The sequence below is a fragment of the Zingiber officinale genome, chromosome 6A, assembly GCF_018446385.1.
Source record: "Zingiber officinale cultivar Zhangliang chromosome 6A, Zo_v1.1, whole genome shotgun sequence".
In the NCBI taxonomy this organism is placed as follows: Eukaryota; Viridiplantae; Streptophyta; class Magnoliopsida; order Zingiberales; family Zingiberaceae; genus Zingiber; species Zingiber officinale.
In genome coordinates, this window is record NC_055997.1 from 18,501,769 (window position 1) to 18,573,857 (window position 72,089).

General features: G+C 39.7%; 3 protein-coding genes and 1 long non-coding RNA gene across 6 annotated transcripts in view; 2 read left to right on the forward strand and 2 right to left on the reverse strand.

Annotated features, from left to right (window-relative positions):
* Positions 1 to 8,338: 8,338 nt before the first annotated feature.
* LOC121995995 lies at positions 8,339 to 11,691 on the reverse strand. The gene is made up of 3 exons (XR_006115955.1): positions 11,484 to 11,691; positions 9,376 to 9,480; positions 8,339 to 9,023 (listed from the first exon to the last, which is right to left on the reverse strand). It is a non-coding gene; the product is annotated as an uncharacterized LOC121995995 (long non-coding RNA).
* A 1,015-nt stretch (positions 11,692 to 12,706) lies between these two features.
* LOC121995996 (long chain base biosynthesis protein 1b-like) lies at positions 12,707 to 18,349 on the forward strand. Of its 3 annotated transcripts, none has more exons than XM_042549795.1 (13): positions 12,707 to 12,924; positions 13,255 to 13,490; positions 13,605 to 13,699; positions 13,916 to 14,007; positions 14,934 to 15,027; positions 15,105 to 15,177; positions 15,320 to 15,452; positions 16,064 to 16,238; positions 16,466 to 16,606; positions 16,695 to 16,790; positions 16,875 to 17,016; positions 17,616 to 17,743; positions 17,816 to 18,349. In XM_042549795.1, the coding sequence occupies exons 2-13, from the start codon at positions 13,385 to 13,387 to the stop codon at positions 17,990 to 17,992; spliced, it is 1,452 nt and encodes a 483-aa protein (XP_042405729.1). In that variant the 5' UTR covers positions 12,707 to 12,924; positions 13,255 to 13,384; the 3' UTR covers positions 17,993 to 18,349. The 3 variants fall into 3 exon arrangements, with proteins under 3 accessions (XP_042405729.1, XP_042405728.1, XP_042405730.1); XM_042549794.1 differs by having other exon boundaries at positions 13,325 to 13,490; XM_042549796.1 differs by having other exon boundaries at positions 13,376 to 13,490.
* Positions 18,350 to 20,696: 2,347 nt separating this feature from the next.
* LOC121995997 (protein SHI RELATED SEQUENCE 1-like) lies at positions 20,697 to 23,201 on the reverse strand. Its single transcript, XM_042549797.1, has 2 exons — positions 21,806 to 23,201; positions 20,697 to 21,710 (listed from the first exon to the last, which is right to left on the reverse strand). Exons 1-2 carry the CDS (start codon positions 22,416 to 22,418, stop codon positions 21,316 to 21,318), a joined length of 1,008 nt encoding a protein of 335 aa, XP_042405731.1. The 5' UTR covers positions 22,419 to 23,201; the 3' UTR covers positions 20,697 to 21,315.
* A 46,460-nt stretch (positions 23,202 to 69,661) lies between these two features.
* Positions 69,662 to 72,089, forward strand: part of LOC121995998 (transcription factor MYB4-like) — a 10,945-nt gene continuing 8,517 nt past the window's right edge. Inside the window, exons 1-2 of the mRNA XM_042549798.1 lie at positions 69,662 to 69,819; positions 70,333 to 70,364. The gene's annotated coding sequence lies outside the window, so the exon portion shown is untranslated. The remainder of the gene's footprint in view (positions 69,820 to 70,332; positions 70,365 to 72,089) is intronic.

A 72,089-nucleotide genomic window follows, 5' to 3' on the forward strand; every position in this document is an offset into this window, starting at 1 on the left:
ACGCGGCTGTCAGAAAGTTTACCTGACCCATATCGCTACAGTCAAAGCATGCCCTCGATGGGACAGCAGAATCCCCTGTCACAAGATTTGGAGCATGGCACACACGTGAAACCTACAGGTTGTCAAAGAAAGAAATCCTCTGGCCTTTTCCTTTGCTCCAAACTTGTAGTCCGAGCGGACAGATACCTAAACATCCGACCGGACATCCGCAATGGTTTACTTGTGCTTTGTGGAGACTAACAGGGGTGCTTTATGACTGCGGTCGGTCAAAAGGTCAGCTCGGTCCATGACCTTTTTAACTGAGCGTCGGAACCCCGATTTGACAGGGTGCCTCCCAACTATAAGTGCGAGCCGGCCGGACCCCTCCAGGTACTCGATTCCATCGACCGGCCGACAGTCCAATCGGACCGACCGTCTACGGCCGTCCGTCCGGTCGGACCACACTCTCCTCTGGGTGGGCGGCTGTTCCGGTGACTTCCACTTGGCGTTGACTTTGCAAGAAGGGGGGGCCCACTCTTACTACCGGATCACTGATGAACCTCACTAGAGAGAGACACTTGCATCTGAGATAGATTCTATCTTACAAAATCACACTTGGGAACTTGTGGATCTTCCTTCGAGAAATAAACTAATAGGTTGCAAGTGGATCTTCAAGAAGAAAATGAAGTCAGATGGCATAATTGATAAATATAAGGCCAGATTGGTAATCAAAGGATACCAACAATGAGAAGGTTTCAGGTACTTTGATACGTATTCTCCGGTGTTGAGAATAACTTCCATTAGAGTATTGTTGGTTATTGTCGTTCTATGGAATCTCGAAATACATCATATGAATGTAAAGACTGCCTTTCTAAATGAGGATTTAGAAGAGGAAATCTACATGGAGCAACTTGAGGGATTTTCTATGCTAGGACAGAAAAATAAGATTTGTAGATTGGTGAAATCATTATATGGCTTGAAATAAGCATCAAAGCAGTGGCATGAAAAATTTGATATTGCCATAAAGGAATGTGGATTCAAGATTAATGAATGTGATAAATGTGTCTACATGAAAACTACAGAGAATGACTACGTCATCTTGTGTCTATATGTAGATGACATACTTATCATTCGGAGTAATGATAAGATAATCAAATCCATTAAAAATATGTTGAACTCAATATTTGACATGAAAGACATGAGTCTAGCTGATGTGATTGAAGGAATCAAAATTCTTAGAACAACAGAATGACTTGTTCTTAAGCAGTCCCATTATATGGACAAGATTCTTGAGAAATTCACCAAGGGTGATACTGCGTTGGCACAAACGCCGATAGATACGAGTCAATATCTATTGAAAAATTGAGGTGAAAGTATCTCTCAAATAGAATACTCTCGAGTATTGAAAGTTTAATATACTTGATTAGCTGTACACGACCAGACTTGGCCTACGCAACAAGTAAACTGAGTAAATACACAAGTAATCCTAGTGTTAAGCATTGGAAAGGGATAACAAGAGTACTAAGGTATTTGAGGTATACTCATGAATATGGACTGCACTATACGAGATATCCTGCTGTGATCGAATGATACAACGATGCGAGTTGGATATCTGACATAAAATACTCTAAGTTTATGAGTGGATATGTATTCAATCTTGGAGGTGCAACCATATCCTGGAAATCTTCTAAACAAACGGTAATAACCAAATCCACGATGGGATTTGAGTTTATAACTCTTGACAAATGTGGTGAAGAGGCTGAATGACTATGACAATTCTTAGAAGATATTCTAAGATGGTCAAAACCTGTGCTGGAAATTTGTATACATTGCGATAGTCAATCGGCAATCGGTCAGGCACAGAGCCATCTGTATAATGGTAAGTCTAGGCATATACATCGTAGACACAATACCATTAGACAACTACTCTCAACGAGAGTTATCGTTGTTGACTATGTAAAGTTAAATGATAACCTAGCGGATCTACTAATCAAGGAGTTAAATCGAGAGTTAGTTGCAAGCTCATCGCGAGGGATGGATTTGATGCCGATAAGAAATGTTGGTGCAAAGGAAACCCAACCTATGCAGATTGGAGATGCCAAAAACTAGGTTCAAAGGGACAACCTAATTGTACTGACAAAGTTGCTCACTGTGGGGAACGACCCAATGAATCAGTGAAGGATGGAGGTTAAGCACGCGATTTTTAATGATCCAAGAAGAGTAATGTGGAATATGTAAGTACCCCGGGTAGTTTTAATGTGGTCAACCAAGTTCAGTTAGGTCTTATTATGTTTGATCCTTGTGTCTAAGTGTGCAAGAGCTTAGGAACACAAGAAGTCGAGCGGAAGATGCAACCAATGAGAAGGATGGCACAGGAAGAGAGTCGACGAGCTCGATATATCCGAAGGATGAAGTGCTGCGGAAGAGTATACTGGTAGACGAGAAGTACGCTTGCGGTGGTCTTAGGGACGAGAAGCTCTGGAGAAAGGCTATTCGAGGAGAAGGTCAGAGTTGGGTTCGGGTGAGCTCAATTCCAGATGGCCGGAGCATCACCCAAGTGAATGAAGCGAAAAATGATTAACAAGGGAAGTTAACTATTTCCGGATAAACAATGCTGAAGGCGCCCTCAAAGGCTTTGAAAGCACCTTGTGTAAACAATACTGAAGGTGCTTTCAAAGGCTTGGAAGGCGCCTTTGATGAACTATGAAGGTGCCTTTCAACTCTTGAAGGCGTCTTCCGACAATCGTTAGCAAAGATAAAGTTTTATCTTCGCACGGATAAAACTTAACTAATTGAAGGCGCCTTGAACCCTCTTGAAGGCGCCTTGAACCCTCTTGAAGGCGTCTTTCACCCTCGGATAAGATTTTTCAGGAACTATAAAATGACCCATGGAGTTAGGAAATAAACAACAACTCAAACTACAACTCTTGTACTATTTCCTTGTCGATTTCTTGAGCTACCAACGTTTGTAAGAGGCTTTTTCGCCTACAACGAAGGAGATCTTTTTAGTGTTATTCACTGCCTTGAATTAACAATCATCTAGATTGTAACCAAGTAAACCTCTGGTCCTCTTACTTCTTTTTTAAGTTGTTTAGTTCAATTTTATCATTGTTGCTTTAATTATGCTACTAATCAAGTACAAAAATTGAGAAAGGGTTTATTTTTTTGTGTAAGCAATTCACCCCTCTTGCTGGCCTAACATGGTCCAACAGAATACTCTTAAGAGATCACCTATATGAGAAAGAAGTGGGGCCGCTTTGAAGAGAATTGGAGGTACAATTCATAGAGCTTCTCACAGAACCAGGCGTGTTCATAGCCAAGAATGAACACACTTATGAGAACTAAGTTATATCAGGGAGAGACTTGGGCAAAATATGTCAATGCTTACACAGACAATAAAACAATTTAACAACATTGCGTCTACTGTCAGTCAGTAAGCAAATAAATCCTCACAAGGGAAGGTTCAAAGGGTAAAACCTACCTGTTCTATACTAGACTCAACTTCTGAATGTTATCACATATCCTATCTCCATTCATGTGGAAGGTTGTTGGATATATGTGAATGGAGAAGAAGTGGGAGAGGCATGGAGCTTCATTGTGAATGAGACTTTAGTCCCACATTGGGAGCTTCAAGGTAAATTGGTTGGTTTATATTGATTCACATGATTTGATGATGTGAACAAATGCAAGGGGAGAGACTCTCTTTCACGTGTGGGTGCGCAGGGGGTACAAATCCAAGGCTCGGATTGTACTAAACCAAGTTGACTTGTGTGCGAGCTGACTTGCGCGCGTCGAATGCCAGACCGATCGGGGCAAAATTTATCCAAGTGGAGCAACCAACATTTTTCCACGTAAACCTTGTGTAACGGATGCATTAAAGAAATATTAATGCAGTTGGGTGAAACATTGGCGTTTGATAGCTAACAAATAATGATCATTAAACGATCATTAACACTACCTATTGACCTAAGCTCCGATATAAAGAGGTTACGATCATAGGCAAAAGGTTACACACGTGTAAAGCTGAAGCTCTCCATCTACATTCTCCTCCTCCTCTGTCGTGCATCTCTTTCTCGGCGAAGTGCACGTGATAACAATCGGGCACCTTTCAATTTGCTGTGACCATCAGTGCTTGGTGGGAATCACGGTTCATCGTTGTATCCTGGAAGACAGACGACCCGAGAAAGCCTCAAAGAACAACCGGAGGTGGGCCGAATCTGTTTCAAGGAAACTGCGTTCATCGCAAGCCTCAGTTCGCTAAGTGTGCTCGTGAGAATAATTTTTCTCCTTCACTCGCCCGGTTGTTTCGTTCGTCCGGCAAAAACTCACTCGGCCTGCCTGCTTCCCCCGACTGGCCACTCGCTCGGCCCCTCTGCTTTGCCCGACCGACCACTCACTCGGCCCGTCTGCTTTGTCCGATAGGCCACTCGCTCGGCCTGTCTGCTTGGCCCTATCGGCCACTCCCTTGGTCTGTCTGCTTCCTCGACCGACCACTTACTCGGCTTATCTGCTTTGCCCGACCAGCCACTCACTCGGTCTGTCTGCTTCACCCGACCGGCCACTCGCTCAGCCTGTCTGCTTAGCCTGACCGACCACTCGCTCGGCTTGTTTGCTTCGCCCGATCGACCACTCGCTGAGCCTGTCTGCTTCGCCCGACAGGCCACTCGCTTGACCTGTCTGCTTCACCCGACAAACCACTCGCTCGGCCTGTCTGCTTCGCCCGACAAGCCACTCGCTCAGCCTATCTGCTTCACCTGACCGACCTCTCACTCGAACTTTGCTGCTCAAACTCAGAGCTCAGTTTGCACTAAGCAATTAGCAAAAACTAGCCTCAGATGGTAGTATAAGATTATCAGCTCAGGTTATTTCGACAGCTAAGTTGGATTTAATTTTAGTGTAATTTAAATTCAACTAATACCACATAAATCTCCAACAACAGATTGTTTTGTCCAACACTAAGATCGAGTTCCAATTTCGGTGAATTAACAAATAATTTTTTTAATTAACTTAAGAATACTGGATTAATGAGCCAACTATTGTGAACACTTTTCGATTTATACTAATGATTGATGGACAATATTTATAAACTGGATAGATCATGGGTAAATTTGCATGTAGTCTCCATTGGCAAACACAACTTTGCATGCACTTCCCATTGGGAAAAAACTTTATTTTCACTCCCTAGTCTAATATCCTTACCTAATTGCCCCTGATATTTTAAGTATAAAAAGTTTAAAAATGAGTATAAATCTTCTTAAATTCAGTACATAAACTAGAATCTAGTATATTTTCTATCAAATTGAGTGTGATTCTTTTTCCACCTCAATTGGATGGAAAATATACTAGATTTTCTTTAAATGATACTCAATTGGATGTATACTAGATTTTCTTTAAATGATACTCAATTGGATGAAAAATATACTAGATTTTTTTTCAAATGGTATTGAATTTAGGAGGAATTATATTAAATAGGAAAAACGTCCTACTGAATTTAATAGAAAATATACTCGATTCTAGTTTAAAATGCTGAATTTAATAGGAATTATACTCATTTTTAGAGTTTAGGAAACAAGAAAAAAATATGCACAATTTAATAGAAAATATACTCGATTCTAATGTAAAGTGCTGAATTTAAGAGGAATTATACTCATTTTTGGACCTTTTGTACCTAAAAAATTTGAGGGGCAATTAGGTCACAATATTTGCATGAGGGAGTTGAAGCAAATAAAACTTTGCATGCAAGGAGTGGAAACAAAATTTTTTATATGTGGGGATTGCATGCAAAATTCAAGTTATGATTGGGGATTTTTTTTCTACTTTACCGATAGATCATCCGAAAGATTAATTGGCCTCAGTTAGATATCTGTTGGAAAAACAAGGAAGTCACCTTTTTGCCTAACAAATAGCATAAATGTGCCCGGCTCAAGGCCCATTGATTAATTAATTGAAGATATTGAAAAAAAAATTAAATTAGCATCATTAATATTAATTAATTATAAATGTCTTACTAATTAATTCATTAATGACACCTTATCAATTAATTGATTATCGATTCCACTTCCTATTTATACGTGTACTTATCTTTATTTCCTCATTAATTGTCTACCATAGTTTTATATGAGATTATAATTCATTTTTAAATTGACATATTTCTTTCTTTTTTTATTATTACTTTGATTTATATCTTATTTTGTAATTAACAATACTATTCTTATAAAATCTAATAAATTCTTTTCTTTTCAATATTTCTTAAAAATCCTAATTGTTTCATCAGTGCATTGTGCCATTTTCTTTTCTCATTAACGATTCTGTATGTTTTTCCTTTCTCACCAATGATGCTTGCAGAGAACACTCTTCTCTTCCTTTATCGATAATATTTCTTTTTCGCTTTTTCTTTTTCTTCCTCGATAATAATATGAATTAGATATTTTTTATTCATAAAATACAAAGTAAAATACTTTAGCAAAAATAAATTTTTTAAAATTAAAATTAATAAAGTCTAATTTACATTCTAACTAAAAAAGATTAAATAATTTAATAAGTTTATAAATAAAAAATAAAATTATTATCAAAATACCCGCCAGAAAATTAAATTTTATATAAAAAAATAGTTTTTTTTAAAAAAATAATATTTAATTCTTTTTAAAAACTAATTTAAAAAATATTTTTTTTTAAATTATTATTTTTGAAAACAGTGTGTTGCCTAGGTTTAGATTTTGCGTTACCAAATCATGTTGTTCAATGACCTAAAGCAAGAGCAATGTTCAATGATGGGATTAAAATTTGAATATCAAACAAGATTAATGTTTTGAAAAGCGACGTCAGGATTATAAAATTTGAAAATGTTTTGCGTAATAGTGATCAGTACTTGCATAAATTATATTTTAAAATTATTTATTAGGCAAATAAAGGAGAAGGATCATTTTCAGGATTATCAAAAAAAAATAATGAATGATGAGAAACGAGGATAATAATTTTAATTTATAGGGGAATCTTACTCAAACATGGCGCTGTCGTATATCGGCCTCTTCGAGTACTCATCACTATTACTTAATTGAATTTATAGTATTTTACTAAAGAACTTCCTCGACTTTATAGTTTAATTCGGGCCCCACTTATTTCGATCTGACGAACGGCGGGCCATAGGGCAATAAGTCATATTTACACATTTGTCCACGCAATGATTAAAGAGTCATTATCCAAATCAACACTCCTTTATTTCAAAATGCTCAGATCAAGTCACTCAATTCAAATGGAACTTCCGATTAAATTCGGAACGAATTATTTTTTTTAAACCCAATTCAAATTCGATCGGAATTCAAATGCAACTTAAAACCTCTTAATTCGAATCTGACTGACTCAACAAATCCGAACCGACCAGATAATTTAAAAATCCAATTTAAAATAACCTTATTTTTATTATTTTTCTTATAATACTTCACTTTTACTTATTCCAAAAAAATTCACTAAACTCTATATTTGAATCTACCTGAATCTAACCTGACTTAACATGAAATTTTTTAACGTGAAAATATTTCAACCCGACTAAATCTGAAAATTTTTAACCCGAAATTACTCCAATCTAAACTCAATCCAAACTTAATTTTTTTTCAAGTCGATTTAAATTAGGTTTTCCAATCGGATTCATTTTTAACCCCCTAAATCAGTCCTTCCTCCTTACTAAAATACCCTCTATTAAATCAACAAAATACCCTTAATCAAATTATCGCAAAAAACGTGAAAATTTTTTAAGAACCATGAGATTCCATTCTTGATTTTCATTTTTATTTTAATACTCTATCATTATCATACTAATATTAATATTAATATTAATATACATAAAAATAATTTAATTTTTAAAATAAAATTTATTTTATTTTAAAAAAATCCATTAAACTCTATATTTAAATCAACATGAATCCAACTCAACTTAACTTGAAATTTTTTAATGTGAAAATATTTTCACCCGACTCAATCTAAAAATTTTAACCTGAAATTACTCCAATCTGAACCCAACTCAAACTTAATTTTTTTTCAAATCGACTTAAATTAAATTACATCTGGGAATCGGATTCATTTTTAACCCCCATAAACCTTCCTCCTTGCTAAAATACCCTTTATTAAATCAGCAAAATACCCTGAATCAAATTATCGTCAAAACGTAGCGCAAAAAATGTAGAAAATTTTTAAGAACCATGAGATTCCATTCTTGATTTAAGATCTTGTAATATCAACTAAATTATGTTTAATAGATGAGTCAGCTATTACTTAATCGAATGGGTCAAACTTTCCAAAAAGATTGATGTGGTTTTAAATTCCATGGTTAACCGTCAATGTAGAAAACTATAGTAATAATAAGTTCAGAGAAGAGAAACTTATCATAACTAATAGATCAAAGTTACTACACTGAAGGCAAAGTAGCCACTAAGTTATCAGTCAGCACAAATGATCTTTTCAGTAAGTAATCACTAGCAAGTAGCACTAGGGAACGTAGAACAGCAAAAATCTTTCGAGTAATGATTCTATCGCGAAACAAGAAAGCCAATAGTGGTACATCACATCAAGTAATAGCTGGAGTTGGCAGATCATAACAGCATTTCGCCAACCTGATGCAGTCCAGCCAGTGCAGCACCTCCATGTTGGGATCTTGTTCGACTAGAACATCTCTCACGGTCAACTGCAGTGACCCCCTGTACAAGGTGATCTTCCCTCTCACTCGAACCAGTTTCCCTAACTCAACTGTTGCGGCCTCCCTGAGAGCTATCTCGGCCGCCACACCGAGGTCGGGCGCGTGGTCAGGCTGGTGGTTGAGCCAAAGAATGCAACAAATGCAGCCACTACCATCATCCACCAGGAATGTGAGATACTTGTCTTTGCGCTCCAGACTCACTACCACACCAACAGTTTCAGCTCGCGAAACAAGTTTACCTTTCCTGGTGAAGGAAGGAGAGTGCGAGGAGTTGTGGATTGTAAGTGAGAGGAAATCGACGGCCAAAAGTTTGACATGTACGAATTGAAGAGTGTTCATCTGGATTTCTGATCAGCTTACAAGGATGGAGATCATGGTGAGGAACAACAGCAAAAGATTAGCAATGACTAAGTGGCAACAGAAAGGACAAATTAAGAAAAAAGAGATCCAAATATTAGATATTGAAAATGTTGCATACAGCAAGAAACTTATTCAAATCACATTCTGATGCAATTTCCCTCAAAACAGCAAGGTCCAGTTGATAATTGAGAAATGTGTGGAGTTTCTAATTGAGAAATCAAATTTCAATCTAATTCACCATGCAAGAGGTAACAAAATTGATAATAGTGGTCTTACTTGGTAATCAAATTAGTAGCATCGGACCAGAGGAAAATGACAGCAAGAGACAAGATAAGCAAGTGACATACCAAAGTAAGCAAATGGTAATCGCTCAAACAGGATTCAGATTGCTGTGGCTCAACCAAGATCAGCAGCTGAAGCTTTCTTGTCTTTCCATAGAAAAATATCAGCAGCTGCAAATGATTCGCCAATGTAGAGTCTATGATCAGTCAAATCAACAAGGCACTTCTGGATAGGAAGATCATTCAAATATGTAGAGTTCATGAATAGATGAATCCCAAAAATGTTCCATATCTCAAATGGAGATCGATCTCCTCATCAATAAATAAACAAAAACTGATTCATCCACATATATGTATATGTGTTCAATCGATGCAAAATCCAACGAAAACCATGCATGTCAGAGATCAGGCTATTAGATCTTAAAGATCACGGTAGATAAGACCACACTCGATTTTGATCTAAAGAGATCCAACTATAGGATGAATTCCAAACCAGCAAAAAAAAAGAAAAGGAAAGGAAAACAGAAGACACAAAGAATAAGAAAAAAAAAATTCAAAGATTGCATGCTTTCCGCTGCCCAAGATCTGGTATACGGACTTCTCCCTACCGAAGAGGCAGAAGACCTTGGACTTGGTAGCCTCCGCCGCCACCACCACCTTGGATTTCTAATTTCGGACGATGAGAAATCGTCATACAAGTTGTGCCCTCACAACCGCTGGCGGCGCCATCCTTCGTTGTCCGCTCCTTCCTCACCCTAGACGACTGTTCGCCATCGCTCCTTCCCTCAGAATCATCAAAAAGGGTTAAATAAAACAAACAAGGTTAAATATACAAAGCTTAACCCCGTAATCATTTATTACCTAAACCAAATAGGGTTAAATAAAATAACCTTGATTTGATAACCAAAGTTATCGACTTTTACCCCCAACTAAATACACCTTTGGATGTATTTGGTTCAAGTTATCATTCATAACCAAAGTTATGTGATTACCAAGTAATCACAAAACTAAGATTATGGAAAATAAAATATAACCTATATCGTTTGGTTCAATAATAGATAATGCAACAAAAACTTGTTTGTTTGGAGATTTTAGTGTATAACCTTGTTTAACATTTACTATATTACCCCTGGTTGAATAGACATTCTTACAAATAAATCAATTTAATATTTTATTATTTTTTAAAAATTAAATTAATAATATTAACATTAATATTAATATTATTAATAGTTTGATGATATATTTAACAAATAAATATAATTGTTAATATAACCGTTAAAAAGGTTGATGATATATTAATATTGATTTAGTCTCATGGATTTTTTAAGGATAAATTTTGTTTATTATATTTAGGTATTTGTGGATACAAAATAACGACGGATTTAAAATTGGAAAAAAGTTTATCATTTCCAGTGCCAGTGTTGACACTTGACACTGCCTACTCGGTCTTCCAGTGCCAGCGATTCCTGAAGCATGAAGAAGCATTAAAAATAAGAGTTTGACACGTCTTAATGTGAAGAATTTGGCTACCTCATAAGACATTATCAACATCCATTCGCAGTACCAGTTCAGTAGCATCCTGACCGAATGCATTAACAGTACCAGTTCGGTAGCATCCAACCATACAAAGTCATTTTTTAACTAAGCCAACCATCAATTTTGATAAACATAAAATAAAATATCATCCAAGTTCAATCCAAAACGACATTCATCCAACTCTTCAATTGATTCAATAAAATAAAACCTTTTTGCTGTCCCGCACAACTCTTCAATCGATTTTTTCCATTTTTTTCCTTTTCCAAAAAGATTAACTATTTTATCTTGAAATTAAAACCTCAAAACCAAAACCAATATACAGAAAACAAAACCTGAAGTGCTCGTATTCCTCAAAAAAGGACAAGCGATCCGATTGATTAAATAGTAAGAACAAGATCTCTAGTTCATTTGACCCTAAAAACACCGTTGGTAAAACAATCGCGTAATAGGAAGCTACCTCTTCCTCCACTTAAATCCAATAAAACTTAGAAGAACCATTAAGAACAACTAAATAGCAAGAACTAAACAAAAACTCAATAGAACCTAACTAAATCAAAGTTATTTCAGAGTATAAAGAAAACTAACAAGAACCAGCCAGAAAAAAAATCTCTAAATCTTGCCGTTAATCAAATAAAAACCTGTGAAGAATGTCGCTAGGGTTCTTCGCGAACGCATGTCGGGAAAGCCGTGCCTTCGTGAGTGGGATGCATTCGCGAGTGGAACGCTGCTAGGGTTCTTAGCCGGAGCGGGGAAACCTTCGAACGCTGGAGTAGGTTTCGCGGGACGAGGTGCCTCCGCTAGGGTTTCCTCGCGATCGTGACTTCGTGAGTCGCGAAATTTGGGAATAAGTATGGTCTAGGGTCTGATGTCATTTAATAAATTGTTAAGGATATTTTTTTTTTCCAAACAAAATATCGAGGATGATTTGAAAAAAAATTTTTGTTAATCTAACCATCATTTTTATTTTATTTTTTTAAAAAATACACATTTTCTAAAAAATAGAAAATGATTTTAAAATATTCTCTATTTTTTAAAAATATTATATATTCTTTAAAAAAAACAGACATAAAAAATACAAATCAAACACTATTTTTTTAAAAAATAAAAATAAAAAATACATAAAGCAAATGCATCCTTATTTTATGTATATATATTAGATATAAATTAATATTCAAAAAATCATCGATTATCTAAATATAATAAAAATTATTAAAAATAATCCGAAAACGACGGATTGGTTTAGAAAGTAAGGGCGATGATAAGGACGCGTTTGGTTAGTTTGGCAGAAGCGGTTGTTTAGTGTTCGATACGCGCAATAAATGACTCCGAAAACGACATTTGCGACGCTAATAAACGTAATTAATTAATCACTCACGGGACGGTGGCCGGTGTTTGCCGCCTTATTGATTCCACCGGCAAACTCAGTCAATGTTAAATTCTAATTAGGAAAATAGATAAACAAATTAAAATAAAAAATAAAAAAAAAGACAAACATTAAAAAATGCTGCAAAAATATGATTTAATAATATTAAATTTGTCTGTTGAAAAAAAATGGTAATAAAATTGAAAATGAGGCGATATTTTATTTTTTTCAATATAATAAAAAATGTCACTTTTTAGTCTGCATCGCTGCGCTAAAAACCGTTTCTCGCTTGAAACAGGCGGCTGTACCCGGGTTCTTACGCTAATTGACGGGGGTCCCACCGCGAGGGCCCTTTCTCCCCACCCCCCATCGGTAGCATCGCGTGCCTGAAGCCTGACGTCGACGTAAAACTTATTATATTTTGTGAATTTACTTAAACGCCCTTCTAGTCATGCTCTCGGACTTAAGAGCCGGGGTACTATTTGGTCATTTGAGGTGGGATGGAGATGAACGGATCTTTGCTGGACCCTCTGCCTCATCTTAATCGTCGCCGAGCTCCCCGAAGACGACCATTTCCCCCGATCCTTCACACACGTTTGAAATCGTGAAGAGATCTCTTGTCTCGATTTGATCTCGCGCTATTTAAAGGCGGGCATTGGAGATTTGAGCTCAGACGTCGACCTCTCTGCATTTGGATTAGGGTTAGAACACCGCAGGTGCGTCAAAGTAATCTCCTTTATTTTTCTTGTTTTTGTGGTTTTGGATCCATGCATCCTGCAAAGGTATCTGTTGGCATTTTTCTCGGTTTTCGGGGTATCCATTTATTTTGGATGTAGCAGCAAGTAGATCGAAAAAAATCATAGCTTGAAGAGAAAAGGCGCTTCCTTTTTCGGGGTGTGTGGGTTGGATTTCAATTGGGTGATTTGATTTGCAAGTTGATTATTTTACAACCGTTGTCTTATGAGAAGTGTCCTTCTTTTAGAAGAATTGAGCTCGAAGAAATTTTCTTCTTCTTCTTCTGTTTAACCAGATTCCTGTTTAACCAGATTCATATAGGGTAGGAAGAAGATTTGTCGTGGATTGCGTCTGATAAGCTTGAATCTCGCATCGTTTCAGGAGTTGTGTCCGTGAGTTTTCTGTAATACTCTGCCTTCTTTCAATTTCAAGGCGGAGGTTATGGCCACGGCTGTAATGAACATGACCACGGCAGCGTTGGATTGGGTATCCATAGCTTTTGATGCTCCACTTGCCCGAGCTGTTGTCTTTGGGGTTCACATAGATGGTATAATCTGTTCGATCTTGACTCTGAAATTGAAGCTTTATACTATTTTAATTGTAACATGTTTTTAATAATCGGATACAAATTGACATTATGTTGGTTTTTTCTTGATTGAAGGGCACCTAGTTGTTGAGGTGCTACTTATAGCTGTCATACTCTTCCAACTAACCAGAAAAAGTTACAAGCCTCCTAAGAAACCACTAACTGAAAAGGTTCGTCTACTTTTTGGACTTGTTACTTTTTTTAAAGCTTATACAACATTTTTCACTTTCACCTTTCACTTTAGTTCACTGATTGTGTTATAAAAGTAAAATTCATCCGTTTCTCCTTCCACTTGATTTTCTGGTTCACTAATGTTCATATTCAGAGTCCGAATGAATATGCTTTTAATCACTGTGACTTTTGCAAATCTTATTTTTCTTCTGTAGGAAATAGATGATCTTTGTGAAGAATGGATTCCTGAACCTCTTCATCCACCTATCACAGAGGAAATGAAACTTGAGCCTCCAACCTTAGAAAGGTAGGGAGAATCTTTGAATTATTTTATGATGTTCATGAAGTTGAATAAAACTGCTATGACATATTGATCTTTATTAGTTTGGAAATATGTGTGGTTAACAGTTGTATTGCTACTTCTTAAAGTCTCTATTCTACCATTTATCCCAAAATATTAAGCATTTAGGAAAGCCTTGTCTGCATATTTATATTCTTGGCATTCCCACTCATCAGTGGGCATATTCAACTAGATTGACATGGATTGGCTCCACTCGACAGAGCATATATTGCTTTAACAGTGTTAAGATTTGAGCTAAGGCATGCTTTAAGATGATGGCAAAAGTTTACAGGTTGGCGATCCTTGAATGATTGTCATTTGGCAATGCTATATTACTGTAACAGAACTCAAATTGGGTAGCTGATAATACTTAAAGCTCACCAAATATCTTTTAAATAATTTAATTAGCTAGGCAGGGTTTCATAAAGAAAATTGAGTTTCCATGAAGTTCATGGAGGTTAGACGAGGAGGGAATTTTTTTTTTCGTACTACCTATATACCACTTAATTTTTCTATCGTTTACTTCAGATTCTAGTAAAGAATTGTTCTGTTATTACATCATAAACTTAGTCTCTTCAAGTTGGTTGTTTTAAAACTTTTCTAGTGTGTTATGAAGCAGTTTAGTTCAGCTAGGTTGTAAATTTTACATAACATTGATAAAGGGATCATGTGCTGCTGTTAATTCTCTCTCTCCTCTATTTGGTTTAACAACAGCATAGCATTTTTTTTGCAAGTACAACCTAGTCGTATTCTGATTTTTTTGGTGTGTGTGTCCTGAGTTTATGCATACAAAGTTGTTATTTTCTCTTTGCTGAGACAAAGATTTAAATGTTGTAACCTCATAGTATAGACACTCAACTTTTCCTCCTACTAAAGAAATGTTTTTGAAGCAGTGCTGCAGGGCCACATACGGTAATTGATGGAAAGGAAGTTGTGAATTTTGCATCAGCAAATTATCTAGGACTTATAGGCGATGATAAAATAATTGTGAGAATCAACTCCTCATTTTCCTCCATATTTTTTGTTGTTACTCAGAAATATGTCATACCAAGTATATATTTCAGGATTCATGTGTTGCCTCACTGGAAAAATATGGTGTCGGTTCTTGTGGTCCTCGTGGTTTCTATGGAACAATTGGTCAGTCTTGTTCTTTTGTTCATAGTTTATATAGATGACTATTTTGCTCTTCTCTTGGCCTTACAAATTTCAGTTTTCACTTATCCTTTTGGAACAATATTACAAGAGGATGAATTCTGAACTAAGAAATTGGACTTTGTAGATGTCCACCTTGATTGTGAGACAAGAATTGCAAAGTTCATGGGTACCCCAGATTCAATCCTCTACTCTTATGGCATCTCAACCATTTTTAGTGTTATTCCAGCATTTTGCAAGAAAGGAGACATCATTGTTGCGTAAGTTATTTTCACATATGATTTTGTATATGTGGTAATAAGACTGCCTGATATACACAACTGTCTGTTATTCAAAAGATTGCACTACTCACTCTTTTTGTCCCTTGATAGTTGGAGCAAATATTTGCTTTATATTTCATTGCCTCTGAGAGGTTATTAAAAGAAAAAAAAATATTCGTTGAAGTTGTGTTCTGGAGTATTTACACTACATGATATCTAGTATCAGTGATTGAAATTCTAAATCACTGGCCGAAATTTCCTCATTAATGACTTTAAATAGGTTCATGACTCTGATTCTTCAATTCTTAGTCGTTGATGTTCTTTCCTAGCTTGATTTATATGAAGCACATTCACATTCTAGATGGCTTTTGGATTCCATGCAAGAGGCTGCATTCCAAGTTTCCAACTATCACTAGATTCCATAGTCGAGAGCCTTGTGCTTATCATGACGTGAATCAAGTAGTAGCTTTCATGAACCTAAAAAGTGCATCTATATAACGGATCACACATAATGATTTCTTTGTATGAATTTTCTAGTTATCTAGTTGAGTATTTTGTTAGATCACATAAATGGGTCTACTAGACTACAATAAACTTCTTATGCTTTACAGAGACGAGGGTGTTCATTGGGGAGTGCAAAATGGGCTTTATCTCTCAAGAAGTACTGTTGTGTACTTCAAGCATAATGATATGACATCACTAGAGAGTACTTTAGAGAAATTGACTCGTGGAAATAAGCAAGCAGAAAAGATTAGACGCTATATTGTTGTTGAAGCACTCTACCAGGTGTGTTACAATTTTTCACTAGCGACCTCATACTTTTACTTTTTCATCCAGTTAATACTAACTCAACTCCCTGCTGCAAACTGTGATCCTGATAATGCCCTGTCTTGTTCCAGTAGATGTAGATGTTCTTTTAGTAGTGCACTTTCGAGGTGGTTATTGCCTTATATTTAAAACACCATTTGAATCACAACTGAAAAAAATAAAGCACCTTAATATTTATAACACAGAATTCTGGTCAAATCACCCCGTTGAATGAAATAGTGAGGCTAAAGGAGAAGTACCGATTTCGGGTAATATTGGAAGAAAGCCATTCCTTTGGTGTGCTTGGGAACACTGGCCGAGGCCTTGCTGAGCATTATGGAGTTCCAGTACGTCTAACCATTTGTTTTCTCCACATTCTAGGCCTCCCCTTTTTTTTTTTTTACTGATGTGTCTTTTAATCAATTTGTTTTGCAGATTGAGAAGATCGATATAATAACTGCCAGTATGGGAAATGCATTAGCAACTGATGGGGGGTTTTGCACTGGAACTGCCAGAGTAGTTGATCACCAAGTATGAAAATTACCTTTAGCTAATGTGAATTGCACAATCATGTCTGCTCACCTTTCTTTGATTAATGGCATTTTCCTTTTGTAGCGTTTGAGTAGCTCTGGATATGTCTTTTCTGCATCTTTACCCCCCTATCTTGCAAGTGCTGCCATTGCTGCAGTGGATCACTTAGAGGATGATCCATCTCTCCTCACAACATTGAGGAGCAATATCTCTCTGCTACGGGAAGGTGAATTCTTATTTTCATAAAACATTGTTGCTGAAAATGCGTACTTATATTCAATCCCTCTCCCTCTATGTCACTTTTCTTTTACCTCTCTTGTCGCTTCTAATGACAACAATCTGGGAAATTGTATATGCCTTAGCACTATGCCGATTGCTAGCTGCAGTTTGTGTAATATATGCCAGTAGTTATGTGTAGATGCTTAACAATGACTGTACTATTGCAGTCTCCATGCTATCCAGTTGCTTATACATACTCGTGAGTTCAACCTTCTTACTGATGCATGACATTTTAGTTTTCTGAGTGAATGTGTCTGTACCAAGTATTCCATCCATCTCCTAAAGCCTTTCATTCGATAACCAGTATCTGGGAAATTAAGGTTTCATGTATTTTTATGTGGGATGTTTGACTTGGTATCTCCTTTATCTGAGCTAGTTTGTGTTGATGACATGAAATGCCTGATTTACTATCAGATTCTTATTTTTTCTTTATATTGCCTAGTTGGAAATGAATATTGAACTAAGTTTTATCATAGAGACTACTATTTGCCACCTCGGTTTGAGTTACCTCTCTAACTCTTGGAAATTTAACTTTTTGGAGTTCAGGATTATCAGATCTACCAGGTCTGACAATCGCAAGCCATCCATTATCGCCCATTGTTTTCCTAAAGCTCAAAAAACCAACAGGTTCATTCAAGAATGACTTGGAACTACTTAACAAAATCACCGAAAGGGTAAGTTGTTGAACTGTCTTTCATAGACACCAACACATACATTTCTGTATGACAATTGCTGGCATGGTTCAGGCACTGAAGGAAGATTCTGTCTTCATTGTTAGCACGAAAAGATCGGTACTCGATAAGTGTCGTCTTCCAGTTGGCATTCGCGTGTTTGTTTCAGCAGGTCACACTGCATCCGACATCAAGAAAGTTTCTGACTCGCTGCAGAGAGTTGCAGCCCTGGTTCTGGCTGAACATATTTAAACTCGATTTGAAGCCATGTCAAAACATTCACCGAGCATAGGGTTGAAGCCTAATTCTGTAGCTTCCGTATGCTTTCTACTTCTTGTTCTTCCTCAGAGAAAGGTAGGAGAAAATAGTAAGGCATGGATTGAAGGATTTATGTTTCAGAATTATTTTTTGTTTGCTGATTGCAGTACTCTTCGACCAGATTGTTGACTCAATCCTTCTCCAACAATTGACCACATGTAGATAAAAATAAAAATGCTGAATGGATTGTTGATTTTTGATGTCTTATTATAGTTCTATCATGTAATTCAACAGATGAAATGTTTTTATTTGTTGCATATTAAAGCTTGCTTTTAGTTTTCTTCCACCAAATTAATATCCAAATTCCTTATACCACATTTGTCTGAATTGTTCATTTCGAGAATTGTTTTTAGTGCGCTTTGGTTCTCTTGTCTTCATCCATTTCGACCGACTAAACTGATCAAAAACTATGCACAATGCATCTGAGAATGGGTCATGCCAAGGCATGGGTTGAATCACGTTGAAGCTTGTAGGGCCACTGATACTGGATAATTTAGAGTGAACGATATTATCTTTTGTTGCATGAAAATGGGTCATGCCAAACTAGGCATGATCCACAATTGGACTCACGCCAGAGCAACACCTACATGACTCATGGATCATGCCTAACATGTACTTTGAGTTGGTATGGCTATGCCAATGCGACATGAACCCAAGACAGACACAAAACGGAGGTAAATTACGGGAGTTTCGCTCAACAACAGCAGTATATGTAAAGAAAGGTTAAGACAACCCACGAGGTATATGTAAAGAAAAGTTAAGACAACTCGTGAGGTATTTCACATCTGATGGGAATTGACCAGATCTATTGACAATAATAGTTTTACATGAACCAACTATATCAATCCATGGAATATAGATATTTATATAATTGATGATATAGTAGTAGACAATATACTAATCCATCCCGAATAGGAATAGCAATGGGACGGGTTGAAATCCGACCTCGTAACAAATCCACTCCGGCGGAGGATGGGTTTAGACCCGTCTAAATGGGTTTCAAGATGGATCTGGGGCGGGCCCCGGGTTTAACCAGACCCGTCCCGTATAATATTTTTTACTAATTATTAATTAAATAAAAATTAATAATTAATTTTTAATTGAATCAAAATTGATAGATTTTAATTTGTGATAATATTTTTTGATTACAAAATATTATTAATATAAATGTTGAAAATAAATTTAATATTTAATTAATTTTTAAATTGTTTTTTATATTTCAAAAAAATAAAATATGGTGGGTCTAGTGGGTCTAATCCGAATCCGTCCTATCGGGTTTGTGGGGCAGGACGAGACGAGTCCAAAGAGAGGTGGGACGGATCTCGGATTTAACTAAATCCATCTCAATCTGGATCCATTGTTATTCCTAATTCTGAAGCACTTAGTAGCATATTATATATATATATATATATATATATATAAAATATAGTTTGTTATGCAATTTTATCTCAAATTAATATTATATTTCTGATGATATTTTTTTCTCTCTCAATTTAATATATTTTTTTTGGTCTTTCTGTAATTGATCGAACAACTTTGTAGCATCCGATCTAACTGAACCACCTATTATGGCTAATAATTCTGCCCGAACTAAGTGTTCCACAAGAAATATCTGACTTGATCAACTCAATCAGATCCCTAGCTTGACCCGACATATCAATTAGACCATGCATGGTAATTAACTAGCTAGGGTTGACTCATCAAACTCGATCAATTTGAGATTACAACCCAACTAGCTAGTCAGCCTAACTCATCCCACCTATTAGCTAGCTTGATTAGTCACAAATAGCACTATTTAGCTATGATTTCTAATTTCATCACAAATAATTCATAGCTATTTTAGTGATTTTTTGTAGTGAGATGGTGATCTAACAAACAAGGCTAGAAAGGTATCTAATTGGAGTTCTTGGTATTAAAGATACGATCACAACACTAAACAAATGTCAAAATCGATATAGCTCTCGGAAGATAACGCGTCTAATTACAATCCTAAATTCTAAATCATAAATCCTAAACTCTATTGATGCATGAATCTTACTACCATTTTTATAAACTTATTGTCTTAAGAAGAATTATCTTCTAAGAAAAATTCATTGCTAACATAAGAACACCCCTCCATATAATAATAATGCATGAAGGTAAGACAAATGCCTCTATGGGTTGATCCTTGTATGTGATGTTGCTACAATGAAGGCAAGACAATCAGCTCATTTAGGAAATTAAGAAAAAATAAACCCTAAAATTAAGCGAAATATGCCAACCCTAAATTCTAAACTCTAAACCCATTAATGCATGAATATTACTACTTTGTATCATAGGTACTACCATTTTTATAAACTTATTATCTTAAGAAAAATTCATTGCTAACAAAAGAACACCTCTTCACATAATAATCATGCATGAAGGTAAGACAAACACCTCCATAAATTGACACAGTTATTTACATGTGATATATTTTCAATGTGTGCAAACCATTTGCTTGAATGAAGGCAAGAAAATCACCTCATTTAGGAAATAAAGAAAAAACAAACCCTAAAATGAAGCAAAATATGCCAACATCCAAGCTCACACTTAACACATTAATGCAGTAAATTATAGCTAAAGCTTTATGGTAGAATTAATTAAGCATCATGCAAGATAATCACACAAACCAAGTGCACAAGATACTAGTGATCACTGACCAATTAGCAGCACATATATTTCTAACATGAAATTAAGCATTAATTGTTCTCTTCCTCAAATTTGCCTGAAGGCATGCAGGCAACAGAAAAGCAATGAGAGAGTCACATCCATCCATCACCTCCAACATTAATTGCAACTCATGGAAGAAGAAAACAAAGGGGACAGAATAGATAGCTGGAGCAGGAAGAAGCTGGAGCTAACTGTGGTAGTGACACCTTTACTTCATGATGATCTCCTCTCCCTCTTCCTCTTCCTCCATTGGCAATTATAAATATCATTAATTTTCTGAAAAAGAATAATTAATTGAGTGTATAGTGGTTGTGGGCATGCTCCTCGTCCATGCATTGCAGACCTAGCTAGCTAGAGAAGAAGAGGAGGGCTCACTCTACGTGCATGGATGAGAGAAAAGCTGCAGGCAATGTTCATGTCTAATGAAGCTACACGGATTAGCGAGTGATTAAGTGGCAAATTAAGAAGGAAGGTGATGATTAAGAAGATAGTTTAATTGTAATTGGTTTAGGCGGCTTTTAGCTCTAAGCTAGGTGAGAGTTTCAATGGAGAAGTAGTTTGCCTTGTTATTGCCTTGGAGGGTGGTGGTGGTGGTGGTGGTGGTGGCCATGGCTTTGTTGGGGGAAGAACTGAGTGCCGGCCATGAATGCGCTGAGTGGAGTCGGATAAAGCGAGGAAGGATCCACTAGCCCGGCCGAAGTCGCCACTCCGGCGAGTGTTACTGAGGTAGAGGAGGGGCCGGCGGGGATAGGTGCTGCGGCGGCGGCGGCAGAGGGAGAGGAGGCGGGGTGGTCGGGGCCGTGGTCGTAGAGGATGCCTTTGAAGACGTGGCCGCCGATGCTGATGGCTGCCTGGTACGCGAACTCCTCCTCCGCTGCCGCGGTCTCGTCCACCGAGCTGACTCGTAAGCAGCGGAACACCGCCGGCGAGCTGACTTCCGCTGGGAAACTGACCTCCCCGCCTGTTTGTGGAAGGAACGGTTGATGTTTAGATGTTGGACGGAGGAGATGGTCGAGAGCGGTGGGAATTAGGGTTTTGAGGTGGTGTAGTACGTACCTGATGAAGTGGCGACGGTGGAGAGGCGGGTGAGGATGGCCTCGCGGGGGCGCTTGGAAGGCTCGGCGGCGGCGGCGGGAGGATGAGCGGCGAGGGCGGCGGAGCGGACGAGCAGGTGCTGCTGCTGCTGCTGCTGGCGCTCGCGGCGCTTGGCGGCGGGGACCCACGTGCTGCGGACGTGGGTGGCGCAGTCGAAGCCGCGGCTCTTGCAGCAGGTGCGGCACCGCAGGTGGGGGCAGTCCTTCTTCGCCTGGTTGCCGCAGTCCTGGCAGCTGATCGTGCCGCTTCGCGTCGACGACGACGAGCCCATCCCTCTTGCCACTCCTCCACCCCCCGCCGCCACGAGCGGCAGCGGCGGCGGCGCCCCCTCAGTGGTCGAGAACGAGAGCAGCGCCGGCGCCGCGGGGGGCATCTGGTGTCTCACCGCATGCTGCTGCTGCTGCCATAGTTCGAAGCCTCGCGTGATGGCCTCGGTCGATCTACTGCTGCCGCTGCCCCCGCCGCTGCCGTAAAGGAACAACCCCTGAGGAGGAAAGATACCTCCTTCTTCTTCGCCGCCGCCGCCGCCGCCGCTCGCACCTTGCCGACCGCCTCCTAGTGAGAACTCCGCCATGCTGCTGCCTCTAAATCATCCATGGGAAGCTCGATCGATCCGATCCGATCTCTCCGAAGGATCCTTCCCCTAAACCCCCAGCTACATCTACCAATCTCCTCATCTACCTACTCACTTCGCCATAGATAAGATTAATTCTTGAGATTTCGAGGTCGCGAATAGGCAGAAGAGAGAGCCTACACGATCATAAGCTGCTTGATTAATTAACCGTACCTAGTTCCACTGAATTCTTGCCCGTATGCTTTGCTACCTTTATTGATCATGACCACCCTTGTGGGATTCTTCCGCCATTAAAAAACACCTTTTTTTCTCTTTCTCTCTCTCATTCTCTTCTCTCTCTTCCCTTTCTTTAGCTCACTGCAACGCCGCCATGGCGACTGCAATGCCTGCCTGCCACTGCCACTACCTCAATTCCATTTACTGCACTCCCCTCTCTCTCCTCCACATCAAAAACATTAAAAAAAAACCCAAATTTAATCCGTGAAACAGAGCCCTGATCAAGAACTAAACGAGATGAGACAAGCATTAGAGAGCAGAACCAAAGCAGAGAAAAATCCCTGATCCAACGGCCCAGCTCCCGCCACGCGTGGCGCAACCGACCCGGTCCGATCGAACCGGATCGTCCAGTTTCCAATTGCGGTGCGGCCAGAAGCCCTAAATATGGCGGCAACGAAAACGGAGTTGGAGTTCGTTGACGACGCAGCGCGCGCGCGCGCCTCAGTATCAGTGTCGCAGACGCTTCACTGAATGCGAGTCGCCTCGCGTTCGAATTCGAGATCTCTTTTCCCCCTTTCGTTTCTTTTTTACCCTTTTCGGACACTGTTCACGGATCCCTGTTCCTCCCCGGCTCGGTTTACTACGCTGCACTGACCCGAAGCGTATAATAAACTGCTGTAACTTTTCCTCCAGCTCGCTCCCCTTTACGTGAGAATTGATTGCTCCGCCGAACTGGGCGGCGCCGCTCGGGACGCGCGCCGGACAAAACCCGGCGATACGTATTCTGATGCCCTGCATGGCTGTATCACATTACATATATAGATATATAGATATCCAGCTGTTGATGCAGAGGCGAAGAAGGAGAAGAAGAAGAAGAATGTGGAGGAGGAAATTAAGGAAGGAGAGCGAGGGAAAGAAAATTGGAACTGTAGACGGTTGTTCGACGTACGTACGATGGAGGGGGGTTCCCGAGGAACGTGTCTCGCTCGTGCCTCGAGCCCTGTGTGGGCGTCCCCGGAGTTGACTCTCTTTTTTTTCTCTTCTCTGTGTATGGGATGGGATGGATGGGTGTATCTGTCCATGTACACGGTCTCGAAATGCATCCGTCGTGGTAAACGAGGAGATAGCGGGGGATATGCCGCAAATCCCCAAGATAACAAACTACTTTTTCCTATTAAGTATGATTAGTGCCTTGAATGCTGAATAATTAAACATTAATGAGGAGTCTAAATTTCGAAGCTTGTCCTTTCCCTATTTGTGTATTTGTCATTCAATATATATCTTTTGCACTAATATAGAATCACATGTTTTGGAACATCACATATTAAAAAAATATTCAAAAGATATCATATTTTATTCTTCATTTTTAATTAAAATTATTTTATTCTTCTTAAATACTTACTTGCTTAGTGCTTAGTGATAAGCTAGTGAGTTAGAAGCACAGATCCTTTGATCCGTAAAACATGGATCATAGTATAAATCATTCTCCATTATTGGTGGAGAGTGATGACCCCCACTTATTTTACATGCGAAGGCATCACTCTTCACTAATGGCGAAGAGTGACCCATCTTGATTCATATTTTATGGACTAGAGGATCTGAGCTGGTGAGTTAGACAACTAATTTTTTTTATTTATTTTATGATTGTTAATTCAAGTGTCCAAACCTAATTAATTTTGAAGGTAGGATTTTATATTTTAATGGAGGAAAATGTCTTGCAATGAATCCTAACTAAGATTCAAACTCTGTTAGTATTTGGTTTGGTTAATGATAAATCTAAGTGGCTAGAATCTAGTTAGTCACAAAATAAATTTACCTAGCTAAAAATTAATTAAGCTAGTTAAAAATTAATTAGGTATTATTTTGAAAAATTAAATATGAAAATAGATGAAAAAGAATATAATTGACTCATAAAATATGATATTATCTTAAAAATTAGATATAATGACCTTAAAAAATTATAAAAAAATCCATTCTAATGGGCTAGAATTTAGTCATTTAACATTGTCCTTTGATTAATCTGTTAAAGTGAGTTCCTATTTGGTTATATTTAAACATTTATTTTCATATTTTAATTGCTTTTTGAGCTTTTATAATAATCAAAGACATTAATGACCTTATAATTATAAGTTAAAACATTCATATAACAGATATAATTTTAGTTATTTTTAAAATTTCAATATATTAAATAAATATACTATGAAATTATAAATTTGTAGGGCATTGTAATCTTATATGTTTATAAAAAGGTAATAGACGTCAAATAAACAAATAAAACTACATTAAAATGTTCATAAACTTTTTTCATAATATTATATTCAAGTGTTTCAAACTTATTTATTTAATATATGTGATATCAAACAAATATTTTTTTTATTAAATCATGTCGACAAAATTATGTTCCAAACTTAAGCTAATTATTAATTTAATATGTTCTATTTTTTTAAAAAATATTTTTAATATACCGGACTATTTATTTAATATATATTCCATCAGATGGTGAATTGGTGAACTTAACGGTCTGTTCAGGACAGATCCATATATTTTGGAAGTGGATAAATTATAAGAGGTATTTGTTCTAATATAATATATATATAGTCCTTTAGATATACGTTAGGAATTGATATAATGAACTATTGTATTAATTAACCATTGTACTTTAAAATCATGCCAAAAGTCTTGTAAATAATCATAGTATGACTATTTTATTTTTTAAAAAAACACTTCATTAGTATTTTCAAGATGTTTTTTCAACTTTTTGCCAGAGGACGTACGTCAAATTTAGTTTTAACCTAGAAGGTTTACTCAAGTTTAATAATTGCCAAACGACACACTTGATACTGACGTAGAAAAAAAATTAAGGGTAACTTTACATGCACTCCTTATTGGGAAATAAAATTTTGCATGCAATTCTTAGTGGTAAAAATCTTTATTTTTACTCCCTAGTTAAAACATATTATCTAATTGCTCATGATACTTTTAGGTATAAAAAGTTCAAAAATCAGTATTCTTCTTCTTAAATTCAGTACATTAAATTAGAATATAGTATATTTTTCATCAAATTGAGTACGATTCTTTTTTCACCTTAATTGGATGAAAACTATACTAGTTTTTTTTTTAAATGGTACTCAATTTGATGAAAAATCTACTATATTTTCTTTAAATGGTAAATGATGCTAAATTTTTAAGTAATTATATTAAGCAGGAAAAAAAGTCGTGCTCAATTTAATAGAAAATATACTCAATTCTAGTTTAATGTGTTGAATTTAATAGGAATTATACTCATTTTTAGACTATTTGTATCGAAAAAATATCAGGGTTAATTTTGATAGAAAATATACTCAATTCTAATATAAAGTACTGAATTCTAATTATAAAGTATTGAATTTAACCGGAATTATACTCGTTTTAAAACTTTTTATACCTAAAACATCTGAGGGGTAATTTAGGTAACAAAATTTACATAAGGGAGTTGAAACAAGTAATACTTTGCATGCAGGGAGTGGAAACAAAGTTTGTTGTGATTGGGGACTGCATGCAAAGTTGTGATTGTGATTAGAGATTTTTCTCTAATTTACCGAAAAATTAATCATATTATTGAATATAAGATTGATGTGTAAAAATATAGAGTATAACGTCTTATATAGTTTATAGTTTCGTTAAGAAATCCTAAACTCCAAAGATAAAAAGATTAAATTATCCTAAAAGCTATATATATATATATATATATATATATATATATATATATATATATATATATATATGTTGGCCGACGCTTTGTGCGTGACCGTGAGCGACGCACAGACGTGGCGTTGTCAGCTCAGTTTCCCTACAAATAAAATATTTCTTTTATTCTCTCTCCCTTCGAGTCTCTGGTCAAAACTTCAGTGGCGGGAATTACCCAAATTAAAATCTCCCTCCCCGCTCTCTCTCTCCCCCTCGCTCCTGCCGTCTCCCACGCCGCTCGCTCTCTCTCCCTCGCTCCCTAGCTCCCTAGCTCCGTCTCCGGCGTCCGGCCGACCTCGCGCTCCCATTGGGAAAGTTAATATTAAAATCTCCCTCACCGCTCGCTCTTCCCCTCGCTCGCTCCCTCCTTCAACGTCCTCTATCGAAACTCGTCCTGTTGGTTGCTACTCGGAAAACCTATAGGTTCCACTGTACAAAAATTTTGTACAAAGGTCTGAACCTTTTCCTAGCTACCATGTGTTCTTTTAAATTAAATTTTGGATCGCCTGCGGAACTTAACACGTTTGATCCAAAACTTAATCTATTTGTTCTTTTAGGTTTTGACTTGGATCTCCTGCGGAACTTAACACGTTCGACCCAAGTCTCCTTAAGTTATTAATTCCATTAAATATTAATTTCCATAATTGGTTCCAAGTACTGACGTGGCGAGGCACATGACCTTCTTGGATATGGGAGCAACCACCACCGACTAGACAAAACCTTTTATAGAAATCTAATATTTAATTTCCTAAAATAACTTTAGGTTAACCAAAGAGAACAATCAAATCACAAGCAAAAGAAAAAAAACAAAAGAACACAACATCGAAAAACATATTCGAAATTCTAGAACGTAAGCCTCTTGTATTTGGTATTATTTCCATAAATAACTAGCATGATGCGGAAAGAAAAATTACTACTTATACCTTTTAGAAAAACCTCTTGATCTTCAACCGTATTCCTCTTCTAACCTCGGACGTTGTGTGGGCAACGATCTTCCAAGATGAGAAACCACCAAGCACCTTCTTCTCCTCCTAGCTAGGTTCGGCCAAAACAAGAAAGCTCCACCAAGGAAGAAGAAAACCACCAACCAAGCTCTAAGAGATGCAAGCTTCCTCTCCTTCTTCTTCTTCTTCTCCAAGTAGTATCCGGCCTCCACAAGAGCTCCAAGCAATAGAGAGTTTCGGCCACCACAAAGAGGAAGAAGAGAAGAGATGATGGCCGGCCACAATACCAAGGAAAAGAGGGAGAGAAAATAATAGAGGTTGTCTCATGAAGGCACCCTCACCCCTTCTTTTATATTCCTTGGCCTAGACAAATTAGGAAATTTAATTACAATAAAATTTCCTCAATTTCCTTGACATGATTTAATTGAGAAAAATAAAATAAAATTTCCCAATTAAATCTACATTGGCCGGCCACATCATTGGAGAACAAATTGGACAAGTTTCAATCAACAATTAAAACTTCCTAATTTGTTTTCGGAAATTTTAAAAATTAAATTTCTCTTTAAAAATCTCTTCATGGTTGATAAAAGGAAATTTCTATAATTTTAATTTTATCAACATGTGAATAATTTTAAAGAGAAAATAAAATATCTCACCAATCTACAAATAAGGAAAGAGATCTAATCTCTTTCTTTAATCTTTTGTAGATCTTTTATAAGAGAGATATTTTAATTTAAATTCTCTTTAATAAATTATTTCTTCCACATAATAAAATTAAAATTAAAATTCCTTTTTAATTTAATTTGGTCGGCCCCCACTAGCTTGGGTTCAAGCTAGGGCCGGCCACCCAAATTCATACCTAGGCCGACCCTAGCTTGTTCCCAAGCTAGCTTTGGCCGACCCCTATTGGGTGGGTATAGTAGGTGGGTATAGGTGGATATAGAACTCTACAAATAAGAGGCTACGATAGGGACCGAGAGGAGGAATTGGTTTTGGTCTCCCGATAAAATTAAGCATCCCGTGTTCGCCCCGAACACACAACTTAATTTTATCAATGATAATTCATTCCACTAGAGAACTATCATTGAACTACCGCACCAATCCCAAATTATATTTTTGGGCTCCTTCTTATTATGAGTGTGTTAGTCTCCCTGTGTTTAAGATATCTAATGCCCATTAATTAAGTGAGTTATTGACAACTCATTTAATTAATATCTAAGTCCAAGAGTAGTACCACTCAACCTTATCGTCATGTCGGACTAAGTTCACCTGCAGGGTTTAACATGACAATTCTTATGAGCTCCTCTTGGGGACATTATCAACCTAGTATCTCTAGGACACAGTTTCCTTCTATAATCAACAACACACACTATAAGTGATACCATTTCCCAACTTATCGGGTTTATTGATTCATCGAACTAAATCTCACCCATTGATAAATTAAAGAAATAAATATCAAACATATGTGCTTGTTATTATATTAGGATTAAGAGCACACACTTCCATAATAACTGAGGTCTTTGTTCCTTTATAAAGTCAGTATAAAAGAAACGACCTCAAATGGTCCTACTCAATACACTCTGAGTGTACTAGTGTAATTATATAGTCAAGATAAACTAATACCTAATTACACTACGACCTTCTAATGGTTTGTTCCTTTCCATTTTAGTCGTGAGCTACTGTTTATAATTTATAAGGTACTGATAACATCATCTTCTGTATGTGACACCACATACTATGTTATCTACAATATAAATTAAATGAACAACTACAAACAAATGTAGACAATTTGACCAAATGTGATTCTTTATTCATAATGAATGTTTACAAAGCTTAGGCTTTCAGTATACAATCCAACAATCTCCCACTTATACTAATGACTAAGATGTCATATCTTCTACCATACATCTGATTCTCATTCCTCCACATGTCGATCGAAAGCTTTTCGGAAGGGCCTTAGTGAAAGGATCGTCCAGCGCTGATACAATCTTGGCGATGACAACTTCTCCTCGCTCACAATATCTCTTATCGGTGGTACTTGCGCTCTATATGTTTACTTGCCTTATGGGCTCGTGGTTCCTTCGAGTTTGCAATCACCGCTATTATCACAATAAATTGTGATGATTTTGGCAAACCAGAATCACATCTAAGTCCATTAGAAAGTTCCTGAGCCATCCTGCTTCTTTAGCCTCAGAGGTCGCTACATACTCGACTTCCATGGTTGAGTCCAAACGCATTTAACACTCCTCCATGAAATGGCTCCACCTCCCAAAGTAAACACATAGATCGATGTAGACTTCATGTTATCCCTATCCGATTGAAATCAATCCGTGTAACCCAGTGGAGCAAATCGTGCTTGATAAACTAGCATATAATCTCTAGTCCTTCTCTGTACTTTAATATATGCTTTACCACAGTCCATTGTCCTGATATCTGCTGACCATGCCCATGGCAAAACAGATATCCGGTCTCGTACATAACATTGCATACATTAGGTTTCCTACAACCAAGCATAAGGAACCGCTTTCATGTCCTCTATCTCTTTGATGTCTTTGGAGACATCTCTTTAGATAGAGCTACTCCATGTCTAAAAGGTAAGAAATCTTTCTTGGAATCTGCATGCTAAAACGAGCAAGGATTGTATCTATATATGAAGCTTGGGATAGACACAACATTCTTTTCTTACGATCCCTTATAACTTTGATCCCAAGAATGTGTGCACAATCTCCTAAGTCCTTCATATCAAATTGTTTGGACAACCATACCCTTACGTCGATAATACCTTGACATTGTTGCCAATTAACAAAATATCATCTACGATAGTACAAGAAATACCACCACGTTTCCGTTACACTTCTTATATACACAAGATTCATCCGGACTTTGAATAAATCCATATGATTGGATTACTTCATTAAACCGGATGTTCCAAGATCTTGAAGCTTGCTTTAGTCCATAAATGGACCGATTGAGCTTGCACACTAGATGCTCTTTGCCTTTTCAATGAACCCTTCGGTTGCTTCATATGGATGTTCTCTTCAAGACTTCCATTAAGGAAAGTGTCTTGACATCCATTTGCCAAATCTCATAATCCATATGAGCAAAGAATGGATAAGAGTATCCGGATAGACTTAAGCATGACTACCGTGAAAAGGTTTCCTCATAATCGATTCCTCTTTCGAGTGTACCCTTTCGCAACAAGCCTAGCTTTGAAGGTTTCTACCTTCCCGTCATCCCTCTTTTCCTTTGTAGATCCACTTGCATCCAACGACTTTTATACCATCGTGGTTCTAAGCTCCCGCACCTTATTAGAGTACATAGACTCTATTTAATTCATTGCCTTTTGCCAAGATGTCGATCTATATCTTGGAGTGCTTCATCATATGTTCAGGATCGGGTTCATGTTTACCCGGATCAAGTCCAAAGACTCTCCCAAAACATGAATCTATCAGTCTGCTACAACCCTCCCACTACGACGAGGCAATGCTGATTGTGTATCATGTGTGACACGTGTTGCGTCTCTTGTGGTACTTCATCTTGTATCGTTGGTACTGAAGTAGACATGTCCTCTCTAAGTTCTTCTAAAACAACTTTACTATCGGGCTTGTGATCCATTATATAGTCTTCTTCTAAAAGCGGGCATTGGTGCTAACAATGCCCTTCCGGTCTTTAGGACTATAAAATAAACCTCCTTCGTTCCTTTGGGATATCCTACAAACACGCGAACTTCTGTACGAGATTCTAACTTATCAGCATCTGGTTTCAGCACATGTGCTGGACTACCCCAAATCCGAATATGTCTTAGACTGGGTTTTCGCCCATTCCACAATTCTATGGGAGTAGAAGAAACTGATTTAGAAGGTACTAAGTTCAGAACGTATACTTCTGTTTCCAGAGCATATCCCCAAAACGAATTTGGTAATTCTGAATAACTCATCATCGATCTAACCATCTCCATAAGAGTCCTATTCCTTCGTTCTGCTACACCATTCTGTTGGGGTGTTCCAGGTGCAGACAATTGGGATTGAATCCCAGCCTCTGATAAGTAATTCCTAAACTCTCCTAAGAGGTATTCGCCACCACGATCAGATCGTAGTGTCTTGATACTTTTACCTAATCGTTTCTCCACATCAGCCTTGTATTCTTTGAACTTATCAAAGCACTCGGACTTGCAGCGCATTAGGTAAATGTATCCGTATCTTGAATAATCGTCTATGAAAGAGACAAAATATTCAAAACCTCCTCTCGCTTGGACATACATAGGACCACACAAATCAGAGTGAACCAATTCTAACACTTCTTTGGCTCTATACCCCTTGGCCTTGAACGGCCTTTTGGTCATTTTACCTTCTAAGCAGGATTCACAAGTTGGAAAATTTTCCAACTCTAATGAACTCAAAAGTCCATCGGCTATAAGCCTCTGAATCCTACTTAAGTTAATATGACCAAGCCTTAGATGCCAAAGATATGCTTGGTTCATTTCCGAAGGTTCTTTTCTCTTATTAGAATTAGAAGATGAGTTATAAATTTCCATGTTTTGCTTTGTGGAAAAAATTGGATTTAAAGTATACAAATTGCCAACTAATGCACCAGAACAGATAATCACTTTATTTCTTTTAATAACTACATCGTTACTGAAAGAAACTGAATATCTATCTAAAAACAGTTTAGAAACCGAAATTAAATTCTTTCTAAAACTGGGTACATAAAGACAATTTCTTAAAATCAAATTTTTATTTCTACTAAAAGATAAGTAGACGTCTCCCACTGCAACATCTGCCACCTTAGTAGCATTGCCCATGTAGACGGTAATCTCCCCTTCAGATAGTCGTCGGGTTTCCTGGAACCCCTGCAAGGAATTGCAGACATGATCAGTGGCTCCCGTATCTACACACCAGGTGCTGGTAGATAACACCGCTAAACATGTTTCAACAACTAGAGCATGAGATATACCTTTGTTTTAGTTCCTACGAGGACAGTCCGCCTTCCAATGTCCTGCCTGCTTGCAGATGAAGCACTTGCCCTTCGGCTTCTTCATTCTAGCTTTAAATCCCGTACTCTGAGATTTATTCACTTTCCTTGCTGAGCCAGCTTGTTTCTTCTTCTTCTTTCCTCTTGGTTTAGAAGTAGAACCATTTTCAGCAAAGTGAATTTGAGAATTATGACGAAATAATTCTTCTGCTGCTTGAAGTTCTGTCAGTAGTTCCCCTAATGAATAAATTCTCTTATTCATATTATAGTTCAGGCGGAACTGCGAACTTCTAGGTAGCGTTTGGATGATCATATCGATCTGGGTTTCCCCATCAATTTCTCCTCCAAGGATCTGTATCTCGTTCAGATAAGCCATCATCTTTAGGATATGATCCCTTACAGGAGTACCCTCTTGCATGGTGGCTGTCATTATCTTTCTCATAGCTTCTTGTCTAGAAGCCCTATCCTGATAACCAAAGAGTTCCTTGAGATTGTTCATAATATCATAAGCTGTTGGTAAATCTTGATGCTGATGTTGCAATACATTTGACATTGAAGCCAAAATGTAACACTGCACCATCTCATCTGCCTTTACCCATCTCTTATGATATTCAATCTCCTCTTGGGTAGATTCACCAGTGGGTGCATCAGGACAAGGTTTAGTTAGTACAAATTTATAGCTTTCAGCAGTCAGAACAATGTCCAGGTTCCTTTTCCAATCTATGTAATTAGGTCCAGTAAGTCTATTTTGTTGAAGTATGATGGACAGTGGGTTGAAAGTCATCCTAAGAATCACAAATAACTTTTGGTCAGAACTCTAAATTTAGAATAATATTGATTCCTCAAACAATACTATTTTAAATTAACCAACACCTCATAACACCGTGAATTTTGTATGCCACATTAGTGTGGACGTATACAAATTCAACATTTGTAAAGGAGGGTTTTAACCCATTAATTTTATTATCTTGTCAACCTAACTTTTGACAAATAAAATTAATAGTTGGTATTATTTGGTCACACAAATAATAGCAGTGACTCCGTTGGGGAGGATACTATTAGATGTGTCTAAGTGTACACCATTACTTGACACTAAGTCCATTAATAAGATTATGCCCCTTCCGTTGGGGAAGATCACACGCTCTTAATTAACTTCCTATAGTCATCCAAAAATGGAAGTCTGTTCTAGTGATCCGCAAACAAGCTCATCCGTTATGGAGGAAGGCACTCAGAGCCAACGCGCAAGCTTGTTTGCATCACTTACAAACCAGTAATGGAGACCATGGGATTTATTTAAAATTCCCTCTCCCACTTAGTTATTTATAAATGAGGAATTTTAACTATGCTAGCCTACTTTACTTGTAAACTAACATGCACACACAGCACAATATAAAAGCAATAAGTACAGAAACGTTTTTTGAACTACTATGGCTTTTATCTCTAGTTGTACTCCGTGTGTTGTCAGCCCAAGCTGCTGCCATATTTGGCCACCGCCATCGGGCTGTCGCATCCATCTTGCTCCTAGTTCCACTGCGCCTCTGGTCCTTAGAAGGTTCCACGCTTTGCAAGATTCGATCCATGACATAAATAGAATTTTACATTTTGATCCTATATTCCATAAAAGGAATGTACATGCATCTAGATCAAAAATAAAATCCTAATAACAGCTCCTGCTGTATTTTAATACAATCATGCACACATATAAATGCCCTTGACATGTCCAAGGGTCCAATCACACATAATAACTAAAAGCCATAATAGTTGGATCCTCGATCCACAAAGTTAGCACATCCTACTATTAACCCGCTAAATTATGTATGACATATGCATAATTAAACTAAATACCAAATACAGAGGCAAAACCCTAGCTCGATACCAATTGTTGGTTGCTACTCGGAAAACCTATAGGTTCCACTGCAAAAATTTTGTACAAAGGTCGAACATTTTCCTAGCTACCATGTGTTCTTTTAAATTAAATTTTGGATCGCTCAGAACTTAACACGTTTGATCCAAAACTTAATCTATTTGTTCTTTTAGGTTTTGACTTGGATCTCCTGCGGAACTTAACACGTTCGACCCAAGTCTCCTTAAGTTATTAATTCCATTAAATATTAATTTCCATAATTGGTTCCCAGTACTGACGTGGCGAGGCACATGACCTTCTTGGATATGGGAGCAACCACCACCGACTAGACAAAACCTTTTATAGAAATATAATATTTAATTTTCTAAAATAACTTTAGGTTAACCAAAGAGAACAATCAAACCACAAGGAAAAGAAAAAAAACAAAAGAACACAACATCGAAAAACATATTCGAAATTCTAAAACGTAAGCCTCTTGTATTTGGTATTATTTCCATAAATAACTAGCATGATGCGGAAAGAAAAATTACTACTTATACCTTGTAGAAAAACCTCTTGATCTTCTACCGTATTCCTCTTCTAACCTCGGACGTTGTGTGGGCAACGATCTTCCAAGATGAGAAACCACCAAGCACCTTCTTCTCCTCCTAGCTAGGTTCGGCCAAAACAAGAAAGCTCCACCAAGGAAGAAGAAAGCCACCAACCAAGCTCTAAGAGATGCAAGCTTCCTCTCCTTCTTCTTCTTCTTCTCCAAGTAGTATCCGGCCTCCACAAGAGCTCCAAGCAATAGAGAGTTTCGGCCACCACAAAGAGGAAGAAGAGAAGAGATGATGGCTGGCCACAATACCAAGGAAAAGAGGGAGAGAAAATAATAGAGGTTGTCTCATGAAGGCACCCTCACCCCTTCTTTTATATTCCTTGGCCTAGGCAAATTAGGAAATTTAATTACAATAAAATTTCCTCAATTTCCTTGACATGATTTAATTGAGAAAAATAAAATAAAATTTTCCAATTAAATCTACATTGGCCGGCCACATCATTGGAGAACAAATTGGACAAGTTTCAATCAACAATTAAAACTTCCTAATTTGTTTTCGGAAATTTTAAAAATTAAATTTCTATTTAAAAATCTCTTCATGGTTGATAAAAGGAAATTTTTATAATTTTAATTTTATCAACATGTGAATAATTTTAAAGAGAAAATAAAATATCTCACCAATCTACAAATAAGGAAAGAGATCTAATCTCTTTCTTTAATCTTTTGTAGATCTTTTATAAGAGAGATATTTTAATTTAAATTCTCTTTAATAAATTATTTCTTCCACATAATAAAATTAAAATTAAAATTCCTTTTTAATTTAAATTGGCCGGCCCCCACTAGCTTGGGTTCAAGCTAGGGCCGGCCACCCAAATTCATACCTAGGCCGACCCTAGCTTGTTCCCAAGCTAGCTTTGGCCGGCCCCTATTGGGTGGGTATAGTAGGTGGGTATAGGTGGGTATAGAACTCTACAAATAAGAGGCTACAATAGGGACCGAGAGGAGGAATTGGTTTTGGTCTCCCGATAAAATTAAGCATCCCGTGTTCGCCCCGAACACACAACTTAATTTTATCAATGATAATTCATTCCACTAGAGAACTATCATTGAACTACCGCACCAATCCCAAATTATATTTTTGGGCTCCTTCTTATTATGAGTGTGTTAGTCTCCCCGTGTTTAAGATATCGAATGCCCATTAATTAAGTGAGTTACTGACAACTCATTTAATTAATATCTAAGTCCAAGAGTAGTACCATTCAACCTTATCATCATGTCGGACTAAGTCCACCTGCAGGGTTTAACATGACAATCCTTATGAGCTCCTCTTGGGGACATTATCAACCTAGTATCTCTAGGACACAGTTTCCTTCTATAATCAACAACACACACTATAAGTGATACCATTTCCCAACTTATCGGGTTTATTGATTCATCGAACTAAATCTCACCCATTGATAAATTAAAGAAATAAATATCAAACATATGTGCTTGTTATTATATTAGGATTAAGAGCACATACTTCCATAATAACTGAGGTCTTTGTTCCTTTATAAAGTCAGTATAAAAGAAACGACCTCTAATGGTCCTACTCAATACACTCTGAGTGTACTAGTGTAATTATATAGTCAAGATAAACTAATACCTAATTACACTACGACCTTCTAATGGTTTGTTCCTTTCCATTTTAGTCGTGAGCTACTGTTTATAATTTATAAGGTACTGATAACATCATCTTCTGTATGTGACACCACATACTATGTTATCTACAATATAAATTAAATGAACAACTACAAACAAATGTAGACAATTTGACCAAATGTGATTCTTTATTCATAATGAATGTTTACAAAGCTTAGGCTTTCAGTATACAATCCAACACGTCCCTCGTCCCTCGCGCTCCCGGCGGTAAGGTTTCACCGGCATCTTCAATCGCACAGCTGCTGTGAGATCCTACCACCTCACTCCATTTTAATTTGTTAATCCACACCGCTATAGCCTACAAAAATTGGTCTATCATAATAGCTGAAATAATTGTATAAAGATGCACCGCGCCTTTGCTTCGCTTCCAAACGTTGCATCAACTACTTCACAGGAAACCGTCCTTGTAGCAGCTCATCTCGGATTGGTCGTTGTAGAAGGTCGGAAGGAATTATGCTACGACGTGGAAGGTCAATGGTTGCAACAACCGCCTACTCTACGTTGGACCTTCCTTTGCTACGACAAGGTGTAGTAGCTACATGGAGAGGTAGCTGCTACAACGTGTAGCAGTTAACTATTCGTGTAGCTGCGACACCTTATAGAAGCTAACTTGGTAAGTCGTGTTTCTAGCAGCCCTATTTTCTAGCAAAGATTAACCCAGTAGCCATAGTTTTCATATTGTGTATATCAATTTGATTCAAAAATCATTTTTACTCAGTCTTTCTGCTGCTTCAGCGCCTTTGCTTGGCTGTGCTGCTACACCTTGTGAATGGCTACTTTGACTCATAACTGCTACACTGATAACCATGATTTTGGCTATATTATCTTGATTCATAATGCGCATTTTTAATGGTCTTTTTATAGCTTAATCTCACATTTACATCATATTTCATAATTGCATTTGAATTTGGACTTAATTACAAATTGGCTTATAATTATGGTATTTGATGCTAATATTTGTTTAATATTTTGTAGGCATCAAAAGGGTCATGGACCCGATCAGATCCGACCACATTTGGGCTTAAATCTAGGGCAAAATGAGGCAATCACATCTTGGAGCTATTTGGACCATTCATCTTCAATCAAGCAGATCTGAGCCATCCGTGGAGGATCTGGTCCATCCGAGCTACAAGGAAGCACATCACAGCCATAGATGAAGATCCAAGGGTTTTGATCCAGATCTGAGATGTTTCCACCGTTGATCAAGCCCTGAAAGATCTGGACTGTCCGATTAAGACTGAGGAGGTTTAAAAGCTTCGTGAGAAGCTACAGTGCGATGGGCTCGGGCGTTCGCGATTTCTTCACTGTAGCATCTTCTTCTTCCTCGCGGCGCCGAGTTCCCATTCCTCGATCCTGATCCGTGAGCTAGACTTCTTCACCGACGGCGATATCCGAGCTGCCGGCGTCCATCTTCCATTGATCAGAGAGCTTGAGGGAGGTCTCCCGATTGCGATTTGGGATTTGCTTCATCGCCGCATACCCGATAGAGGAGGTCTCCCGATCGGCATTTTTCGCATCCACCAGAACTGAAGAGAGGTTTCTCGGATGCTTCTGATCCTGTTCCGATTGCCATGCCGCAGCAAACCTGGGGTCAATTTGGCCGGTTGATCTGGTTTGCAACTTCACAGATCCTGAGCTCTGTTCTTCGGCTGGTGAGGTTATCAGAGAAATGTAAGCAGAAGGGAGGTTTCCAAGATGCTGTGATCATCATCTGGTAATAGCTGGAAGCTCGGGAATTGTTTGTTGGGTGCTTGAAAGGAGATTTCCGAGAGCACTTCTGTTTTGGAGGTTTCCTGGCAGATTGAAGAAGGTTGCTACGGGTTTGGGACTGTGGAATGTTAGGATTTATATTTCTTGTTCTTGTCTTTTAATTGTTCATAATTTGGCTCAGATCTGAAGATCTGATTAACTTAGCTTGCAATTTCATTTCTCATTTCTTGCTTGCATCTTTGATTTCTTTAGATTTCAGCAATTTAAGCCCCGATTTACTTACTTGATGTTTATGCAATTTCATTTCTGAGTTTCTTACTTGCATTCTGGATTTGTTGAGTTTTTGGCAATCCAAATCTTGTTCAGTTACTAACTTAGTTGGCAACTTATTTCTAGTTTTTAAGTCATGTTTTGGTTTCAACAAGTTAGAGTTTAGTTTCAATTCTTGAGTTTAGTTTCATTATAAATTCTGTTAACCTTGTTGATTGTGGAGTGAATTCAAGATTTGGTGATCAAGTAAGTGTTGAATTTGATTGTGATAGAGAATGGATTGTTATTTTCGGTTCTTGTAACTTTGATGAGAATTTGAGTTGAGTTATGGCTACTAAGAGTGTCAATGTTAAATACTTGAAGGCTCTATTTCTGTGAACTTGAATGGAAGGGAATTCAATTGATTTATTTGATGAGCTGATACTTAAGAATTTGAGTTTAATTGTTGTTAATTTGATGAGGAGAAGTTTAATCATGTTGAGGTGAGAATGGACATTCTTTGATCTATTTGTGATTGTGTAAGGATTCAGTTTGAAGTGTTAATTAAATGAAAAGTTAAATTGATCTTGTTGATGTAGGAATTTGATTGGAACTAATTCTAGGATACACACACATTCACTAGTTAACCTTGGAAAAATACGACTTGGGACTCCTTACTACACGCATTTTCTTTAGCTTAAATGGGTTCCAATCTTTATTAATTTGGAGCGCCTTGTGACATGCAAAAAGGCCGACACCAAATTTTGGCGTCGTTGCCGGGGAACAACTAACTAGTAGTGTGTGTATTTTAGATTGTGTATTGATTGATTTTATTTGTTAGCATGTTGATTGATTTGATTGCTTATTTCTCTTTTGTATTTTCATGTTGGGTTGTTCTTGAATTGTTAATTGCTTTTACTGTTCATGTTTTCATGAGATTGAAACTTTATGCTCTAGAATCTTCTAACATTGATTTGTAGTGTTGTTTTGTAAGAACCGGAGATTTCTTTAGCATGGATCTATATTTTCAGAATTTTGAAGGTGGAATGGAGAGTTATCAGTGTTTTCAGCCTGAGTATCAATATTACCCAAACATGGATCAACAAAATAGGTATGAGTCATTTTCAAATGGTTTTAATTCTAATTGGGTGGATAATTCACGTTTCAGGTATGAAAGTGCACAAGGACAATTTGTTGAGCCATTTCCAACCTACCAGAGTTCATATGGGTTTCAAGAGGTTTCAACAAATTTTTTGCCACAATCTTTTCAACAAAATGAACCTCAAATGGATGAATCAACATGGAAACTCAGGGAGATGATGCAACAAATGATTGAACATCAAGAGAAACAATTCTCAAGGATACGGAACCTATAGTTACAGTTAGATCAAATTGCATTATCCATCAATCAGCCGCAAGCACAAAATTCCAGTGGAGAGATGGAAAGTAGCGATTCTGTCAGGCCTGACCCTAATTCCATTAATTCATATGATTTTTCTAATACTTTTTGTGATGATTATGTGATTATGCAAATTTCTGATCCTAATGATTTTGTTGTTGAAGATGTTGTTAGTGATTCAGGTTCTGAGCATGTTTTTGAAGATGATTTAAGTGTAGGGGAATGCTTACTGGAACCATTACCTCAAGAATCACCAAGAGTTGAAGATGTAAGTGTAGGGACTTGTGCTATGGAGCCAAGCACCCAAGAATCATTACATGAGGATGTACATCCAACTAAACCATCACTTGAACCAGAACTTGAGCATTCACATGATGAAGAGGAAGTAACAATCACCACTCCAGGTACCTTTCAACATGAAAAGGTGAGTTTTTCTTATGATTTATCAGAAAATTTCATTGAGGTACCAATTGTTGACTTTATTAGATGTGATTCATTTCTTGATAAATTTTCTATCCACACTAATAATCTCCTATTTTCTTTTTACCCCACATGCGTGTGGGAGACATTTTCTTTGATTGATGTTGTAGGAGAACATAAGCTTCCGGAGTGGATGCTTACACTGAACCGCCTTAGACCTCCAGAAAGAATTTGCAATGGAAAAATGGTCAATAAAAAGAAATTGATTGCAACCAAAAGTACTCCATTCCCGGTGTGGATTTTGTTGCTAAATTTTCTTCGACCACCGGAATTTAAGGGGAGTTGGTTCCAAATTCGTTTTCTTTTGCATTTTAATTCATGCTTTGTTAATAAATTCCCTTTATACGTTTCTTTAGTTTCATTTTCCTATATTTGCATTTTATTTCCACACTTTGCTTTCATACTTTGCATTTAGTTTAGTATATAGCATTTCATTTGAATAAAGTCTCCATGGGAATTTTCTAAGTAATATTTTTAAGACGGTAAAAGTCTCTTAATTTGATCATCAATTTTAGGTCATTTGACATGATTGGATGCTTTTCTTGCATGATATTGGTTAATTTGGTGGTGGATTTCAATTTGATCAATTGAGTTTGTTTGCATGAAAATACCTAGAGAGGACCACTTCAAGCCTAATCTCTATTAAATTTTTGTGTGGCATGCACTCATAGCAAATTAAACTCTAGAATTTGCTTTACTTCTTTTTAAAACCACAATAGCATATGTATGCATGAAAAGGAAGGATGTTTGTCATTCTTGTTTCATCATAAATTCTAATTTCTTTCTCCACAATTTTCTTGAAACATTCTCATTCAACATTTTAACCCTTGATCACTTTCCCTTGTCTTCATTCCATTATGAGTATTGGTTGAATTCTTGATGATTTGGATCGACTAGATGACAAAGGATTAAGTGTGGGAGAGATGTATAGAGCTTTTGTATGCTTGGATTCATTTGTGAATGGGATTCAAGTTCAAGCCAATGATGGAGATTTGGAAGATGTAATGGTGTTTAATGCTAAAGGTTTTAAAGATGGAGTTGCTACTATGCTAGAAAAGAAAATGCTGAAATTTGCAAACTCTGGAGTTGCTGTGGTGTATTGCATTCTGCAGAAATAAACACTATAACTATGGAGCAATGGAAGATTGAAGGAATGCTAATGAAAGACTTATTTAGTGAAGGTTGCAGAAGCAAGAATATGTAGAAAAGAAGAAGTATTTTGCTGAGATCTGTTTGTGTATCAGATTTGTATCAAAATTCAGGATGTAATATCCAATTGAGGGAGGCTTAATTGAATATTAAGAAGGTGTTAAAAACAAATGGCATGCTGTCTTTCATGGAATCTGCAATTCAAGAAAGGATAATTTCTGCACAGAATTCATTCTGGACACAAAGAAATGAAGAAATAGTGAGTACTTGTAGCTACTGAAATCTAATTAAAATAGACCAGAATTTGGAATGTAATTGTTGGGTGTAATTCCACTCATGAAGCATGTGAAGATAGAATCGTTTACTCTGGAAAGTTGAAGAGAAGAGCAACAATTGACACTCTAAACAGTGAGGTGAAGCTGCAAACAAAACTCAGTGTTACTGTAATTTCTGAATTAATTTTGATTCTGTTTCAGAAGCTGTGATTTCAAGAGCTATATGATTAGCCAAATTGAATGGTGTTATTTTTATGTGGAAGTGATGAGTTAAATTGAATGATTACAAAGTGTGGAAAATGTTGCAGGATTTGCAGTCCTGTCAAGTTCTGAAGAATACAGTCTCCAAACTTTGAATCAGAGATGCCTAATGTAAAATCAGAAGCAATTGCAGTTTGTGCCAATTGATTCTCTGAAAGTTTCATCTGTAATCTGCACCTTGCTGCACTTGTTTCGGCTTGTTCCTGCAATAGGCAAACTTTGAAAAATTATTGTTGAAGTTGCTGAATCGGCCAGCTGCACTTCAGAGCTTAAAATAGTGAGTTTATTCCACACGCTGAAAAACAAGCTGAAAACTAGGACTTCTCTGAGATGTTTTCTGATTACTAGAAATTACAGTTAGCAAGAATTCAATTTCAAGCTGAATTTTCTTTTCTTCTATCATTAAGTCTTGAAGAGTATTCATTTGATGACAGTCATGGACATGAGGAAGCTCAGTATTAGAACCAAATCTGCTGAAATTGATCCAAGAATTTATTCCTGCTTTGCCAAGAGAGGTGCAGAAAAAGATCTGGTATCATGTGTAAGGGTCAGCTGGATTACTGCAGAATGCAGTTTGATCCTTCATGTATTGAATTCTTGGTGTAATTCTCTGATAATTGAAGAGTTGTGATATGCAGGAATGAAAAATGATGTAAGTTGCAGAAATGAACATAGTGTAGAATTCAGAAATGCAGAAACATACAGCACAAGTGATATGGCAGTTTTGTGCCAAATTTGGGAAATGAATTGTAGCTACTGGGAGATGCTGTATCCTGTAAGTCTCTTAATTATGCATTGCAAAGGGTCTTAAGAGACAAGATGAAAGAAGTATTGAAGTTTTTGTGACTAAACAGTGAAAGATTGATACAAAGTCTAGAATTGAAACAGGAAGCTGTAGATGAACTCTGGGAAACTGACTTCCAATCTGTGGTTTGCTTGTTCCTTAAATTGACCAGGCGGTAGCTTAAAAAAAAATTCTTTTAGATTTTGTTGCTGGAACATGAGTTGCAGAATTGAAGGTCTAGCAAATTCTTACTCTGGACAATTCTGAATTTTGTGCTGTAAATGCAGATGCAACAGAACAGAGACAAAACTAAGTAAATTCATTGGGAATTTGAAGCTGAATTCTTAATTTCTTATCTGAGAAACAAAAATCTGAAGCTACTAGTTGTGACAAAATTTTATTATGCGTCTGTAGAGCAAAATGAATTGCAGAAATTCTGTTTGCAGAGAAGCTGGATTCTGGTTTTGGTAGCTACATTTCATTGCTTAATTCTGTGAGTTTAGTAAAGCTGGAAACTGAAGATTTGTTGCTGCAATTGTGTGAATTCTACAGAGAATAACTTAAATCTGAATCTATAAAAAGATGAAGAAATAGTTTTAAAGGCTAAAAGAAATGGCTGTTAAATGCAGAGATGCAGAAATTTTAAGAGCTGGAAACAAAGTTGGAAATTGCAGAGAAGATTCTGACTTTAGAGTATCAACTTGTGTGCCAATTTCAAATCTGTAAGTGTGCAGCAGAATCTGTAGCTGTTCTGAAATGGACATTTGCTGCAGAGTTTGCAAGTGATGTGAAGTGTTTGTGCCTAAATTTCTTTTGCAAACCTCAGGACAGTAAATGAGCTCCTGCTGGAGCTATATCTGAATTAAGTTGTTTTTGAAGGTGTGGGGGTCACGAATCTGAGGAAGGATAGAAACAAATTTTACTCTTTAAGGGCCTGGATCTTAATTCTGGAATCAAAGATTCAAGTCTGAAATTCTACAGAAATGCAGAAACTTAATGCTGTTTCTAACCAGCAACTCATTTAGTTGATTCCCCTATCTATTCAATGCTAATTGTTATGCTTCTCTCTGGAAGATTCTAAAAGCTGCAGATTTCTGATAAGTGAGAAAATCAGATTGTTTGCTGGTCAGAATTTGAATCTGATTGTGCTATCGACAATTTAGTTGAAGTACATAATAATTCCAATTCTGAATTTAGTGTTCTGTGCTTATGTGTCATTGCTGAAGGGTTTCTCTGAATAGCACTTTTGTAGAGCTGAACTTGGTTCATGGAGTCAGATATTTAAATCTGAATTCTACAGAATGTAGAATGAATTAAATCTATGAAATGTAGAATAAGCAAAGATTGTTTGCTTGAAATGGTATCACGGTGAGTTTAAATTCTGGAGTTGTAAGAAGATCATTTAAGCTATTACTTGGATTTAAATTTTGAAACTACATAGCTTCAATGCACTGCTTAACAATACAGGAGATGTGCAAGTTTGTGCCAAATTTGGAGTTATACCTTGAATTTGATTCCTTATTGATTCAGTGCTAAATGAGAGTTTCTTCCAAACTTAACTCTACATGATTTAAGTTGGAATTACTTTAAAACAAACAAATGGAAGCTGATTTCAGAAACTAAAATGCAGAAATCAGAAGTTGAAATCTGATTTCAGAATCTGTTCGATGAAGCTGTGATTTGATGTATCATCCTTAAGACACAGTGTGCCAAGTTTTGTTTGTTAGCTGAATCTCTGATTTACCTTGATGCTGGAATCTTTAAAAGCTGTTACAGAAACCAGAACAGAGACAGATAAAAAGAAGAGAACCTGCAAAACTGAAAAGTGCTGTGACTTTGTATCAAAGGAGTATCAAAAGATTAGTAGCAACATCTAAACAAGGAAGAAATTCGAATTTAGTCTTATATGATGCAGAACAAATGGTATTTTAGTCTTTAAAGTTCTCTACAAACTCAGGAACTAAATCGAGAGTCAGAATTCAGAAAATACAGAATTATACAGCACTTGAAATTTCCTGGATTTTGAAGTGCAGGCATTCTCTTTAAGAATCTGGAGTTTGAAACCCTTGAATTCTTGCTGAATTTGATTGCTGAATTGCTGAAACTTCTGATTAGGTGAAGTCTGAAGTTTAAATCTGGGAATTCAGAATTCAGAAGTTGCTGATGATATGGCTGCAGTTTTGTGAAATCTGTAGAAATGAGAGCTGAAGTGCAGATGTAGATCTGAAATGGAACAATGAAATCAAAAGAGAATGAAGCTGAAAGAACAGGACATCACAAAGAGATAGAGCAGTTGTATTTCTGGAATTATTTCTTGACCTGAACATTGAAACTGAATTCTGGAATTCTTGGGCATTGTCTCTGAACCTGGTTATGGGAACTCATGTTTATCAGTTCGTATTTTTCAAGTTCTGGATTTCTGAAACTGTGGCAATGAAATTCATTGAGTATCTGCTGTTAAAAATTGAGCAGTATGATTATTACTGCTGCGGAAGTAATGAAGAATTCAGTGGCTATAGTTCCTGCAAATGGCTAGATGGTAACAATCAAATTGGTGTCAAGAAAATTTAAAAGGGAAAAAGGTTATAATTGACCTGAAGATGCTGCAGAATTTGCAACTCCAATGAATTGATTTTTGATTTTGGGCATTGCTGATTTTGGGCAGTAGATAAACTCTGAGAAATTGATAGTGCAGATTTCAGAATTGAATCAAGAATCTGAATTCATGAGTTTATTCTCCTACTACTTTGATTCCTGAAATTGCCTAACTGGATTAGTATAGCCAATAATTTGTACTTGATGTATCAACTTTGACGTGTGGCGTGCCAAGTTTTTGTGCCAAGTTCTTGTGGCAAGATTCTGATAAGTGGAAAGACCAACTCTAACTATGTTTATATGATGTATTCGTAGTTGCAGAAAAAGAAAAAAATTCTGCAGGAAGGAAAACAGTGCTAGAGGTTTATCAAGTAAGAGGTTAGGATGTTGTGTTTCATTGTCTGAGACGGACAATACTTTAAGTGTGGGGGAGGGAGCTCTTTTCCATAAGGGGATGTGAAATTGTTGAGCTTCTAAATGCTGGAATTGAAGTGTAAGAGCTGGAAAAAAAAAACAGTGAAAATAGAAAAAAAAAAAACAGAGAAGAGAAAAATGGCACATCAAAAGAGTATCAAAGTTGGAGATTGAGTATCAAGATTCTATGTTTGCATTCAAATTGAAGGAGAGGTTAACTTGATATGTTGAATTGGTAATGACAAATGGTATTCATCTCTTTTCACATCAAAATGGTCAACTCATCAAGTGTATTCCTCCAATGGTCTTATCTTCTCAATTTTTCATGAAAATTCTTTTCTTTTGCCATTTTATCCATTTTCATTGTTCCTTTTGCTTCCATTTCAATTCTTCATGATAAATTCCTTTTGATTCATGTATGCTATGTTTATAGTGGTGGAGAATTAGAAAATAAGCAAGCTTATGGTAGTGAAATGTTGTGAGTTGCATTGAGTGAGCTCCACTAATACATATTTTGAGTGTGAGAGCTAGAATAGGTAAATCCCTTATGAGATTGCATTTTGCTTAATTTTTCAATTGGATTGAAACTACCATACCTACTGATTATTGTTTGGATTGTATTCATGATTGTTTGTGATTTTTAAGATGATCTTAGTTAATTACCTTTTACTATCTTCTTGGTATTGCTAGGAAATTGTGTGGAGATGATTTTTAGTTTCTTGACTTGAACGGGACGTCTAAGACTAAGTGTGGGGGATTTGATAACCATGATTTTGGCTATATTATCTTGATTCATAATGCGCATTTTTAATGGTCTTTTTATAGCTTAATCTCACATTTACATCATATTTCATAATTGCATTTGAATTTGGACTTAATTACAAATTGGCTTATAATTATGGTATTTGATGCTAATATTTGTTTAATATTTTGTAGGCATCAAAAGGGTCATGGACCCGATCAAATCCGACCACATTTGGGCTTAAATCTAGGGCAAAATGAGGCAATCACATCTTGGAGCTATTTGGACCATTCATCTTCAATCAAGCAGATCTGAGCCATCCGTGGAGGATCTGGTCCATCCGAGCTACAAGGAAGCACATCACAGCCATAGATGAAGATCCAAGGGTTTTGATCCAGATCTGAGATGTTTCCACCGTTGATCAAGCCCTGAAAGATCTGGATCGTCCGATTAAGACTGAGGAGGTTTAAAAGCTTCGTGAGAAGCTACAGTGCGATGGGCTCGGGCGTTCGCGATTTCTTCACTGTAGCATCTTCTTCTTCCTCGCGGCGCCGAGTTCCCATTCCTCGATCCTGATCCGTGAGCTAGACTTCTTCACCGACGGCGATATCCGAGCTGCCGGCGTCCATCTTCCGTTGATCAGAGAGCTTGAGGGAGGTCTCCCGATTGCGATTTGGGATTTGCTTCATCGCCGCATACCCGATAGAGGAGGTCTCCCGATCGGCGTTTTTCGCATCCACCAGAACTGAAGAGAGGTTTCTCGGATGCTTCTGATCCTATTCCGATTGCCATGCCGCAGCAAACCTGGGTCAATTTGTCCGGTTGATCTGGTTTGCAACTTCACAAATCCTGAGCTCTGTTCTTCGGCTGGTGAGGTTATCAGAGAAATGTAAGCAGAAGGGAGGTTTCCAAGATGCTGTGATCATCATCTGGTAATAGCTGGAAGCTCGGGAATTGTTTGTTGGGTGCTTGAAAGGCGATTTCCGAGAGCACTTCTGTTTTGGAGGTTTCCTGGCAGATTGAAGAAGGTTGCTATGAGTTTGGGACTGTGGAATGTTAGGATTTATATTTCTTGTTCTTGTCTTTTAATTGTTCATAATTTGGCTCAGATCTGAAGATCTGATTAACTTAGCTTGCAATTTCATTTCTCATTTCTTGCTTGCATCTTTGATTTCTTTAGATTTCAGCAATTTAAGCCCCGATTTACTTACTTGATGTTTATGCAATTTCATTTCTGAGTTTCTTACTTGCATTCTGGATTTGTTGAGTTTTTGGCAATCCAAATCTTGTTCAGTTACTAACTTAGTTTGCAACTTATTTCTAGTTTTTAAGTCATGTTTTTGTTTCAACAAGTTAGAGTTTAGTTTCAATTCTTGAGTTTAGTTTCATTATAAATTCTGTTAACCTTGTTGATTGTGGAGTGAATTCAAGATTTGGTGATCAAGTAAGTGTTGAATTTGATTGTGATAGAGAATGGATTGTTATTTTCGGTTCTTGTAACTTTGATGAGAATTTGAGTTGAGTTATGGCTACTAAGAGTGTCAATGTTAAATACTTGAAGGCTCTATTTCTGTGAACTTGAATGGAAGGGAATTCAATTGATTTATTTGATGAGTTGATACTTAAGAATTTGAGTTTAATTGTTGTTAATTTGATGAGGAGAAGTTTAATCATGTTGAGGTGAGAATGGACATTCTTTGATCTATTTGTGATTGTGTAAGGATTCAGTTTGAAGTGTTAATTAAATGAAAAGTTAAATTGATCTTGTTGATGTAGGAATTTGATTGGAACTAATTCTAGGATACACACACATTCACTAGTTAACCTTGGAAAAATACGACTTGGGACTCCTTACTACACGCATTTTCTTTAGCTTAAATGGGTTCCAATCTTTATTAATTTGGAGCGCCTTGTGACATGCAAAAAGGCCGACACCATACACCTTGGAGCAGCTATCGTAGTAAGTCATTTTTCTAGTAGGTCTATTTTCTAGCAGAAATTAACCCAGTAGCCATATTTTTGTGGCAGTGTATCAACATACTAAAAGAATAATTTTAAATTATTTCTGCTGCTGCAACGCCATTGCTTTGCTTTGTTTTGCTACCATGCAACACTTTACGAATGACTACTTCGACTATATAATAGTTACACCTTGTAGCAGCTACTTCGACTCATAATCGCTACACCTTGGAGTAGCTAACTCCCCATGTAGCTGCCACAACTTGGGGCAACTAACTCATTTAGTTGTATTTTTAGAAGTCGTATTTCTGTAAAAAGATTAACCCTAAAAATATTTAATTGATGTCTTCCTTTTTAAACTTGCTTAAATAATGATTATAAATTATTTCCGCTGCTGCAACGCCTTTGCTTTGGTTTGCTGCGATGCGTTGTAGCAGCTACTTCGACTAATAACTGCTACACCTTGTAGCAGCTACTTCGACTGATAACTGCTACACCATGTAACAACTATCTCCCTATGTAGCTGCCACAACTTGTGGCAGCTAACTCGGGAGGATATATGCTACAACGACGTAACATCTCTTTCTTCATTGACGCTTCACCAAGATGTAGATTCTGCATTTTTAACCAATAATTGATCATAGCAATCACAGTTTTTAGATAGATCAAGTAAATGAGGTTTCTTATATTTCGTTGTCGAAACAAATGCAGCACGATGAAGCAGCTAGTCGTCAGAAGCTGCTACACGTTGTAGCAGCTAACGGTCCAAATAACCTTTTCTTACCAATTACCCTTTTTGCAAATACTGTGCAAATATATATAGTGTCCAATTACATTTTTACCCTCACCGGATAAAGTTTTAACCCCTATACTCGCCGTGTGACAAATATTTCGAAGGAATTTCATTGATAGTTGATCGGTGGCCCACGGAGTCTTCCTCAATCAACCTCACCGCAACGATTTGTTTCTCATCTAAAGCTACACCTTCATCGTAAGTACTATGGTAGGGTTTCTCATCCAAAGCTTCGTCTCCATTGATAGGTTAAATCTTTAGGGTTTTAAACCATCATTAGCTGCTACAATAGGGTTTAATGTCTTTAGTTCGTTAACGATTGAGGGTTTTACTTTGAGCGAATGAAGGGTTTAAAAGACATGTTTATTTTTTTTATCGCAGCTATTGTAGTTGAACTGCTACAATCTAGGTAAACCCTATTGATTGATACGTTATGGTTAAACCCTACACCGCGATTGGCTTCTCATTATTGTAGCAGCTACTTGACCCTAATTGCTACAACGTGATCAGTACCTATGTTGTATAATATACTAATCACGTTGTACTACCTAAGACAAAGAATAGACATTGTAATGTATCTGATCCGGCCGTAAGAAGGGGGGACCCACTTCCTGAAGGGTCTCAGCCTGAGGACCGATGAAAGGCTGTGCGGTGGATGGCCGAGCCGATCGGATGGGTAGGTCCGAACGGAGCTATAGATAAGCCCATCCATGGGCTCATGTTTCCGACGCCAAGGCAGGAAGACCGAAGGGCCGAGCGGGAGTCCGCTCGGCAGGGGCCAAGGGCCGAGGGGGTTGTCCGTTCGGCCAAAATGGGGGCGAGGGTATAAAGGGGGTCGAGCGGCCTATGCGCTCGACTTAGGATATGAGATGTCAGCCGAAGCATGTCTAATGATTAGGCCGTACACAAGATCGCACGATCTTGCCGTCACATCAGGGAGAGGCTGATACCGTAGCAGTATGGTCTCATGGACGTCTCCCTGACAGATCCATATTTAGACATGGCCCTTCTGACAGACCCATACCTGGGCATGGTCAAAGGCAGGTGGTTGCTTTGATTGGCACGCCCAGGCTTCTTTGAGAGATCTATATAAGGCTTCCATTTCTCCACTGGAGGTATGAAACATCTTCATTTTGAAGCCACCTTTTTGTTATTCCTCGCCTGACTTGAGCGTCGGAGGGCCGTCGCCGGGATACCCCTCCCGGCTCGGTTTCGTTGCAGGTTCACCGGAGCATTCAAGGATCTAGCAGGAAGCGCCACGTGCCCAGCGTCCACTGATTCCCGGTTCGGACAGGATCAAATTGGCGCCGTCTGTGGGAACGCTCCTGCATCCGATCGGTAACAATGGACGAAGCTGGACGACAAAACACGGTGACGCTTTCGAGGGAAGAGCTCGACGCTTTGGTCGAGATAAGGGCCGCCAAACTTGTTGAACAAAAACAGAAAGCAGCGGCCGAACGACAGGAGCAACAAGCGACATCTGCGTCTGGTGGCCGAGCGGAAGCATCTCCAGCTACCGTCGCATTTCACCGGGCCTTATTTCGCACCCCTGAAGCCGCACCAGCTCGAAGAGATAGAGGTTCTTCTTCGGACGAAATACCAAGGCGGGATGACAGAAAAGGTAAGGCTCCCCGGGCGGATTCATCTCCCGAGCGGGCCAACCGCCAATTTTCGGAGGCTATTCTACGAGACCCTCTGCCCAAGCACTACGTGCCTCCGACGATCGGCGAGTACAACGGAACAACGGACCCGGATGATCATCTGGGTAAGGAGTTAGCCTAACGGCCATCTACACCAATGGAGTGAAATGCCGCGTCTTTCTTACCACACTCTCGGGATCGGCTCAACGGTGGTTCCGGAGGTTGCCGAACGGATCTATCACAAGCTTCAAGGATTTCCGAACGGCCTTCCTCCACCACTTTGCTAGCAGTCGGCGTTATCAGAAGACAAGTGTCAGCCTGTTCGCCATCAAGCAAGATCCAAAGGAATCGCTTCGGGCTTACATCCAACGATTCAACCAAGTGGCAATGGACATCCCAACGGCCACATCGGAGACGATGATGAACGCCTTCACACAAGGCCTGGCAGATGGTGACTTCTTCCGATCGCTCATCCGAAAGCCGCCCCGAGATTATGATCACATGTTGCATCGGGCCAACGAATATATAAATGTGGAAGAAGCACAAGCCGCTCGGAAAAAGGAAACTCCAGCCGAGCGCGCACCTGTTCATGCCGAGCGGAAACAGCGCACCGCTCAGCAGCCACCCAGAGGACCGAGGGCCGAAGCAATTCGATCCCCTCACGTCAGATCGCACGTACAAGAAGTGGCTGCCGCTCGGCCCAAACCGAAGAAGAAGTGGACCCCTCTGTTCTGCTCCTTCCACCAGTCGGATACGCACAATACGAGGGATTGTCGAAGTCTTCCCTTCGTGACTAATCCCATGCCCAGGAGAGCCGAACGACGGTCTCCTCCCATCGACAGAAGACAAAGGACCTATGAAGCTGACCGGACCCGCACCGAGAGGCGACATCACCAGACGCCCGATCGGCACCGATCCCCAAGACGGGAGAATCGCCGGGCGTCCAGAGAACGGTCTCGACCGTCCGCTCGGGAGGAGGAAAACAGGAGCAATACTTCCCGGGGCGAGATCAGCGTTATTGCTGGAGGGCCGACCGGAGGAGACTCCAACCGAGCCAGAAAGGCGAGCGTTCGGCAGCTGCAGATCCACGCGGTCGGCTGTAGCCAAGAGCGGGCAAGTGGACCGGAAATTACTTTCGGGCCCGGAGATTTAGAAGGAGTAGAAGTGCCCCATGACGACGCGCTGCTCATTAAAGCGGTAATAGCAAATTACACCATTCACCGCGTATTTGTTGACACAGGGAGCTCGGTCAACATCATATTCAAGAAGGCGTTCGATCAGCTGCAAATAGATCGAGCCGAGCTGCTGCCCATGACGACCCCGCTCTACGGGTTTACGGCAACGGTTCACCGGCTGACAAATCCGGCTAGCCACCTCACTGGGAGAAGAGCCAGAAGGATAAGGACAATAAACTTCGTGGTGGTCGACTCTCCTCATCCTACAACGTCATTTTGGGATCGACCGGCGAATTCCGAGCGGTTGTCTCAACCTTCCACCGAAGATAAAGTTCCCGTGAAGGAGAAAGTAGGAGAAGTGCGGGAGATCAGCTCGACGGTGCTATATAGAGATGATCCGAGCAGAAGCTTGTTCCGCTCGGAAGGCGCCCCGAATTGAGGTACACGCCATAACCGAGAAACCTCCTGCTTTAATTTATGATGAAAAGGAGGAAGTCCAGATCCATCCGACCCGATCGGAGGCCACGACTTTTATCGCCTCTGATCTGGAGAAAGAACAGAAGGAGAAGCTGATTCAATGCCTCCAACGAAATCATGATGTCTTCGTCTGGTCGACACATGAATTACCTGGAATTTCCCCAAGCCTAGCGCAGCATGAATTGCATGTCCGACCGGACGCTCGGCCAGTGAAGCAGAGAAAAAGGGACTTTAGCGCCGAGCAGAATGCCATTATCCGGGCAGAGGTGGAAAAACTTCTGAAGGCCGGCCACATACGCGAGGTGCAGTTCCCGAGCTGGCTGGCCAACGTAGTCTTGGTCTCCAAGCCGGGCGGCAAGTGGAGGGTCTGCATCGACTTTCGAGATCTGAACAAGGCATGCCCCAAGGATTTTTATCCTCTGCCCCGGATAGATCAGCTGGTGGACTCCACGGCCGGCTGCGAACTAATTTGCATGCTTGACGCTTACCAAGGATATCATCAAGTACCGCTCGCCCGGGAAGATCAAGAAAAAGTAAGCTTCGTAACTGCTGACGGCACATATTGTTACAACGTGATGCCGTTCGGATTGAAGAATGCCGGAGCCACCTATCAACGCTTGATGAACAAGGTGTTCAAGGAGCAGATCGGGAGGAATCTGGAAGTTTATGTGGACGACATTCTTATCAAATCCGCCCGAGCGGCCGATCTTTTCAAGGATATGGAAGAAACCTTCCGAACGCTGCGCAAATATGGAGTCAAACTAAATCCCCAAAAGTGCCTGTTCGGAGCCAAAGGAGGGCGTTTCTTGGGGTATATAGTGACCGAGCGGGGAATTGAAGCAAATCCCAGCAAGATTAAAGCACTGCAAGACATGCCGCCCCCAAGAAATACAAGAGAAGTGCAAAGGTTGACCGGTCGGATAACTGCTCTATCGAGATTCATCTCCAGAACCGCCGACCGTAGCCTGCCATTCTTCAAGATCCTGCGCAAGGCTACTAAATTCCAGTGGGATGGAGAATGTGACCGAGCATTTGAAGAGTTGAAGACATATCTTAATTCTCTACCAGTGTTAGCCAAGCCGGTCGGGGGTGAGTCACTTTATATGTATCTGTCGTCAACTGAGCATGTTGTAGGCTCAGCACTCGTGAGGGCGAACGGCGAAGAACAGCCGGTGTATTTTCTAAGCCACATTTTAAAAGATGCTGAATCTCGTTACACTGGGCTCGAGAAGTTGGCCTTTGCTTTAGTTCTAGCCGCCTGCGACCGTATTTCTTGGCTCATACCATTATTGTCCGGACGAACAGTCCACTTGGAAGAGTGCTGTTGAATCCAGAAGCGTCCGGACGGCTTATCAAGTGGACGACAGAATTAAGTGAATTTGACATCCAATATCAGCCCCGCTCGTCGATTAAAGCCCAATCCTTGGCTGATTTTGTGACCGAAGTGCAAAAGCCAGAGCCGGAAGCTATGTGGAGAATATATGTGGATGGATCCTCCACTCGGCTCGGAAGTGGGATCGGAATAGTACTACTCTCACCTCAGGAAGAAAAGATGCACCTATCCGTCCGGCTGGATTACAAAGCTACTAACAATGAGGCAGAGTATGAGGCCCTTATAGCCGGACTGCAGGCAGCACGGCATGTGGGAGCCGGTCGGGTGACACTTTATTCGGATTCACAGTTGGCCGCTCAGCAGCTCTCCGGCACCTTTGAAATCAACTGTGTTCGGCTCAAACTCTACGCTGAGGCCTTTGAAAAACTCAAAGCTGCTTTCCGAGAGGTGCTTATTCAGAAGATTCCCCGAACGGAGAACCAGGCGGCCGATGAGTTAGCCAAGCTTGCGAGCTCGATAACGCCAGTCGCCCTTCAGCAACCAATTGAAAAAATACTACTGGTAGCGCATGTCGACCGGACGCAAGGCCTCACGTTTCCAAGTGACTGGAGGACACCTATTATAGAATTCCTCCGTTCGGGCACCACACCATCTGAGGAATATGCAGCCCGGCTCCTCAGAAGAAGAGCCGGTCGGTTTACACTCATCGGAGATCAGCTTTACAAGAAAGCTTTTTCGCGTCCTTTGCTGAAATGTGTAAGCTCGGAAGACTCAGCTTACATCCTCCAGGAAGTACATCAAGGATCATGCGGGGGACATCCGGGCGGGCGCTCGTTGGCCAAGAAGATCCTCTTGGCCGGATACTTTTGGCCAACCTTACAAACAGACGCCGCTCGGACAGTATCTACATGCCTTTCATGCCAGAAGTATCATAACTTCATCCACCGACCGGCAGAGGAGATGAAGGCATCAACCATCTCATGTCCGTTCGATCAATGGGGAATGGATATTGTGGGTCCATTTCCGATGGCGACCGGGCAGAGGAAATTTTTACTAGTGGCGGTAGACTATTTCTCCAAGTGGGTGGAGGCCGAGCCGCTCGCAAAGATTACTGAACAAATGGTTAAAAAATTCATCTGGCAACACATCATTTGTCGGTTCGCGACTAGTGTCCGACAACGGGCGGCAGTTCACAGGGAAGATGTTAGAGGATTGGTGCAAGAGCTACGGCATTGAGCAACATTTCACGTCCGTGGCCTATCCTCAGAGCAACGGTCAAGCTGAAGTCGCCAACCGGGAAATTCTTCGTATCCTGCGCGCTCGGCTCGACCATTTGGGAGGGAGTTGGCCGGATGAAGTGCCGAGCGTCTTGTGGGCCATCCGAACGACGCCAAAAGAAGGGACAGAAGTCACACCGTTCCATTTGGTATATGGCGGTGAGGCCGTCATTCCAGTCGAAGTCGGCGTTGATTCAATCCGGATCCAAAGCTACGATGACGACAACACCGAACGAAGAAACATGGAGCTGGACTTGGTAGAAGAGGAGAGGGCGAAGGCAGCCGTTCGGCTGATGGCATACCGCCAGCGGATGAAGCAAACTTACAACCGGCGCGTCATCCCCAGATCATTCCAGGTCGGCGATCTTGTCTGGAAGAAAGTTAAGCCGGTTGGCGACGTCGGCAAGCTTGAAGCTCCATGGGCCGGTCCCTTCAGAGTCATCGAAAAGCTCCGCTCGGGCGCGTATTATTTGGAGGACAAGGACGGTCGACAGTTAGATAGACCGTGGAGCGCGAACCACCTCCAGCCTTACCGGGCGGGATGAAAGGTGTATCACTGTAAATCACTCGGTGTACTTCATTTTTCGACTGAATGCTTGAAATGCAGAAATGAAGAGTCAAAAGAGCGAAAATGAGACATTACCATGGGTCGAAGGCCCTATACCGTTCGGACGGCGGTAAATTATCTTAGCAAAAATGCTCGACAAAGCAGACCCGGAGCCGTTCGGTCAGGAATACGTTCTCCACACTGAGTGAAAGGTGCGCTAAATGTAACTGTATATGCTCCTCGGTCGCCTATGCACTTGCGATGCAGGAAGTAGAGGGATGATAGCACAGGGTATCCTCTGCGAAACGGAAGGCCAAGGTCGCTCGACCTGGTAAGGAGTTAGCCCTAAAGCCGTCTAGCCCAGACATTAAACCGGAGAGCCGCGCCGACCGGCTATAAATATCCGAGCCGACGAGCACCGTCGTTAAAAATCGAGAGCCGCGCCGACCGGCTATAAATATCCGAGCCGACGAGCACCGTCGTTAAAAATCGAGACGGGTCTATAAATAATCCGAAGGAAAGCCGACGAGCACCGCTTAAAATCGAGAGCCGCCCGATCGCTATAAATATCCGAGCCGACGAGCACCGCCGTTAAAATCGAGACGGGCCGCCTATAAATAATCCGAAGGAAAGCCGACGAGCACCGCTTAAAATCGAGAGCCGCCCGATCGGCTATAATATCCGAGCCGACGAGCACCGCCGTTAAAATCGAGAGCCGCGCCGACCGCTATAAATATCCGAGCCGACGAGCACCGCCGTTAAAAATCAACAGCCGGGCCGGCGTCTATAAACAATCCGAGCCGAAAGCCGACGAGCACCGTCGTTAAAAATCGAGCCGACCGGCTATAAATATCCGAGCCGACGAGCACCGCCGTTAAAAATCGAGACGGGCCGCGTATAAATAATCCGAAGCGAAAGCCGACGAGCACCGCTGTTAAAATCGAGAGCCGCTATAAATATCCGAGCCGACGAGCACCGCCGTTAAAATCGAGAGCCGCCCGACCGGCTATAAATATCCGAGCCGACGAGCACCGCCGCTAAAAATCGAGAGACGGGCCGGCCTCTATAAATAATCCGAGCGGAAAGCCGACGAACCGTCGTTAAAATCGAGAGCCCCGCCGATCGGCTAAATATCCGAGCCGACGAGCACCGCCGTTAAAAATCGAGACGGGCCGCCTATAAATAATCCGAAGGAAAGCCGACGAGCACCGCTTAAAATCGAGAGCCGCCGACTGGCTATAAATATCCGAGCCGACGAGCACCGTCGTTAAAAATCGAGAGCCGCGCCGACCGGCTATAAATATCCGAGCCGACGAGCACCGTCGTTAAAAATCGAGAGACGGGCCGGCGTCTATAAATAATCCGAGCGGAAAGCCGACGAGCACCGTCGTTAAAAATCGAGAGCCGCGCCGACTGGCTATAAATATCCGAGCGGAAAGCCAACGAGCACCGTCGTTAAAAATCGAGAGCCGCGCCGACCGGCTATAAATATCCGAGTCGACGAGCACCGTCGTTAAAAATCGAGAGACGGGCCGACGTCTATAAATAATCCGAGCGGAAAGCCGACGAGCACCGTGGTTAAAAATCGAGAGCCGCGCCGATCGGCTATAAATATACCAAGCGGAAGAACGGATATCGGAGTAAGAAACTGCGGAAACTATAAATATTAAAGCATTCAGGCCCAAAGGGGGGTTGGTCCTTCGACACTCGGCGTCTATTGACTCCACGCTAGCAGGATACGTGCAGAGCGAGTAGGTCTGCTCACTCGCACTTTATGCAATGAGCCAAGCCGATCGGACGCGTAAGGGAGAAAGCTTAAGAGCACGACTGGCGAAAATTTTACAAGCATTAATGTTAAGCAAACAGAAGAATATTATGGACAATGAGTAAGAAGACAGGGAAAGGGACATCGTTTCATTAGAAGAAAAATTATGCCGAACGGCACGTACAAAAATTTCACATCCGCCGAGCGGAGGAAGTACAAAAAGTGCTTGAATAACCCACATCACTCCAGATCCTCAAAATTAAAAAAGGTGTCCGGGATGTCGTCGATCATGGCCGCCAGTTCAGGAGGGGGAATGCTCAGGTCAGCAGGAAGATGCCCCCCCTTCTTGAAGTACGCCGTGGTGACCTTGACCGCCTCGAGGAAGGTTGAGGAGACGTTGCCACCAAACTTTTCGCCAAATCGCTCTGAGCGGATGTATTCTTGGCGCGCTACGGCTAGGCGACTCGGCTCTCCCTCCTTGTATTTTCTGAGCAACGCCCGGGAAGCAGTTAAGGAATCTTGAAGGGCCTTCAAGTTTGCTTCAGCCTTTGTGCATTCAGCCGAACGGACCTCCCGTTCGGCGTTCAGCTGGGCCTCCAGATCCTTAGATCGCTGATTTAGCGCATGGACATCTACTTTCATTCTGTCCAGGTCAGCGATCGCCTGCCTCTTCCGGCTACCGGCGCGCTTCACCTCTTTGTCACGCTTCTTCACCAAGTCCTCTAGCCGAGCTACCTCAACAGCCAGGTGGGTAGCCTTCTTCTGTTCGGCCTCAAGAGCTTGTTTCTCCCGCTCGGCCGAGGGACCTTCCGACACTTGGAGTTTTTCCAGAAGGCCCTCTAACTCGGCTAGCCGACGGCTAGTTGTTCAGCCCAGCTGTAAGGGAAATAATAATCGGGAATCAAACAATAGCATGACACGGAATGAAGATGGGTTTACCCGAGTGGCCTGCTGCATATTGTTATCACCGAGTTGCTTAGGCGTCATAAGGGCCACCTGAATCTGGGCGTCCTCGAAGAGCTTGGCGAGCGGACCCGTCAGGTTATTTCGTGAACGGGCTCGATGGCCGATCGGCAGACAGAAATATTCCTCCGATGGGAATCGGAGAGTAGTCTTGATAGTAGGGTGGCCGGACGCCTGATGCGAGGACTCCCCTATGGTGGAAGTTTCGCCCAACCGACGTAAGCGGCGGCGAGGTCGAGGAGGAGAGCCAGAAGACTGTGCGGCAGGCGAAGCCATAGGGGTCCCGATCCGTGACGGCGTGCGGTCGGGCGAAGTTACGCCGATCGGCGCCTGTGGTTCCCCCTCTTGGGCTAAGTGAAGGCGGGGGTCTCTTCGACGTTTCCGCCGAACCTCCAAAGGCGGATCTCCAACCTGGGGAACGCCCAGCTCGGCGGGAGCTGAGGAAACAGGATCGATTTCCGCCTCAACCGCCGCCGAAGCGGATGAGGCAGCTTCTGTTTCAGGAGCGGACTGTGCCCCTCCCTCTCCTGCACCTGCCGGGCGGCTAGGGATTAAACCCCGCTCGGCGAGCTCCTTTTTGGTGACCGCTTCAATTTCTACAGACTTCAATTTCAAGTGAGCGGTAGCCTTGGATCGCCACATGACGTCAGCTGCAGTGAAAGAAATTAAAATCAGTTAGACAAAAAAGACTAAGAGAGTAAAGAGTCCTTACTCATGCGGAAGGGGAGATTCGCCCGAACGGGAGATAATCCGAAAATATATAGCACCCCCTTCAAGAGCAACTGGTCGATCTTGTATCGCTGGCCGGACAACCAGTTCGCCGCATGAAGATAGGCTGGATTACTTCTGAACTTGCCAAGCTCCGGCTGGGTCGGCACGGCGGTCTGCCATTGGGTGCGGAAGGCTGGCCGATCGGGAAGTCGGATGAAGAAGAAAAACTCCTTCCAGTGTTTGTTGGAGGTCGGCAGGTTATCAAAAAATTTAAAGCCTATTCTACTTTGGAAGATAAAAGTGCCCGGCTCGGATTGTTTGGGGTAGAAGAAGAAATGGAATATCTTAGGGTCAAGAGGAATACTGTGCAACCTAAAGAGGACGACCATCCCGCTCAGCAACCTAAAGGAATTTGGCACAAGCTGGCCGAGCGAGATGCGGAAGTAATTACAAACCTCCAGAATAAATGGATGGGTAGGAAATCTAAGGCCGCCCTGGAATTGGTCTAAAAAGAAACAAATGGAGCCGATCGGCGGGTCATGTGGACGGTCGGACGGGCCGGCTATAATTATTTCGTGGTCATCAGGAAGCCCGTATGTCCGAACAAGGCGCTGGGCATGCTCCTCATCGAATCGGCTCTCCATGGTCAGGTACCAGGGGCCCGAAATGTTAACAGCGGGTTCGGAGGAACTCGCCATCTCAGAAAAAAAAAAAATCAAAGGAAGGGAAACAAAAGGAGCGAAATGCGCAGGGAAAACCTATTAAGTGAAGGCAGAGGACTCACTGGGAAGGAAACGGGTGGAAAGAATCACCGATGAGGTGATCTCCGCCTAAAAACCAGACACTAGATCGCCGGAGACCGCAGCAACAGAACGAAGCAGAAGGCAACGCGCGAGCGAATATACGGCCAAGAAAGGGACGGAGGCTTTATACGGCCGAGGCCGGTCAGCCTCCGCCGTCCGATCCAGGTCACGAGAAACAAGGACGCCATCGGGTCGTCCATTTCAAACGGGTGCGTCCCATCGTAAGTGACACCGCCGCCACACAAGGGTCGACACGTGACGCCCTGTCACCTAGTGCAATTAATGCACCCATACCGCGCATGCTCCGACTTAATGGAGAGAATTTGCATAATTTTCGAGGAGATCTAGACAAGCAAATGTCAACATTAAGCGACAAGACAACCAAAATAAAGAGCCGAGCGGCTAAATTTGGCAGAAGGGCCGGACGGCCCCAGTGATATTATAAGCTACGGAAAAACGGCGACCGCCCGCTCGGACTCACTGCCTCCTTCGACTAGACTTGAAGGGAAGGCAAGTGATCCGGCCGTAAGAAGGGGGGACCCACTTCCTGAAGGGTCTCAGCCTGAGGACCGATGAAAGGCTGTGCGGTGGATGGCCGAGCCGATCGGATGGGTAGGTCCGAACGGAGCTATAGATAAGCCCATCCATGGGCTCATGTTTCCGACGCCAAGGCAGGAAGACCGAAGGGCCGAGCGGGAGTCCGCTCGGCAGGGGCCAAGGGCCGAGGGGGTTGTCCGTTCGGCCAAAATGGGGGCGAGGGGATAAAGGGGGTCGAGCGGCCTATGCGCTCGACTTAGGATATGAGATGTCAGCCGAAGCATGTCTAATGATTAGGCCGTACACAAGATCGCACGATCTTGCCGTCACATCAGGGAGAGGCTGATACCGTAGCAGTATGGTCTCATGGACGTCTCCCTGACAGATCCATATTTAGACATGGCCCTTCTGACAGACCCATACCTGGGCATGGTCAAAGGCAGGTGGTTGCTTTGATTGGCACGCCCAGGCTTCTTTGAGAGATCTATATAAGGCTTCCATTTCTCCACTGGAGGTATGAAACATCTTCATTTTGAAGCCACCTTTTTGTTATTCCTCGCCTGACTTGAGCGTCGGAGGGCCGTCGCCGGGATACCCCTCCCGGCTCGGTTTCGTTGCACGTTCACCGGAGCATTCAAGGATCTAGCAGGAAGCGCCACGTGCCCAGCGTCCACTGATTCCCGGTTCGGACAGGATCAGTATCTAATTATGGTATAAAAATAACAGTTTCATGTATCAGGTATACAGAATTAAATGGTGAGCCAAAGAACTGCTACGTCTCGTGCATATCGCAAGAAAGTGCACTGGAAAAGTAACTACCCTCACTTCAAGGGGTTTATATTATTACTACACATAAACGAATGGCAGATGGAGATGATCAATGGATCCCCATTTGCTTGGGCAGTATCTATGCCTGAAATTGCAAATATTCGAAGCCTTATTCAAAATATGTTTGACAATTGGGACGTGCAAGTCAGCTGTTTCATCTTTTATAATAAGGAGATTAGCTTCACTAGGAAAGATGTCTCATTAACTCTGGGACTCCTAGACCAAGGCGTTGAAGTAAATTTGCAACAGCATGCAGCCACCACCCCACTATTTCTTCAACACTTCCATAATTTGGAGTGTACACAGAAGGAGCTAGAGAACAAGATGGTCACCCTCAGCAAACAACATCCTTCTGCTGAATCTGATACTCTCTTTTGTCAATTGTTAATATTGTATTTCTTTGTTACTGCTTTATTTGCTACTACTAGCAGTATATCTAGATTAACAGTACAATCACTAATATATTATGTAGATGATTTTACCAATTTAGGTAGGTATAATTGGTGTAAGGCTGTATATGACTATATCGGGGTCATTGGTCTGATGCTTTCACAGAGGCCAAAACCAGAGGGCCTTGCGGGAAATCAAGCTCCCATGCTTAGAGGGTTTACACATCTTCTTGCTGTAAGTCCCTAAATATAATGATAGTCTCATAAGATTTATGCAGAGAGTATCATATTTAAACAATTTTTATTGTATTGCAGGTCTAGATGTGTGAACATGTCATAATAATGGATCCTTACAGATAGCATGCCCTTCCAAGAATATGCAGATGGAAGTGGTCAGGTTCCCGCGTTGAGACAATAAAGTCTAGGATAGCTGAATTACCTCCTGCAAAAATAATTGTTGATTTAAGTCCATCGGACCTAGAGACACACCTGCTCTCAAACGATTCCCTAAAAGATCTTGTAGAGCATATTGATCAACAAATTGCATAGGGATTTTTACAATTAGCTGCTGAGGGAAATTATGAACAAATTCCAGAGCAATTTACTGAACATGCAACCGATGCTCAGGAAATTCCCCACCAAGTTCCTGCACAGGCAGCCGAAGTGATCGACTCGAACCAATTCATTCTGGAGGTGATCGACTCGATCCCACGAAAAGTTCTCACCAGTGAACGGAGTAAATCAGGAAGTGATCATGGAGGCTCATCTAAGAGGCCAGTATTCTCAAAGGAAAATCCTTGTAGTGCACCATAGTTAGGATCCAATCCTTAGATGCTTAGTTAATCGCTTGAGGGTAGAGGTGTAAACAAGTCAAGCTGCTCGTGTACTAATCGGGTCTCGATTTAAAAAAAAGTTCGTTCAAATTCATTTCATTAAGTTAACAAGATGAGCTTGAGCCTAATTTCGAGCTCGAAAATATTATTGAGTCAAGCTCGAGCTTAACAGTATTTGGTTCATGAGCTCACTAACATGTTCATTTAGAGACTCGTAGACGTGTTCGTTAAGAGGCTCACAAACATGTTCATTAAGAGACTTGTTAATATGAGGTGCCTTCGATCATTAGATTAACGAGCCAAGTTTGAATTAAACTCATTTAACTTTTAAAGGAGCCATTTTCGAACCTGATGTGCGCAGATTATATAAGTTTTTAGGCATTAATTGACTCACATTCACTTATATTTCTTGATTATGATTTATGTTATTGCACACCATTTTATCATTTTATCAGCATGATTACTTATTTTATTTAGAGAACTACCTTTTGTATGTTTTCATTGACAAGATATAATTTTGGAGGAAAAATGAAGCAAATTGGACATTAGAGTAGACTACAACAGCAGCCACGGTCGTGCCTCATAGGCACATGCCCGTGTCTCCTCCATAGAACCAACCATGCTCCAGTTGTGCCAAAAGGTATGGTCGTGCTCCTCTCCAATGCAAAATATGCATTAGCAGTGCCCAGGGACACGACTGTGTTCCCTCTTTAGCAAATTCCACGGGCAGGTCGTGTCTCCAATCCAGAATTTCCTATGGCATGGTTATGCCACCTTTGGTTGTATCTCACACAACCCAGCTTTGCCTTAAGGCATGACCGTGCCATTTTTGGTCATGCCTCCTATGGCTAGGTCGTGCCATGAGGCACGGTCGTGTGGTGAATACGTAGGGGTCGTGCTCTCTTCATTTAAAAGGGGATTTTTCTTCCCCTTTTAAAATACCTTTGGTTTGGGGCTTAGCCCCTTTCTTTAGGGAAGAGTTTTCTCCTCTAGGGGAAACCCTAGAGCCATCATCTGAGGAGCCACTATCAACGATCTATCCTCTTCCAGAGAAAGGGAACACCTCCAACAACGCTGAAATTCATGGATAAATATTTCTCTTCTCTTTATTTCATGTATTGAGTTGTAGAATATTATTTCTTTGCGTATTGGTTGTGCCTCCCTTCTCTATAGAGTAGATTCTCTCGATCTAGAATGTAGAGAGTAATTATGATGAGATATTGATGTAAGAACTATGTATTTGATCATTTTCCTATTCTATGATATATTTATGACTTGTTCTATTGTATTGCGTCATATTCATATTTGACGAAATATGTGTGTGGTGTATGCATATGGATTATGGTGGATTGGTCACCTTATATAGGAGAAGCAATAGATTGTATGACCATAGGGCCCTGTGACAGAGGGTATCTCTTTAAGCAGACTTTTTAGAATGATCCTCTTGAAAGGAAGCCAACTTGCTAGTAAAGGGATTAGCTAATTAGAGTTTAATGGATTTTTCCCAACTTAATGCTAGGAAGTGATTTGTGTAATTTAGATTGTATGATCGGGGGCCCTTAGTGGTAGAGGGTATCCCTTTAATCAGATTTGCTATGTTATATCTTTACTTAATAACATTAATTTAATATTAGGAAGTAATTGAAATAACCCTAGAGATTGTATGACCAGGAGGGCTCTTAGTGACTGAGAGTATCTCTTTAATTGGACTTTCTAGAATTACATCTTTACTTAATAGCATTGAAAACTAGTGTAAACACTGGTGTAATCTTCACGGAGTTGTCCCAATCTTTGATTAGAATCCCTACGAGAGGGTAAGCATGGAGGTAAGGAGATGAATAATTCATAGGAATATTAATTAGCATCATAGTGAAATCAAAATCCTTGAATTATTCCCCCAATCACTCTCTCTCCCTTTTAGCTCACTTCCTCTCTCTCTCTCTCTCTCTTGCTCTTTTAACTCTCTCTTTCTCTCTCAAACTCTAGTTCTTAAGCTTGCACACAACCTTCGATTGTCTAGATAACTTACTTTATGAAATTGACTAGTACTTAATTAACAACCCTTGTGGTATTGATATTTTTATTACTTGACGACATTCTACACTTACGAATTGACAATAAATTTTTGGCATCATTGCCGAAGACGATTTCTGATTAACATTAGTTAATTAGTAATTTAGTTACTTTAGATATTTTTTCTTTTTGTTAAATAAAATTCTATATTTTTCTATATGTCTATCTTGTTTTGACTATTATCTTTTACATGAACATATTTTCTCTGAATGAAAGGATGGATGCTCTAATTCAAAGGTTTGATTAAATGACTATTGTGAATTCTACTAATATCTATTATCAAACTTGTGGTGCAATAGGTCATGCGAATGTTAATTGCCCATTATTACTTAACCGCTCACATAGAACATATTGACAAAGATGAGTGTCCTTCCCAACTATAATCAATGGTTGGATCAATATTATTGCAAGTCTTGTAAAATAACAGGTCATACAATCAACAACTGCATCAAGATACACAATTTGAAAATATCTTCAGATAATCTCAACCAAAAGTTCGATGAAATGACCTCATTAAATTTGCACACCAATGGATCCGATTGGAGGAACACTTAAAAATTTTTTAGCCACAAGCAGGAACAAGGCAACTATGAGAATGTTATAGATGCTCAATCTTCATCTTAGTGGGAAAGAATATTGAAATTGGTTGAAAGCATCCAAACTTTACAAGCTCAAATGCATGCGGAAATCAAGCAAATGAATGTTAAGTGCAATGACATAGACTCATCATGTGTTAGAATGTCAACTTGTATCTCAGCTTGGATAGAGTCCTAGATGAGCGAAGATAATGAAAATGAGCTTGAGGAGCATCAAATTGAGACTTTAACAAAAGAGTGCACTACTCAAATTCAAATACTTCCAATTCTCAAAGATCTAGAAGTGTCTTCCCTACACATATATGAGATTATATTTGATGATTTACTTTCTTAGTAATTGGTCATGGTAAGATTTTAATTGGTTTATCTAAAGATACTAACCAATTCTTCTTTGAGCATGTTGATGGTAGGGCATACTTTGCACAACAATCATATGGACGATATCATGATGAACCTTTAAAAAAGAGCATATTTTTTGAGAGACTAAGAGGCCTTGGTAAGAGGTTCTTAAAATATCATACTCTATAATGAGTGAGATTTAGATGAACCTAATAAGGAGTTGATCTAATGACCTCAAACAACCGCTTCTTGGGAGACAAACCAAGTTCTTTCTTGCTTTTGTTTCAGTTTTTCTCTTGTTTCATAGTTTCAACTTTTTATTTTATTTCATTTAAGGATCAATAAGATCTACGAAGTGGTTGTGGTAGTTGCCAAAGGTGTGGAAGATATTTAAGAGGATGCTTGAAGCTAGGGTCGTGTCATCCCATGACATAGTTGTGTCTCATTTGACACGATCGTGTCTTTTCCATAGGCCTTCCCATGCCACAACCATGTCATTTGACACGGTTGTGTCTTCTTTCACAAATTGTCCCACACCACGACCGTGCCATTTGACATGGCCGTATCACTTGCATAGATTTTTCCCATGACTTGGTTGTGTCATTTGACATGGTCATGTCTCCTTTCAGAGATAGTTCCACACTATGGCCATGTCATTTGACATAGCCATGCCTCCTTTAAGGAGAATTTCCCTTTATTTCTTTTTCATAACCCTATTCCCTACTTGGTTTTTCTTGTCTAATCTTCTTTTTGTAGTATTCGGAGATGTGGAGGAATGTGAATATCAAATAGAAGAGTATTTTCAACACAAGAATGTCTCTAACATTTGGTACACATCACTTGGAAACTTCTCTTTCTTCAAACCTCTGCCATATTATTTTTGGTTTTCATTGGCGCAATGAAAGATTTAAGTATGAGGGATGTATATATGTTGGCTTATAGTTTAGTTTTTTTTATCATATTTCTTTTTGCATAATAAATTCTTCTAGTTGCATTATTAATCACATTATTGTAACTTGTTCTTAATGTAAAAATTCTAGCATGCTTGTCTAGATTTATGTTATTTGATCCTTAGTGCTAGTATGTTTAGTGAATGATTTTTCTCTATCTTTAGTAACATGAAGTGAGCAGTGTTTTTATTGAAAATATTTGAGTTATGATCTAGTTTTAGGATTTCTTTTCACTATGTCTAGTTTTGATTGTAGATAATTTTATAAATAGTCATGATTCATAAACCTTGTTAGTATTTGTGTTTCTATGGTGATTTCTCAAACTATATTTTAGTTACTGGATGAGGCTCGAATCATGCCAATTCACTTGGAAAAACCATTATCCCAACATTTGCATTTGTATATGTGCATTTATGTTAGTGCTATATCTTTTAAGCACAAAAAAAAAAAATCATTTGAATAACGGATATAAAAAATAGTTCTTGTGAATGGAACCTAGTAATTTATCCCTTTGAGATCGAGTTAGGTTAATGGGGAAATAAATGGTATGCTTCTCTTGATTCCTAGTACTCCTTTGAGACTTTGTGTAGTTTAAGAGGGATGAACCAAGCATATTGCAGGTAAGTGTCTCTCACCGGAAGTATAAGGAACATAGTTAGATGATGACTTGACTAAGCATAGATATTGAAACTTGAAGAATTTAGGCCGCACATCACATAGCATAGAGAACTTTTTTTAAGCCATACTCAAATTACTTTGATATCATACTCACCAATAAAATTATTTGATAGAGTTAGATTGATTCACTAGGGATTATGATGCACTATACTGGCACATGAGTCTAGATTGCAGGTTTTTATTTGAGGATAAGCAAAGATTTAAGTATAGGAGTGTGATGTGCATATATTATTTGTGTTTTAAGACATTGATTAACACACATTCACTTGTATTTCTTGATTATGATTAACGTTATCATATTTTATTTTATCATTTTATCAGTATGATTACTCATTTTATTTGGAGAACTACTTTTTGTATATTTTCATTGATAGAACATGATTTTAGAGGGAAAATGGAGCAAATTGGACGTTGGAGCATAGTACAGCAGCAAACAAGGTCGTACCTCATAGGCACATGGTCGTGTCTCTTCTATAGAACCAACCATTCCTCGGTCGTATCTTTTGTCATGGTCGTGCTCCTCTCTAGTGCAAAATATGCCCCGCCCATGCCTAGGGACACAATCATGTTCCTTTTTCAGCAAATTCCATGGGCAGACCGTCCGTGCCTCTAATCCAAAATTTTCCATGGCATAGAAGTGCCTTTTAGGCAAGTCGTGCCATCTTTAGTTGTACCTCACATAGTTAGGTCATGCCTTGAGGCACGACCGTGCCATTTTTTGTCGTGCCTCCCACAGCCAAGCCATGCTGGGAGGCACGACTATGTGGCGAACAGGCAAGGGTCATGCCCCTGCCTATAAAAGAGGATTTTTCTCTTCTTTTGAAATATCTTTGGTTTGAGACTTAGCCCCTTTACTTGGGAAAGAGTTTTTCCCTTTAGGGGAAACCCTAGAGTCATTATTTGAGGAGTCGTCGTCAACAATCCGTCCTCTTCCGGGGTAAGGGAACACCTCTAACAATGTCGGAATTCATGGACACACATTTCTCTTCTCTTTAGTTCATGTATTGAGTTGTAGAATGCTATTTCTTTGTGTATTGGTTGTCTCCATTCTCTATAGAGTAGATTCTTGATCTATAATGTAGGGAGTAATTATAATGAGATATTGATGTAAGAACTATGTATTTGGTCATTTGCCTATTCTATGATATGTTTATGACTTGTTTTATTATATTGCGCTTTATTCATATTTGATGAAATATGTGTGTGGTGTGTGCATATGGTTTGTGGTGGATTGGTCACCTTGTAGAGGAGAAGCGATGGATTGTATGACCATAGGGCCTTATGACAGAGGGTACCTCTTCAAACAAACTTTCTAGAACAATCCTCTTGAAAGGAGGCCAACTCGCTATAAAGGGATTAGCTAATTAGAGCTTAATAGGTTTTCCCTAACTTAATGTTAGGAAGTGACTTATATAATTTAGATTGTATGATCGAAGGATCTTTAGTGGCAGAGAGTATCCTTTTAATTGGACTTTATGTTATCTCTTTACTTAATAGCATTAATCTAACGTTAGGAAGTAATTAAGATAACCTTAGAGATCGTATAACCGGGTGGCTTTTAGTGACAGAGAGTATCCTTTTACCCGAACTTTCTATAGTTACTTTTTTATTTAATGGCATTGGAAACTGGTGTAACTACTCTGGTGTAATTACTTTTTTATTTAATGGCGTTGGAAACTGGTGTAAATACTCTGGTGTAATTTTCACGGAGTTGTGTCGATCTTTGATTAGAATCCCTACAAGAGGATATGTATAAAGGTAAAGAAATGAACAATTCATAAGGATATTAACTAATACTGTAATAAAATTAAAATTTTAAAATTATTCCCCAATCATTATTTCTCCCTCTTAGCTCTCTCTTTTTCTCTCAAACTCTAGTTCTTAAATTTGCATATAATCTTCGATTGTCTAAATAACTTGTTTTTGTAAAATTGATTAGTGTTTAATCTAGAATTGATTTTTTATTATTTAATAATATTTCATGTACTTGTGGATTGACAATAAAACTGAGCTTGGACCGTTCGTGAACTATTAAATTTCATTATGAGCCGAGTTCAAACTTAAAAATTAAAGCTTGAATCAAATTGTAGTCGAGCTCAAATTTAAATAAAATGAACCAAGCTCGAGATCGAACTTCTTAATGTTCGATTTAATTACACCCTCCTCAAGGGTCTAGCTGCAATACCGTGGCCCCCAAGATATATATTATTAAATATTATAGTTTGATTTTATTAAGAATTAGATATTTGACGGGTGCGACGTGTCTCAATGGTGCTTCGTCTTCGAGCAGCAGTGCTGCGAGTTTTGAGGTTTTCCCATCTGCATTGTTCCTTCCTTTTCTTTGAATCGTTTCTGCATCCATCGCATGAGATTAGAATTCGGGATATTGAATTACTGCAGCGCATAGGAAGGATCGAGCGGGATTGATCTCGGGAGGTTTGGCTGTTTCTTTGCTGCAATTTCCGGAACGAAAGTTTGGATTTTTGGTCTCCTTCTCGCAGGAAATTCGATAATTTAGGTTTTCTTTTGATTTTCTTGGATGATAAAGATCGAGAATGGAGGAGAGGATGTGCGAATGGTGCGGGCGACTTGGCAACACCCAACCGGACATGTTGCTCCAGATGGTGTCCCGATTGGTAGTGATTGGAAACCCTAAACTAGCCGAAGGGCTCGTTTTCCAGTGGCTGCTGCCGGTGCCATCTCAAACCAGTTAACTGGTACTCTTTTACCTTTCGCAGCAATCCTCATTGCTTTGAATCTCTTGATCAGTTTTTCATAGTTCTGTTGCATAGAAACTTTCAAATGCCTATAGAGTAGCGCAGTTATTGAATCATTGGATTACGTATTGCCTAATTGATATACTTAGCCATTGCCTGTTTGGCATTTTTGTCCTTACATATGGCGGCTTCACAGTTGGACAGAATAACACCATACTTTGTGCTGACCTTTGTTCACCAATCATTGTGCTTCATTAATAATATATAATTGGTGCCAATCCTGGTATTATTCTAAAAGTAATCATTTTTCTTGGAACTATCTCTAGTCTTGTAGCTTTAGTCTACATTCTCCCATGTCTCCTTCCCCGTTTATGCTTATCTAGAATTAACCATCTCTGCTTTGGTTACATGAATACGGTACAAATTCAATGCAAATTCATATCTTCACTATCCTCCTTTTATTTACTGCAACATGCGAATTGATAACTTGGACTTCTTTCTTTTGATCAACAGAATCACAAAGGAGATGTGCAATCACCAATCCAGTTAAGTTGCCCTTTTTTAAGATTGATGTTGGTTGCTGTAAGTATTAGAGTTAATTGTTAATGAGTGTTCAATATGTAAGTTCAGTTACAGATTAAGTATTATGCCATTAGGTGATATACCAAACTCATATATACTTGTGTGCATTAGTTCTCTTTTGAATCCATATAATACATTTTTGTCACTTTCAACTTGATACCAGAGGATACTGATTCTAGACTTACCTTTTTCTTCTTTTCAATCCCCTTGAGAAGCTTCAAGTTTAATGTGATGTCTGTTCCACCCCCTCCTTCCTCTACTCTTTCGTTCACATATTTTTTTAATCTCTTCAATCCTCTTATGAGATGGCATATCCCCTTCTCCCCTCCCAAGAGCTGAGGGACATGGGTTTATCATATTGCTACATCAAATACTTCAGTTTGAAAGAGATTTATGGGAGAAAATATTACTTCTTTGAAGAGTAGATCAAATAGTATCTCTGTTTCCCATTGTCAACTCTTTTGAAAATCAATCCATAGTGTTGCATCAGAATTCTATCAAGATGAATAAGTATTATGTTTTCATCATTTTTTTCAGATGTCAGTTTCTATTATCTATGTTCTATCATAAGGGGGAAGTTGGAGTTAATAGTTAACGTCTTATGATTTTTTTTACTTCAGCTGCGAATTCTAGAATCCTAAGAGATCCCACAACCCCCTAGTAACCCTTCCTACTATGCGACGATGAATTGGAATTAATCCATTAAGATCCATGACAGCCTATGGCTTCTTGCGACATACTAATCTACTTTCGTAGCTGACTCTCTGCATCTCAGTTTTCCACGAATTGGAGGATTAGATTCTCCTTTCGGTTCATCCCTAAATCCTCGTGGGATACAAATCTCGTGCTTTTGGCATCGAGATCATGTTTACGCAATAGAACTTAACCATAAATCATCATCTCTTCAAATAAGAGCATTCAAACATTCATAGATAAAAGTAAAGGTGCTTATAGAATAAAGGATTAATCCCTAGTCCTAGAATTCAGAATCTACTCCATAAAAATGGAGTTACAACCAAAGATCAAGTTAGAATGATTACAATTCAGATTTAAGTTCAGAAATTTGTAAACAAGAGAAGAAGCTTAGGCTTGTTGCAAGATTTCTCCTTTGGATGCTCCCGATCTCAATTTACAGCGTAGATGGCGATGAATCTCCTCTAGATCTTCCTCTGAAGCCATCTTGGGGCGCTTGGGTGGCACTCAATCGAGATCCCCTTCCAAGGGGTTGAAATCAACCTTTATAGGCAAAGGGCGAGTGCCCTGACACGAGTCATGCCGGCGGACACTGGTCGTGCCGGCGGGCACGGGGCCCGTGTCGGGTTCGGCGACTGTAGAGTATTGGCCACGACCTGTGTTAGGTTCAGCGACTGTAGAGGAGCATTGGCCACGGGTCGTGCCAACGAGCACGAGCGCCCGTGGCCAGTTCAGCGGATTACCGATTGGAGCATGGCTCGTGCCAACTAGCACATCCATCCGTGGTAGGCCTATGAACTTCAACCATTGATCTTCAATCTCTATTTTTGCTTTTTACGTGCCCTATCAAAAAAAAATATACGAAAGCAATTCTCTGGAATAGGAAAGTATCAAAATGAAGTAAAAAGAGACGATAATATGAAATATATGCATATGAAATGAAAGTATGATAAAAATGTTATATGTAATACGCACATCAAATACTCAAAAGGGAA

Coding starts and splice junctions, on each gene's coding strand:
- LOC121995997 (XM_042549797.1), bottom strand. CDS start 22,418: ATGGCGGAGTTCTCACTAGGAGGCGGTCGGCAAGGTGCGAGCGGCGGC. Junction 21,711..21,805: donor CACCGTCGCCACTTCATCAG/GTACGTACTACA, acceptor TTCCACAAACAG/GCGGGGAGGTCAGTTTCCCA.
- LOC121995996 (XM_042549795.1), top strand. CDS start 13,385: ATGGCCACGGCTGTAATGAACATGACCACGGCAGCGTTGGATTGGGTA. Junction 16,791..16,874: donor CCAGAGTAGTTGATCACCAA/GTATGAAAATTA, acceptor TTCCTTTTGTAG/CGTTTGAGTAGCTCTGGATA. Junction 17,017..17,615: donor TATCTCTCTGCTACGGGAAG/GTGAATTCTTAT, acceptor TTTGGAGTTCAG/GATTATCAGATCTACCAGGT.